Source organism: Nicotiana tabacum, chromosome 4, assembly GCF_000715075.1.
Source record: "Nicotiana tabacum cultivar K326 chromosome 4, ASM71507v2, whole genome shotgun sequence".
NCBI lineage: Eukaryota > Viridiplantae > Streptophyta > Magnoliopsida > Solanales > Solanaceae > Nicotiana > Nicotiana tabacum.
This window is the reverse complement of record NC_134083.1, coordinates 106,268,219-106,340,307: the sequence shown is the minus strand read 5'-3', so window position 1 is coordinate 106,340,307 and position 72,089 is coordinate 106,268,219.

The window sequence follows — 72,089 nt, the reverse complement described above, 5'->3', positions numbered from 1 at the left end:
CATATTACATACTCACTCCTTTCACCATCAAGCATCATCAATGGTTCATCAACAATTATGGCATTTATAATCAAGACTTTGAGTATACATATGAGCAAATACTAGTCTTAAGCACATTGAGTTTTCTTCCACAATTTGGCAAAATAACTTGCAATTGAAACATGATTGATGTTATAATATTTTGACACATTGGTCACGTCCGAATACATTCCCGAAGGAGAAGATAATATGATAGCAGCATTTGGCACACATTTTTAGTATATATTTTTCAACGGAGGCTTATTCGAAATAATAAAATTTGTAAGGGATAACTCGGAACATGAGGAATAATTGGCCCATCATACTTGAAACTTAGGTGAACATCGTGGGATTTGATTCTAAGAGAGAAGTTTAGCAAACATACCTAAAATTCGCCCCTTAATAATACTACAATGGTCCACCACACTAATAAACTTCAATCTACAACAATACAATACAATTGCACCAATATTAGTAAGATTTATATACTTTATGTCATTTAGACTTTTTATCAAACATCTAATGTGCAAATCTTTATACAACCTCCTTCAATGTAATTTGTTCACCTAACAACCACCTTCCACACCAATGATTCACCTCACAATCGTCTCTAGACCATCCACAACTTCCATTAGCACATGCATGCCCAACAATTCACTTCCAACCCATAAATCTTATAAATTAATTCATTTTACAATCTCTACAATACCAACACACACTAGGTTGGACACTTATTGATTCCAATCACCATCCCATAAGTCCTAACACATATTTCGTACATAAATAATCACCATAAATTAGTTAGAGATGGTAGACATACCTCTTGTAGTGAAACTCTTGAAAATCCCAACTTGTAGTGTTCTTGACCAATTTTGGGATTTGAATGGAAATATATGGATCTTCAAGATTAATCCTAGTTAATATATGTGTTTAGGAGTAATAATCAACAAATACTACAAAAACATTACCTTGGTATATGGGAGGGAAGTATAGGACGGATTCCCCTAGGTAGAGCAAGCCATTGCTCAAATAAAAGGCTTGACCACTCGCGCACCTGGGCAACTGGCCGTGCATCTGGACGCGCATACAAGGCAGAAACCCCTCTTCTATGCGATGCCGCGCATCTGGGCACGTAGGTGGGATAAGTCCAGTATAATGGAAATAACTTTCTGTAGAAATATCCAAATGACAAATGGTTTGATGAGTTGGAAACTAGACTCAAAGGGGCTTTATTTTGGTAGGTATATCACAACCTCAACTTTTATTTTATTGTATTTTCATGCGTTTGATGTCGGATCTTGTGCGAATTTATTTGAAACTTTAGCCCACTGCATAGATCCCAACTTGTCTTAGTTCTAGGGATCTCCTTAGACCCTAAACAACATCCAATACACCTCCTACACTTAATATCATGATCATCTAAGTTGTTCCAGTCCTTAACCTCTTATTGAAGGCAAGACGACATTTAAGCGACTTGGGAGCGTGCTTTATGGCCTCAGACTCATAGGAAATTCGAGGGGCCTCACCTCCCCCCCCCCTAGGATCATTCATCCTCAAATGAGGTTCAAAGTGTGCCATCGACATCGAATGTGACTCGAATATTGATTCACACTCCCAAGCCTCATATTTGACTAAGTCACCAAATTTCCAAAAATTTCGCACAGTTTCCCATGTAACTAGGCCTATCCACCTGTCAGAGAATCCTAGAAACCAGTCCTAACAGCATACCACAACACAACGATGTACCACAACATGAAAATAACAAAGAGCATGACATCAAAACCTTATATTACAAAAAGGAACACCATTAACATAAACTGTACAAGAGAGACATATTTCATATAAAGAAAATGTATAGAAACAATTACATAACATTTAAACCTGTTAGTTTTTCTATTCCACTTTCACAGAGGCAATATCTTTATTTATCAGCCTTCGGACTTGCCTATCAAGAATGACAACTAGAGTTTCTTCATAAGACAACTCCTTATTTGCCTCAATAGTCTCAACCGGAACAATGAGTGTCGGGTCTCCAACTACCTTCTTCAACACAGATACATGAAACACTGGGTGCACTAAGGATATCTCTAAAGGTAGGTCAAGCCTGTAAGCCACCTGACCAATCCTTTGAATAATTATGTACAGTCCGACATACCTCGCACTCAATTTCTCATTCTTCCCAAAACGCATTATACACTTCATGGTGGAAATCTTTAAGAATACCCAATCATCCTCTTTGAACTCCAAATCAGGAATAGTAATTGACCCTATAGAAATATTTTAAATTTAAAACGAATCAGTTGGCCTGGTCCACGAAGGGTGGGCCATTGCAAATAACTAAGAAAGAAGGAGTCGTTGCCACACATATCCGAATAGGACTTCTAATGACTCTGAGCAGTTATCAACCATTCCTTAATGACCTTAACCTTCTCCATATCCTGATGCACGAGGTCCGGCCCTATTAACTCTGCTTCCCCAATCTCGAACCACCCAAAAGGAGATCTACATCTTCTACCATATGGAGCCTCGAACGGTGCCATTTGAATGCTAACATGGTAACTGTTGTTGTATGAATATTCTATGAGCGGCAAATATTCATCCCAGCTACTCTTGAAGTCAAGGACGCAAGCGCGCAACATATCCTCGAGTGTCTGAATGGTCTTCTTTGCATGTCTGTCGTTCGATAGATGGAAGGCCGTACTAAGATTCATATGACAACCCAATCCTTGCTGAAATTTCCTCCAAAAATTAGTTGTGAATTGTGCCCCTCGATCTGAGATAATAGAAATCGGAGTGCCATGCAACCTGACTATTTCCTTGATATACAACTGAGCATAGTAATCAGTTGTGTTAGTAGCCTTAATAGGTAAGAAGTGTGCTGATTTCGTGAGTCTATCCACAATTACCCAAATCAAGCCAAACATAAAAGTCATGTGGGGTAGTCCTACCACGAAGTTCATATTGATCATCTCCCACTTCCACTTTGGAATCTCGATGTTTTGTGCCAACCCATCAGGCCTTTGGTGTTCGGCTTTCACTTGTTGACAATTTGGACATTTTCTCACAAAGTCCGCTACATTCCTCTTCATATCACAACATCGGTAGACTTCTTTAAGATCACGATACATCTTTGTAAAGCCTGGGTGTACGGAATACCTAAAAGTGTGAGCCTCGGTCATGATTCTTTCTCAGAGATCATCTATATTTGGAACACATAATCGCCCTTGGTACCTTAGTGTACTCTCATCTGTTCCAAGAGAAAAAGGCATGGTCTTTTGTTTATTAATCCCCTCCTTCAATTTTACCAACAACGGATCATTGTATTGCTTCTCCTTGACTTTCACAACTAGCGATGATTCGGCCTTATTTTGCACAATCACCCCTCCTTCACTAAAGTCCGCAAGATGAATTCCCAAATTGTCCAACTGATAAACCTCCTTGGGCAACAGCGTTTGATATGCGTCCAAGTGAGCCAAACTACCCATAGATTTTTGGCTAAGGGAATCTGCCACAATATTAGCCTTCCTTGGATGATATAGAATATCAATGTCGTAGTCTTTGAGTAACTCAAGCCATCTTCTTTGCCTTAGATTTAACTCCTTCTGTTTAAAGATAAATTGAAGGCTCTTATGGTCCGTGAATATATCCACATGGACCTCATACAAATAATGACGCCATATCTTGAGTGCAAATACCACCGGCCGCAAGTTCTAAGTCATGTGTAGGATAGTTCTTTGTCACGCCCCAAAACCGAGGAGCGCGACCGGCTGTCAACCGAGTGAACCTGGCCGAGCAAGCCTATTAGATTTCCTTCTACCCAAACTCATTCATGAATAAAGAGAATATATATTTTTTCATTAATCAACCAATAAAGTGATCATGTTGCAATACCAATTTCTTACCATCAGTTACTTTATTTTAAAGTCTCAATTCCAAACACATTTTTCATAATCTGAAGTGGAAATAGTAATTCAAGCACAACACACGAATTTGACTTCCCCAGCACCATTATACAACCCACACTATGTCTACGGAGCCTCTATATATAAAGATGAGTGCAATTATATTGTCGGCAACAAGGCCTCGGCTATACCTCAAACAGAATACACAAAGAACAAAAGATACATAACCCCAGGATGAAGTGTGGCTCACCAAGTCAGCTGGGAAGAAGGTGTGCTGCTATCACTGATCAATATCTCTGGCTGTGGAACTACCTGCATCCATTTAAAAGATGCAGCGCCCCCAGAAAAAGGGACGTTATTACCGTCGAATAGTACTAGTATGAAAACTAAACACTAATTTAAGAATTCAAAAATACAAGATGAATATGATGAACCAGTGCAACAATAGAATAATATAGATAACCGTTTAAACCATAGCAAGCTTATTAAAAGATATAAATAACATTTATAGGATTTAAGATGAGATCCTCTGTAATCATCTTCACACAAACCGGCCTCGCCGCCTCACCCGATGTATGCAGTTGGAAGTGTACGTACAATACCACAACTCTAATCAAGCGGCCCTACCGCCTCACCCCAATGTATATGGGTGGATGTATAACCATAGTACCAAGAACCTACACAAAGCGTCTATGCCGCCTCACCCCAATGTATGCGGGTGGAAATGCATCAACGATACCAATACCAACAAAAAGCAGCTATGCCGCCTCACCCCAATGTATGCGGGTGGTGGTGCCACACCAATACCAAAACTATACACAAAGCGGTCGTACCGCCTCACCCTAATGTAAGTGGGTGTAGGTGCAGTCCCAAAATACCATAATCCCTATACAAAGCGGTCATGCCGCCTCACCCCAATATATATGCGGGTGGAAGTGTATCACAATCACAATCTCTACACAACTTGGCATAATAACTTTCACATAAATCACGACTAGAAATTATAACATGTGGATACATAATCCATAGTTTGGGACACATCCTCGATTGATAATGCAATATGATAAGAGCATTTGAAACACGAATTGAACATATATCTTCATCACAAAACTTATCGGAATACTCCATTTATAATTAACATCTCGAAACTTACAAGGATATTGGGAATTCCAATTATTAAAGAAGAGTTTAGCCAACATACCTCACTTGAGCTTCCTTACACTATAAATGATCCAGAATTCTTAGCAACTTCTATCTATTTTAGAAATATAACAAATTGAACCAAAATTAGGAAGATGATCATGGTTCTAGCTCATTTGAGCATTTTATCAATCACAAGGTTGCATAAGGTTTCAAGGTCCTTTTATGGAGAATTCCATCATCCCACAACCCAATATTTACCATGCCAAGTTCAACAATCTTCCTACACCCCTTGATATCACATGCATGTAAATAAACAACCCTCCTACCCAGAAATTATCTTGCTAATAATCCAATTCTACACAAAATTCGAAAGTGAGGGTTAGGCTGTAGAATCTTACCTCTAGGATGAAGACCTAGTGAGTTTCCCTTCTTAATCTTCCAAAACTTGGGCAAGAATTGAAGACTCTAAAATATCAGATTATAGTTCAAAAATGGCCCAAAGATTGTATTTAATGAAATAGGGTCGGGTTTTAAAAACCCAAAAATGGAGCTCCGTAACGGTTCTGCAGTCACATATGCGACCGCATAGTGGATATGTGGACCGCATATCGGTCGCATAATTGCTGACAAAAATGATCAAAAATCTATCTGTGTATGCGGTCACTATGCGGTCCGCATAACTGTTATGCGGTCGCATAATGCACCACATGTGTCGGTAGACTTAACCGGCAAAAAGTGTGCTGATTTCGTGAGTCGATCCACAATCACCCAAATTGAGTCAAACTTGCGCGGAGTGCGTGGTAATCCTACCGCAAAGTCCATATTAATCATTTCCCACTCCCACATTGGAATTTCTATGTTCTGTGCCAACCCACCAGGCCGTTGGTGTTCGGCCTTCACTTGCTTACAATTTGGACATCTTGCCACAAAATCCGCCACATTCCTCTTCATATCATTCCACCCATAGACTTCCTTAAGATCATGATATATTTTCATAGAATCTGGGTGCACAGAATACCTAGAAGTATGAGCTTCAGTCATAATTCTTTCCCAGAGACCATCCACATTTGGAACACAGAGTCGCCCTTGGTACCTTAGTGTACCATCATCCATGCCAAGAGAAAAGGCCATGATCTTATGTTTATGAATCTCCTCTTTCAACTGCACCAACAATGGATCGGTGTATTGCTTCTCTGTGACTTCCACAACAAGCGATGATTCGGCCCTATTTTGCACAATTACCCCTCCTTTACTAGAGTCCGCATGACGAACTCCCAAACTAGCCAATCGGTTAAGTTCCTTGGCTAATGGCCTCTGATATGCCTCTAAGTGAACCAAACTACCCATAGATTTTCGGCTAAGAGCATCAACCACAACATTGGCCTTTTCCGGATGATATAGAATATCAATGTCGTAGTCCTTGAGTAACTCAAGCCATCTTCTCTACCTCAAATTCAATTCCTTCTGCTTGAAAATATATTGAAGGCTCTTGTGGTCAGTGAATATATCAACATGGACCCCATATAAATAATGACGCCAAATTTTCAATGCAAATACCACTGCCGCAAGTTCTAAATCATGTGTTGGATAGTTCTTCTCATGATTCTTTAGTTGCCTAGAAGCATAAGCTATCACCTTCCCATGTTGCATTAATACACACCCAAGCCCGATTCTCGAAGCATCAAAATATACCACAAATCCATCTATACCCTCTGGTAGAGTCAACACCGGCGCTGAAGTCAATCTTGCTTTAAATTCCTGGATGCTCTTTTCACAAGCATCTGACCATTGGAACTTAATTTCCTTTTGCGTCAATTTAGTCAATGGAGAGGCAAGAGTAGAAAACCCCTCCACAAACTTTCTGTAATATCCAGCTAAGCCTAAGAAACTGCGAATCTCTGTTGGAGTTGTAGTCCTCGGCCAATTCTTCACAGCCGCAATTTTCTGAGGATCAACATTAATCCCCTCACTAGAGACAACATGACCCAAGAATGTGTCAGACTCGAGCCAAAATTTGCATTTCAAAAAATTTGCATACAACTGGTGTTGATATAGAGTCTGCAACACTGCCCTGAGGTGACTGGCATGGTCCTCTCAATTACGTGAATATACAAGAATATCGTCAATAAACACTATCACTAAAGAATCGAGGAATGGCTTGAAAATGTGATTCATAAGATCCATGAAGGCTGCTGGGGCATTTGTTACCAGAAATTCAAAATGCCCATACCGGGTTCTAAAAGCTGTTTTCGGAATATCCAGCTCCCTGATCTTCAATTGGTGATACCCGGATCTGAAATCAAACTTGGAGAAGTACCTGGCACCTTGCAATTGATCAAACAAATCATCTATCCTTGGTAGTGGGTACTTATTCTTGATTGTAACCTTATTAAGTTACCGATAGTCAATACACATTCTCAGTGACCCATCTTTCTTTCTTACAAAAAGGATCGGTGCGCCCCAAAGCGACACACTTGGCCGGATAAAACCATTTTCTAACAAATCTCTCAATTATTCCTTTAGCTCCTTCAATTCTGCCACTGCCATTCTGTGGGGTGGAATAGATATAGGATGCGTGTCTGGAATCACATCAATCCCAAAATCAATCTCCCTATTTGGTGGAATCCCAGGGAGTTCATCCGGAAATACTCCCTGAAATTCATTGACAACAGGCACAGACTCAAGTGTAGGTACTTCAGCATCGGTGTCTGTAACCTGGACCTAATGGTAAATACATCCCTTGTTGATCATCTTTGTACCCTTAAGGTAGGAAATAAACCTACCCTTTGGTACCACATCATTACCCTTCCACTCAATAACTGGCTCATTTGGAAATTCAAACCTAACAGTTCTACTTCGGCAATCAAGCTTGGAAAAACATGAATAAAGTCAATCCATCCCCATTATCACATCAAAATCAACCATTCTCAATTCAATAAGATCGTCCACGGTGTCTCAACCACGCAATGTGACAACACAATCCCTATAAACCCTCGCGGCCAAAATAAACACACCAACCAGAGTAGATACAAAGAACGGCTCATAAAGTTGTTCTGGTTCTATCCCAAATTCCATAGCAACATAAGGTGTGACATATGACAAAGTGGAACCAGGATCAATAAGAGCATATACATCATGAGATTGGACAATCAATATATCTGTGACTACATCTGGAGAAGCCTCTGATTCCCGACGTCTCCGCATAGCATAAGATCTGTTGGGTCCTCCCGAATTCTGTGCACCACCCCTAGTACCACGCCCTACGGGTGCTGGGGTGCCTCGAGCTGGAAGTGCTGTGGATGTAGTAGCTGCAGAATTAGCTGGCTATGCCACACCTCTGCCCATATTTCAGGGGATGAGCGGCAGTCTCTCTGAATGTGACCCCTCAAACCACACCCATAGAATACTGGTAGGTCCATGAAACAGGACCCAAAGTGCATCCTCCCACACTTAGGGCATGGAAGCCTCCGCTGCTGAAACCTTCTGTCGGGCCGATCCTGCTGGTGGGGTCCCCTGTTGCCCTGACTGGATCCAGACGATTATGCACCCATCGAAGACTAGGAGAATGATTGGGATGGTCCTGATGACGCTCCCCTGAATGCCGACCTACCACCACTACCACCGGAACAACCACAAAAATTGCTCGCTACTACTCTGATGCTCCATTCTATTCTTCAATTTGCGGGTCTCTGTGGCTTGAGCAAATGCCACCATCTTACCATAGTTCATATCGGAATTCAAGGCAGCTGTGTAGGCCTCATTGATAACCAAGGGTCTAAGGCCTTGTACAAACCGACGTACTCTAGCCTTCACAGTGGGCAACATGTGAATAGCATACTTGGACAGGCGCGCAAACTCCATTTGGTACTCCCACACATTCATACTACCCTGCTTCAGGCTTTCAAACTCAGCGGCACGAGCTGCCTTAGTTTGGCAGGCAAGAAACGAACCATAAAGGCATCTGTGAACTCACCCCACCTTGCCAGAGGGCTTCTCTCTTCACGGGATTCCTCCCACAACTTAAACCAAGAATAGGCCACTCTTTTCAGGTAGTAGGAGGCCAACTCTACTCCCTCCGTCTCTGTAGCATGCATAACCCGGAGAGTTTTGTGCATCTCATCAATGAAGTCCTGAGGATCCTCCTCGGGATCAGTACCCGTAAACACTAGAGGATCTAACTGAAGAAACTTGTTCAATCTTGAACTAGAAGATTCCCCTGAATGACTGAAAGAAGTAGGCCCAACACTCGATCTTTGGTCCTGAGAAGCCACTATCTGTGTCAACATTTGTATGGCTCCCCTAATATTAATATCAGACACACCAGAATCAGAAGCTGGAGCTGGAGGTGGAACTGGAATATCAGTTGGAAGAACCGTTGCACCTTCTGTAGGTGTAGGGATATGTGCGGTCTGATCAATTGTAGTAGAGTCACGCAATGTAGTAACTAGAGAAATATTCTCACTCCTCGGGTGCTCATCCGCATCATCAATTATAGGGTCAACTGTCACTCCTGGGGTGACATTGGATCTTTTTCCAGTTCTTGACTTCTTCTTATGTGCCATGTACTGAAAATTAGAGCAACGCAGGAGTTAAAAGAGGAACAATCTTACAACCAGCTTTATCGCACGATTAAGAACATGAAAGAAGGGTATTATTCCAAAATTCCCATGTAGCATCTTAATTATAGATGTGGTCGACAACACACTGACAATAAGGACCCTACTAGACACGGCTCTGAGACATCCTAGGATACTTTAAAACCTTAGGCTCTGATACCAAGTTTGTCATGCCCCAAAACCGAGGAGCGCGACCGGCGCTCAACCGAGTGAACCCGGTCGAGCAAGCCTATTAGATTTCCTTCTACCCAAACTCATTCATAAATAAAGAGAATATATATGTTTCCGTTAATCAACTAATAAAGTGATCATGTTGCAATACCAATTTCTTACCATCAGTTACTTTATTTTAAAGTCTCAATTCCAAACACATTTTTCATAATCTGAAGTGGAAATAGTAATTCAAGCACAACACACGAATTTGACTTCCCCAGCACCATTATACAACCCACACTATGTCTACGGAGCCTCTATATATAAAGATGAGTGCAATTATATTGTCGGCAACAAGGCCTCGGCTATACCTCAAACAGAATACACAAAGAACAAAAGATACATAACCCCAGGATGAAGTGGGGCTCACCAAGTCAGCTGGGAAGAAGGTGTGTTGCTATCACTGATCAATATCTCCTGCTGTGGAACCACCTGCATCCATTTAAAAGATGCAGCGCCCCCGGCAAAAGGGACGTTAGTACCGTCGAATAGTACTAGTATGAAAACTAAACACTAATTTAAGAATTCAAAAATACAAGATGAATATGATGAACCAGTACAGTAATAGAATAATATAGATAACCATTTAAACCATAGCAAGCTTATTAAAAGCTATAAATAACATTTATAGGATTTAAGATGAGATCCTCTGTAACCATCTTCACACAAAGCGGCCCGCCGCCTCACCCGATGTATGCAGGTGGAAGTGTACATACAATACCACAACTCTAATCAAGCAGCCCTGCCGCCTCACCCCAATATATGCGGGTGGATGTATAACCACAGTACCAATAACCTACACAAAGAGGCTATGCCGCCACACCCCAATGTATGCGGGTGGAAATGTATCAACGATACCAATACCAACACAAAGCGGCTATGCCGCCTCACCCTAATGTATGCGGGTGGCGGTGCCACACCAATACCAAAACTATACACAAAGCGGTCGTACCGCCTCACCCCAATGTAAGCGGGTGGAGGTGCAGTCCCACAATACCATAATCCCTACACAAAGCGGTCATGCCTCCTCACCCCAAAATATATGCGGGTGGAGGTGTATCACAATCACAATCTCCACACACCTTGGCATAATAACTTTCACATAAATCACGACTAGTAATTATAACATGTGGATACATAATCCATAGTTTGGGACACATCCTCGATTTATAATGCAATATGATAAGAGCATTTGAAACACGAATTGAACATATATCTTCATCACAAAACTTATCGGAATAATCCATTTATAATCAACATCTCGGAACTTACAAGGATATTGGGAATTCCAACTCTTAAAGAAGAGTTTAGCCAACATACCTCACTTGAGCTTCCTTACACTCTAAATGTTCCGTAATTCTTAGCAACCTCAATCTATTTTAGAAATATAACAAATTGAACCAAAATTAGGAAGATGATCATGGTTCTAGCTCATTTGAGCATTTTATCAAACACAAGGTGTGCATAAGGTTTCAAGGCCCTTTTATGGAGAATTCCATCATCCCACAATGCAATATTTACCATACCTAGATCAACAATCTTCCTACGCCCCTTGATATCACATGCATCTAAATAAACAACCCTTCTACCCAGATATTATCTTGATAATTATCCAATTCAACACAAAATTCGAAAGTGAGGGTTAGGGTGTAGAATCTTACCTCAAGATGAAGACTTAGTGAGTTTCCCTTCTTAATCTTCCAAAACATGGGCAAGAATTGAAGAACAATTATTGAAGTACACCTTCTCACTCTAGGGCACTCTCTCTCACTCTAAAATATCAGATTATAGTTCAAAAATGGCCCAAAGAATGTATTTAATGAAATAGGGTTGGGTTTTAAAAACCCAAAAATGGAGCTCCGGAATGGTTCTGCGGTCGCATATGCGACTGCATATCGGTCGCATAATTGCTGACAAAAATGATCAAAAATCTGTCTGTGTATGCGGTCACTATGTGATCCGCATAACTGTTATGCGGTCGCATAATGCACCGCATAATAGTTGTGTGGTCGCATAGTCGACCGCATAGCTGCTTCCAGAATGGCCCTCTCAGGCTCACATCTGCGGCCATTATGCGGCCCGCAGAGTGATTATGCGATCGCATAATAGACCGCAAAAACACGCTTTTCCGCCAAAAATTTTCCTTTACTTTTCGGTGCATTGTTCAACCCAAACACGTAAGCCTAGTCGGGCACCATGAAACATTATTTTCTTTGCAAATTTTACCGAGATTTATACTTAAGTAATTCAAAAATTTTCGGGGTGTTACATTTCTCATGATTCTTGAGTTTCCTAGAAGCATAAGCGACCACCTTGTCATGTTGCATCAACACACATCCAAGCCCGATCCTTGAAGCATCACAATATACCACATACCCATCTGTACCCTCTGGTAAGGTCAACACTTGTGCGGTAGTCAATCCTGATTTCATCTTTTGGAAGCTCTTTTCACAAGCATTTGACCATTGGAACATAACTACCTTATGCGCCAATTTAGTCAACATAGAGGCAAGAGTGGAGAACACCTCCACAAAATTCTTGTAATACCCAGCTAAGCCCAAGAAACTACGAATCTTTGTTGGAGTTGTAGATCTAGGACAATTCTTCACAGCTATAATCGCCTGTGGATCAACCTTAATTCCTTCTCTGGAGACGACATGACCCAAGAATGTGACAGATTCAAGCCAAATTTCGCACTTTGAAAACTTTGCATATAACTTGTGCTGATACAGAGTCTACACAACTGCCTTGAGATGATCGGCATAGTCCTCTCGACTTCGTGAATATACAAGAATATCGTCAATGAACACTATCACAAAGGAGTCAACAAAAGGCTTGAAGACTTGATTCATAAGATCCATCAAACTTCTACCTGGGCATTCGTTAGCCCAAAAGACATCACCAAAAATTCAATGTGCCCATATCGGGTCCTGAAAGCTGTTTTCGGAATATCCTCCTCCTTGATCTTGAATTGGAGATACCCTGACCTTAAGTCTATCTTGGAGAAATACTTAGCACCTTACAATTGATCAAACAATTTATCTATCCTTGGCAGTGGGTACTTATTCTAGATCGTGACCTTGTTGAGCTGCCGATAGTCAATACGCATTCTCAGTGACCCATCTTTCTTCCTTACAAAGAGAACTGGTATGCCCCAAGGTGACATCCTTGGCCAGATAAAACCCCGCTCTAACAAATCCTTCAGCTTCTCTTTTAGTTCCTTCAATTTTACATGTGACATTCTATAGGGTGGAATAGATATAGGCTGCGTGTCTGGCATCACATCGACCCCAAAATAAATCTCCATGTCTATTGGGATCCCAGGGAGCTCATCAGGAAAGACCTTCAGAAATTCATTCACAACTGGCAATGACTCAAGTGTATGTGCCTCAGCATCAGTGTCCGTAACTCGAACCAAATGGTAAATACACCCCTTGTTGATAATCTTCATGGACATAAGATAAGAAATAAACCTACCCTTCGGCACCACATCATCCCTCTTCCACTCAATAACTGGCTCATTTGAAAATTCAAAATTAATGGTTCTGGTTCGGCAATCAAGCTTGGCAAAACATGAATAAAACCAGTCCCTCCCCATTATTGCATCAAAATCAACCATCCCCAATTCAATCAGATCGGCCATGGTATCCCGAGCATGCACCGTGACAACACAATCCCTATAAACTCGTGGGGCCATAATAAACTAACCAACCAGAGTAGATACAGAGAACGGCTCATGGAGTTATTCCGGTTTTATCCTGAATTCTATAGCAACATAAGGAGTAACATACGACAAAGTGGAACCGATATCAATAAGAGCATATACATCATGAGATTGAACGTACAATATACCTATGACAACATCTGGAGAAGCCTCTGAACTCTGGCAATCCCTTATTGTATAGAACCGGCTAGGTCCTCCCGAACTTTGTTCACCACCTCTAGCTGCACCAAGCCCTACGTGTGCTAGAGTGCCTCGAGCTATAAGAGGTACTGCATATGTAGCATCTACGGAACTCGCTGGTTGTGCGGTACAACTGCCCATATTCTGGCAGGACAAACGGCAATCCCTCTGAATGTCACCCCTCATACCGCACCCGTAGCATATGGGCAGGTCCATGTAGTAGACCCCTAAGTGCATCTTCCCACACCTAGGGCATGGGGGCCTCTGTTGCTGCTGAAATCTCTCACCGGGCCGACCCTGCTGGTAGGATCCCATGTTGCCCTGACCAGGCCTAAACGGCTCCACTATTGCTGACTGGGCCCAGATGGCTGTGCACTAATTGAAGACCAAGCAAAGGACTGGGATCGCCCTGATGACCCTCCCCTAAATGCTAACCTACCACCACCACCACCACCACTGGAAGAATCACCAAAGTTGCTCGCAGACCAGGCATTATTACTACCCTCTCGCTCCATTCTATTCTTCAATTTGTGGGTCTCTCTCGCTTGTGCAAATTCCACCATCTTCCCATAGTTCATATCAAAATTAAAGGCAGCTGTAGCGGCCTCATTAATAATCAAGGAGCTGAGGCCCTGCACAAACCGGCGCACTCTAGTCTTCATAGTGGGCGACATGTAAATGGCATATTTGGACAGGCACACAATCACATATGGCACACAATCACTCAGGCTACCTTGTTTCAGGTCCTCAAACACAGCGACATGAGGTGCCTTAGTCTTAGCAAACAAGAAATGATCTATGAAGGCATCGGCAAATTCACTCCACCTTGTGGGTGGGCTCCCCTCCTCACGGGACTCCTCCCACAACTCAAACAAAGAAGATGCCACCTCTTTCATGTGGTAGGAGGCCAACTCCGCTGCCTCCGTCTCAGAAGCACACATAACTCGGAGAGTCTTGTGCATCTCATCAATAAAGTCCTGGGGGTCCTCCTCAATATTAGTACCCGAGAACACTGGAGAATCCAATTGAAGAAACCTGGTCACCCGGGAACTAGCAGAATCCCCTTTGCTGGCTGGAAGAAGTAGGTGCAACATTTGATATCTTGTCTAGAGAAACCACTATCTGATCCAACATCTGAATGGATCCCCTAAGGTCCCCATCAGAAACACTTGGACCAGGAACTGAGGGTAGAGGTGGGACTGGAGCATCAGTTGGAGGAATTGTTACACCCTTAGTAGGTGTAGGGATTGGTGCAGTTTGAATAGGAGTAGTAAAATCAAGTAGTGTAATAGTCAAGGGAATAGCCTCACCCCTCGGGTGCTCACCCGCATCATCAGATATAGAATTATCTGCCACTCCTGGGGTCGCATTGGCTCTCTAGATAGTTCTTGCCATCTTCTTAGGCGCCATGTACTAAAAATTAGAGCAATGCATGAGTTAAAGGAGGAATAGTCTTACAATCAGCTCTATCGCACTATCTAGAACATCAAAGAAGGGTGTTATTCCTAAATGCCTGAGTAGCCCCCTAATTATAGATGTGGTCGACAACACACCGATAAGAAGGACTCTACAAGACACGGCTCCGAGATATCCTAAAGACACTTTAAAACCTTAGGCTCTGACACCAAGCTTGTCACGCCCCGACCTCGGGGAGCACAACCGACGCTTAACCAAGATAACCTGGCCAAGCAAGCCTGCACAATGCCTTCTACCCAAACTCACCCATTAATAAAGAGAAGATATACTTCATTAAGTAGACAATGAGAGGATCACATGAACAACACAATTTCATTACCATTAGTTACTTCATTTATAATCCCCAAAATACATTAAAAATTTATTGTTTGAATTGGAACATGTGATACAAATACAACATTCTAGTTTGACTTTCCCAACACCAATATACAACCCACACTATGTCTACGGAGCCTCTAACGGATATGAAAGTGTACTACGATAGTGCCGGCAACAAGACCCCAACTTTACCTCAAAACATTATACATAAGGAACCAAAGATACAAGACCCTGAAATAAAATAGGGCTCACCAAGTCAGCTGAGAAGAGGGTGTACCGCTATCACTTATCAACGCCGCCTGCTGTGGAACAACCTGCATCCATTAAAGATGCAGTGCCCCTGGCAAAAGAGACGTTAGTACATATGAAATAGTACTGGTATTTCACATGTCTTTCCCTTTCATTGGCACTAGTGGACAAAAATGTAATTTCATTATTTACACGTCGATCGTATTTCATATTTCATACATGCTCCTTTCATCATAGCGCATCATCATAGATTATCAACAATAAGGGCATTTATAATCAAGACTTTAAGTATACATATGAGCAAATAAGAGTCTTAAGCACATTGAGTTTTCTTCCACAATTTGGCATAATAACTTTCATTTGAAATATGACTTGAAGTCAAAATATTTTGACACATTGGTCACATTTGAATACATTCCCGAAGGCGAACATAATATGAAAGGAGATTTTGGCACACATTTTTAGTATATATCTTTCGACAAAAGCTTATTCAAAATATTCAAATTTATAACGGATAACTCGGAACATCAGTAATAAAAGCTTAGCCCATCATACTTGAAACTTACGAGAACATCGTGGGATTTGATTCTATGAGAGAAGTTTAGCCAACATACCTAAAATTCTCCCCTTAATAATACTACGATGGTCCACCACACTAAACAGCTTTAATCTAGAACAATACAACACAATTGTACCAATATTAGTAAGATTTCTATACTTTAAGTCATTCAGACTTTTTATCGATCATCTAATGTGCAAATCTTTTGTATAACCTCATTAAATGGAATTTCTTCACCTAACAACCACCTTCCACACAAATGATTCACCTCACAATCGTCTCTAGGCCATCCACAACTTCCATTAGCACATGCATGCCCAACAATTCACTCACAACCCACAAATCTCATCATAAAATTCATTTTACAATCTCTACATTACCAACACACCCTAGGATGGGCACTTATTGCTTCCAATCACCATCCCATAAGTACTAACACATATTTTGTACATACATTATCACCATACATTAGTTAGAGATGGTAGACATACCTCTTGTAGTGAAACTCTTGAAAATCCCAACTTGTAGTATTCTTGACCATTTTGGGGATTTGAATGGAAATATATGGATCTTAAAAATTAATCCTTGTTAATATAAGTGGTTAGGAGTAGTAAGCAACTCAAAATACTCCAAAAACAATATCTTGGTTCATGCGAGGGAAGTATAGGACGGATTCCCCTAGTTATCGCAAGCCCTAGCTCAAAGAAATGACTTAGCCACTCTCTCTCCCCGAATTTATAGGGCTCCTATGTGCGCAGCCGCGCACATGGGCAAGTGCCCGCGCATCTGGGTGTGCATACAAGGCAAAAAACCCTCTTCTATTTGCTGCCTCGCATCTGGACACGTAGATAGGATAGGTCCGGCAAAATGGCCATAACTTTCTGTAGAAATATCCAAATGATAAACGGTTTGATACGTTGGAAACTAGATATGAAGGAATTCAATTTGATAGTTTTATCAGAACGTAAATATCTATATTTTGGTAGTTGCATGCATTTGAAGTCGGATCTTGTGCGAATTTATTTGAAACATTAGCCCGTTTCATAGCTCCCAACTTGGCTTAGTTCTAGGGATCTCCTTAGACCCTAAACAACATCCAATACACCTCCTACACTTAATATCATGATCATCTAAAGTTGTTTCAGTCCTTAACCTCTTGTGGAAGGCAAGACAACACTTAAGCGACTTGGGAGCGTGCTTTATGGCCTCAGACTCATAGAAAATTCGAGGGGCCTTACATTGAGTGCCGATTTGGACCCGATTTTGGAATTACAAATTTTGACTCAGTAGATTACGGGATCATCAGATTTTGGTGTTGATTTTGAATTTTTCAATTTTGGGCACGTGAGCCCGGGTTGACTTTTGGGAAATTCTTCATAGATCGAAGCATTATAGATTGATATTGCTCACTATGGCAATGTATCCTGCCCAAGCTTGGTTTGAGGGTAATTTCCCTGATGGTTATAATACTTGTTATGTGTTGGGGGTGGCATATGTGAATATCTTTAAAGCTAACGTAGATTGTGATCATGATAGATCTTAGGCTATTATATGTCTTGTTTTGCTATCATGCTTCTTTGATATCATGTTTTCTTCACTTGTATGACTACGTGAGCTATTATTCATGCTAGAAATCATGTCTAGGCTATATACTTACCCGTTGAGATAAGTTCTAAACGTTAAAACGAGCCTTAGTCGTAGTCATACTTTTCAGTCATGATATTATATCTGCGTGTTATATCTCTATCTCTGTGCACTTTTTATGTGTTATATCACATGTTATTGGTGCCCTTGTGCATCACACGAGTTTGAGCTGAATTGTGGCACATTGGCATATTCTGCATGGTATATTCAATTATGTTCCTGTGAGATGTTAGCATATGGGGACTTGAGCGGACTGATGGCTGATCTTGGCCATAGAGTCGTATTGGTATTCATATCGACGTGATGCATACGCAGGCCCCATGTTGTGCCAATGTGTATTGATATTGAGGTGACGTGTGTGCCAGGCCCCATGTTGGGCTAAGTGATATTGATCATTGACTTAGATTTGATCAGCACTTAGGCAAGGACCCGCCACTCCGGAGTCAGGTATTAACTGTGGGTGCAGGCACAGGGTCATATATATGCTTTAGTGAGGGACTTGTGTCAGACACCTGTATAATGCTGAGTGTTGTTATGTGTGTGAAAGGGTCCATGGGCTTTGAACCTTGCATCGTGAGTGTGCTTAGAGTATGATTAAGGGGTTCTTTGTGACAGGCACTATGAATGTGCTGAGATTATGTACACTTGATATTTAGCCTACGATTCATTGTTCATTTGGCATGTACAACTAACATGCATGCATAGAGTTGTATTATCCCTCGTGCTAATTGGTATTTGATGACTCTACTTGATGTTTAGAGCTTGGTATTGCAGTTTTATGTTATTAAACACCTGTCTAAGTGGCTTCTGTAGAAGTTGATGACTTGACTATTAAATATGAAAAGCATATATGTTTCCCCTTCTATTGTGTTAAGTTGAGCTTGTTATTACTTGAGCTGTTTTCTTTCATATGCTATTACTTTGTTGTTATTTCTATGGTTTGATTTCGAAAGTAAGCATTGGCCCTTACCAAACTCGTCACTGCTTTCAGCCCGACTACACTTTGAGCGTTATGCACAGATCTAGGTGCTGCTAAAAGGTTGATTCCTAGAGTGTGGCACCTGTATCAGCCTTTGAAGATTTCTAGGTAGCTGATGTTCTGTTTGCAGGCCTTGAAGTCCCTTTATTTTTTGTTTATGTTATTATTGTTCCATCTTTCAGACAGTTTTGTATTTTCAGTTTAGACTTTGTATTTAAAAAGCTGAATGGCTTCCTAGCCACTTAAACTTGTATGGCATTTGAAAGCCGATACACAAACTTTAAACTTTCCCATTTGAACATTCGAATTCATGATTTCCTTAACTAATAAACACATTTGACCGTTGACCATGCCCATGTGGCATCAGTTGGTCCTAATCAGCCTGTTGCGTGAAGAACACGACGCAGAGGAGCATGAGAGCCCTCTTCCCAATAACCAATGGTCCAAAATGGATTGTATTTAAGTGTGTTCTTATTCATTCCTTGTAATGTTTTTAGGTGTTTTGACCCATCTCTTCCAGAACAAACAAATGATTTTAGGGCTATTATCAAGAATTAGATAGAGAGATCGAATACAACATAGGAAGAGGGTGAAGATAATTATAACTTCAGTTGTTATATTAACACTAATCATTATAATTTCCTTCTTAGTCTAGTATGCATTAATAATTGTAAGTTTCTTCGTAACCCTTTGTACAATGATAATGAAAAAAAGTATGATGATTCTTTATGGAATGAAAAGCAATGTTTGACATAAACAAGCAGACATGTATAAACAACCAAGTTTGATCAGCCTTCTTGGTTGACAAAATTAGCTACTGAAAGTTGTCTAGTAGCATAAACGGTTTAAACATTATGCCAAAATAAAAGCCATACTTAAACATCCATAGTTAACCTACAAATTAAGTTCTGCAACCACTAGAATTAAGATATCACAAAAACAAGCATTCGGCAGATCATTATGGTTGAGAGTGGTTGATGTTTTGCTAAGATTGGCTCAAGTTGGGATATGGAGACTAGCTTGGTTAAGATGAGGAATGGACTTGAGATTGGCTAAGCTTCCTTGAGTTTGTCTTCCTGGAGTTTGTTTTCTCCTCTACTGTTGTTGAAGTTGCCGTTATTTCTTCCTTGCCACCTTAGTCCAGGTGGACTATACCCAAGATCAATATTGGTCTGCCGAGCATCCACTATTTTTGTAGGAGCAGAAAGTACTTTATCTCTTGATCCACACTGCATAGAAAGTCAAATTATTACCCAAACTGCTAATATCCAAATAAAACTCCAAATCCAATTCACTTACCCTTTCTATCATTGTCCCTAAATCACTAAACAAGATACCAAATCCAACACTTTTTTGTCTTCCTCGAAATCTAGTAGATCTTGGCCTTCCTCTAACACTAGATAGAATATCCTCAAAAGTCCTTGATCTCATAATTTTGGTATGCTGATATAGGATAAAGTACTATCTAATAATGTAAAAATGATGGTCTTAATACAGCTTGACTAAAGTAAAAAATGAATACTTACATATGCACTTGCAACAACTGATGGTTAAGTATTTATGGTAGCAGCAGTTCCAGATCTACTTGTAGTCTGAGATGGTTGAGTATTTCTGGTACCAGCAGTTCAAGAACCACTTGCATTAACTGATGGTTGAGTTGTTCTCTGAGCAGCATGAGTATCCTGAGTATTTCTGGTACCAGCAGTTCCAGAACTACTTGCAGCAGTTTATGGTTATGTTGTTCCTTTAGTAGAATTATCATTTCTGGTACCTGCAATTCCATATCCTTGTCCATTCTGAAATTTCCAAAAAAAAGAGTTATAGACACAAAAAAATCCAAGTCACAAACAGAAACAAAATGAATGCATTATCTGATCATTTACCAGGATAGAACACCCCTTCTTGTTATAGCCTACTGTCTTACAATGGGAGCATGTCACTGGTGTCCCTTTCCTTGATCTCTTAACAAACTTCTTTTTAGGTTCATCTTGAGCTTTTCTTCTATTTTTCTTAGGTCAGCCAGGCATATTAGTAATTACAGGAGGCTCAATAGTGGGATTCTGAGTTGATGGCCACATCTCCAGGTTGGTTACTAGTTCTGTGTAACAACTGAAAGCCTTCAAGTATGTTTCTATTCTGTACCAGTGAACAACATAGTTAGCTGGCTCAAATCTCCTAAATAACATTGCACATATTGCATGGGAGCATGGTATTCCTTTGAGTTGCCATGATCTGCATGTGCACGTATTGTTGACAAATTCAACTATATATTTGTATACCCAATGTTGTATCTCATACCTAGTGTCCCTATTCCATTTAAATTCATGCCTAACTACATATTGAGATTCTCTCATGGTAGTCATCCTCTCCATTACCTTCACTCAAATCTTTTCCAACATGGTTATGATGGACTTGTGCCTAGCAGACAGGATCCAATTGTTAAAAGTTTCACACATGTTGTTCTCCACATAATCACATTTACTCCAATATTTAAAGAATGCTCTAAACCAACATTGTTTGGGGTATCTCAGTAAATCCTCAATGATCTTACTGTCACCCAATTCTTCTAACTCATCTATCTTAGCCTTCAGATATATTTCAAATGAAGCCCTTGCACAGGCCCATGACTTCTTCCTTTTTTCCTCACCTTTCCACTTTTGTTTCCAATTGCTCCATATGTGTCTTGTACATATTCTGTGCTCAGCATTTGGCATCAACTCAATCGCAGATTGAACAAGTCCCTTAAGCAACAAGAAAAATAGTTAGAATATTAGATACATATATAATATAACTACGAGAAGAATAAAAAGAAATATATACCTTCTGCATATCAGAAATAATGGTCAGCCCTTCACCTTGGGATTTTGTGAGCCACAAATCATGCATCACACACCTAAAAAACTATGATCATGTGTTCTTTGTCTTCTTTTCAACCACTGCACAGGCAACATTGTACATTTGGTTGTTACCATCTTTACCAATGCATGATAGTAGCTCACCTTTACACACACCCTTCAGAATGCTCCATCAAAGCCAATAGAATTTCTACACCCTTCCAACCAACCTACTTTGCAAGTATGTAGACAAATGTAGATCCCCATAAACACCTATTTACCAAGTATTGTCTCCTTTGAAGTCTTCAACATAATAGTGTTGCCACGGTTTGTAGACCTCACCATGTCAGCATAATCATATATTCTAGCAAACTCCTGTTTGTAATCACCCAGATACTTACCCATGACCTGATGTTTAGCCCTGGCACAAATGGATTTTCCCACATACACACCATACTTTATCCTAATCAAATCCTGTAACTTCCTAAACTTTAGCTACCCATGCTATATTAGCCATCTTGTTTCTGGTTGCTCTGAAACACTTACGAAAAATATAGTAGTTGCTGACAATGAAATTCCCTGTGTGTCCCTCCAAGCTTCCCAAAATATGACATCTGCATCTTGTTGAGTTCACATATGTTGCCCTAACCCTATGTTTGTCATTAGGCCTCAACTTCATTTGAACTCTCCTTTGTACAGCATAATCTTGCAAAGCAGTTCTGAACTATTTAACACTTTCAAATACCATTTCCTACTGGAAACAAATTTTCTTGCAAGTAGGATCAAAGTATACCATACTGTTGTATCTTCTTGGTTTAGGGTTATGTACCCTATCTTCTTTAACTACTTCATCATTTGTATCCTTACTACCTAGATTTGAACTGTTCAGGTACTGCTCATCCCCTCCCAACTTCCCAGCATATTCGGAACCCCTATACTTATACATGTATTCAGAACTAGGCTCATCAGTATTAACTTCACTAGATCTTAATTTACTACTCTTTCTATTCACTTTAGCCTGTGTAGCAGCAACAACTTCAGGTTCTAGATCACTTGTCTATCCAAGAATATCCTCATCAGCACCATATAACAACTCATTTGCATCATCATTATTATCATCAGAAATAGCCCCATAATCACCATCCTCACTCTTGGAATTTCCTTCATCACCCTCAGAATCAGTTGCTAAATGAAAGTTGTAGAACTCACCTTCATCTTCACTAGACTCTTCTGTATCCTCTTCTATATCCTCTTCTATATTAGCAGCCCTCTCTTTACCTATCCCATGAGTGTTATCACCCCTATTTATATCATTGTTAGGTGAGTGTTTTTCCCTAGCATTAACATCACTTGTTTGCCCACGTGACATTTCGCTAAAGCCACATGGTTAAACATCAGTGGGGTCCATATTTATACCACCAATGTTCAACATTTCATCTAGGTCCAAATCAATACATGGTGTATTAATTGTCTGACATAGATACACATCAATATAATCCCCACCCTTAAGGTCTTTACACAAAACAAACACATCAGCATCATATTTCAGAAATCAAAATTCTTTTTTTTTGTTAATTTTACATGTATATTTATCTGTTGTTAAGTACCCCATATCCTTAACCTACTCATTAAAATGAATTATATGTAATTCATCAATGTCAGCATAAAGAATAACTAGCCAAATTTGCCCATTTACATACCTCATAAATGGGTAAGCCACTAACCACCCTAGATGATGAAACTGTAATTTCACATATACACCAATTGAAACCTATAAAAACAAGGCCAAGTCAGATACACTTTAACCCTAAAAATCCATAACTTTATCATAGTGGGAGACAAGAATATTTTGATATGCAAAAAAGCCCTAATTGTTTAACCCTAAATGCAAGATCAGTCATGAAAAAGACAATCCCTAATTTAAAATACCAAATAACAATAGATATTTTGTGCATCTAGAAAAAAAAAATAGCTTTGACTATCACACATTATTTCATAAGAAATTAGATGACAAAAGAGAAAACGATATCATAAGAGAAAAAATACCTAAAGTAATGTTAAGATTAAACTATTTTCCCCAAAAACCCTTATTTAAAATCCTAAATAACAAATAATTTGTGCATGCATACAAAATATACCTGGCTATCACATATTATTTCATAAGAAAACATATGACAAGAGAAAACAACATCAAAAAAGACAAACTAAACTTCAAATCCTATAACATCATTGGAATTGAAAGCACAGACCAAACGAAGCTCGATCAGAATGAGATTAACAGATAATAAATGAAAACAAAATAATGGGTGAGTGATTATAATCAATTTTGGAAGGGGGTGACTAATTTTTCAAGCCATTACTAACCTAGGTTTAATAGGGGAGGGTTCGATTAGAGAGAGGTAAGAGGTTAAGTGAGTGACTTCTTAGTCGGTCTATGGAATAAAAGAGGGTGACCCCGATCAGTAGGGTTTTGTTTTTACACCCTTGACATGTAACAAATCCATTGGTCATTTGCTGACTGGATGGACACGTCTGTGTATGTCTAATACACGCGCGTAGTTTCAATGATCAGATGTTTTTATTAGTTAAGAGAATCATGAGTTCGAGTGTTCAAATGGGAAAGTTTAAAGTTTATGTATCGGCTTTAAAAGGCCCACAAGTATAAGTGGCCAGAAAGCTATTACGCATATTTAAAATTTTGTAGCGCTCATGTACTCGATGACACCAGATCATAGGATGGTTTTAGTGTATTGTTATTATTGACTTAAGTTATTTATGACTAGTCCATTGATAAGACTATTCAATACTGTTATTTAAGATTGTTTCTACTTATTGATAGATGTCTTGACTAGCAAGTGGTGTTAGACGTGGGATTTTTGGGTCATGACATTCTTGGTATATAGTAATTGTCTTCTCATAGACTCATTACTACCTCGTCGAGGATAGGCTCAATACATACTGAGTATATGGGGTCGGTTATTCTCTCACTATACTATTACACTTCTTGTAAAGATCCTGGTGTTGGTTCCAGCGATGCTCCTAGGATGTGATTAGCTTGGATTATTCAGGAGACTTGAGGTACTACTGCATGTTGTTCGTAGTCCGTGGAGTCCCCTTCGGTACCCTTTTATTATTGTTTATTGTACCAGACAATACTACATTTTCTTCAAGACCTTATATTTAGTACTCTTATTAGCGCATGTACTGCGTGACACCAATTCTTAGGAAATGGAATAAATGGTGTTTGGTTTTAGACTTTATATATTTTTTTAGTTTTTACGCTTAATCTATAATTTTATGTTGTTAACTGCTTGATTAGTTTCTTTATTGTTGTTAAGTGTTGACTTACCTAGAAAATGGTTTTAGGCGCCGTCACAACCCATTTGGTTGGGAATTAGGGTCGTGATAAGTTAGTATTAGAGCCCTAGGCTGCATAGGTCTCACAAGTCATGAGCAAGCTTTGTAGAGTCTTGAAGATCAATACGGAGATGGCTATACGTATCTTCTAGAGGCTATAAGGCTTTAGGAAACTTCACTTTATTCCTATCTCTATCCTGCAACTTTGTTCTATCATAAAGTTTGAATCGTTGTTCTCTTATTCTCTCACATATGGTGAAGACACGTGCTTCGATCGTAGATAATCAGGAGCCGGAGCCCTAGGTGGTAGCCCCTACCAGGGTTTGAGGCCGAGGTAGCGCATATCTAGAGCCTAGCCCAGTGCACGTGCATCGGCCCTTACAACTACTTACACTCGTGCTAGAGCAGTGCCGGTCAAGCCTCATACAATAGGATGGCACACACGAATAGGTTGAACTACGATCAAATAAAACTGATGCATTTCTTTGACAGACTGGAACAATATGTATAATAACTACATCTGATGCAATTGCTTCAGCTCTACCAGGGAAATCATAACAACGAGCCTGGCCTCCCCCTCTAGGATGACCTTTACCCGTTTGTCCTCCACCTCTAGCTAGCTGTGCTAGTGAAGTAGCAGCTAGAGAGAGAACCACGACCTGAGTACCCTACTGAGGTCTACCCATCTAAAGTATGGGACAATCTTTCACAATGTTCCTATTATCACCACACTCAAAAAAACCTCTCTACGGGTGTGGCTGCTAGAACTGAGTATGCCCCGGATGACTAGAATAATAGCTGTAGGAACTACATGCAGAGGGTGCACTAAAAGATGGTTGTCCACTATTAGTGCTCTAAATTTCATGGCTAACTAGAGAACCATAGGAAACCTAAAGTACGGATTTAATTGGTCGACTAAGATGACTTATTCCATGACTGACCTTGCTCCTAGAGTAAGATCCACTAAATCCTCAAAAACCTTGATGCTTATTTGAATCCCTATCTTCTATCTCTTTCCCTCGGATATGCTCTAACCTCCTAGCAATCTCCACAAACTAAAAAAATTCAGTCTCAATCTCCAACTCTCGTGCCATCCCAAATCTGAGGCTGCAGGCGAGTCCCTCAATAAATCTACAAACTCTCCCCCAATCTATAGAAACCAAGGAATGTGCATGACAATATGACTCTGTAAAGCTCAGAGCATGCTCAGACACAATCATACTCCCCTGATGCAATTGCTCAAACTCACAGTACAACTCGTCCCTGCAGGTCTGTGGAATAAACTCCCTCAAGAAAGATGGGAGAATTGGGACCAAGTAAGTGGTGTTGCGCCAGCTGGTCTACTTGCCTCATCATCCTGCCACCATCTATATGATGACCCCAACAACTAAAAAGTATTAAGGTCATCCTAGATAGACTCCACCAAACCCATAGTAAATAACATGTGGTGACACTGATCCAAGAAAACGTGTGCATCATCAGAAGCCTCTCCATTGAGCTGGGGAAGATGAAACTTCCAAAACCTCTCCAAACTCATATGTCCCTCAGCTGACACAATGGGCTCTGCTTTAGGCTGAATTACAATCAGTGGCTGCACCAGCATAAAACCTAGTGTTGGTAATCATGAGCTGGCTGCTCTAGTGTACGGGCGGTGGGAGTCTAAGCTTGTCCCCAACCTGTAAAGTAGGTGGTGTAACCGAAATCAACCCTACATGTGCCAAACTCCCAAATATACTCATGAAGAGTGCCAAGGTCTCCTGAAGCCCCGGTGTAGCAATAGGCTACCCAGGTACACGCTCAGCATGCTCGGGCTCCTGATCCTCAACTGGAGATACTGGAGGCTCCACCGCTGCTACTCTAATAGGTTTACTAACTATAGCACATGCCTCCCAACCTCTACCTCGGCTCCGGTCTCTCGCGCCTCTAGCATGGGGCACTGGTGCTTGCTAAGTAACCTCGTTAGAGCGCGTCCTCACCATCTGTGAGAGAATAGAAGAATAAAGATTCAAACTCTTGAACAAACAAATTTGAATAATAAAGAATGAAAGAATGTATAGCTTCCTAATTGTTTGATAGCCTCTCGAAGACAAGTATAGATGACTCTATACCGATCCGCAAGACTCTTCTAAACTTGCTCATGACTCGTAGAGCCTATGAACCTATGACTCTGATACAAACTTGTCATGACCCAAATCCCACCATAGGGGTCGTGATGGAACCTAATCTATAAGACTAGGTAAGCCTATCACTTAACAACATTAAATCAAAAAACATGATATAATAAGACTGCCGCGACCCAAACTGGAGGGCCATGACTGGCACATGGGCCATACCTATCGAGCACCAATGTACATTTTATCTAACCTTTCTTATTTTCCATAAGAGCCTACGTGATCAACTTCAATGGTACACATGAATCCTAAACAACCAACAATGACAAATATAGGCATGAACATATATAACATGGGCCGACAAGGCTATCATAAAGCTATATATAAGGTACGAGCCGACAAACTGCCATGAGATACTATACAACAATAATCAGCCGACAAGGCTATCCAAACTATACATGAGTTGACACCTGTCTATGAGCCTTTGAAGGAACATAAGTGCTGCAACATTGCTAGAACATGGCCCCGACATACCCATAATGTCTATAAAAAATATTCATACCAAGACCACGGCAAGTCCAGAGAAAGGATCTCGCCAATAACAGCTGAATTGGGCAGCCTACTATGGTGGGGGAGGTTCGTCTACCTGACTATCAGGACCTGCAGCACGACATGCAACATCCACAAATAAAAGGGACATCAGTATGAATAAAGTACTGAGTATGTAAGGCAAGAAAGCATAAATAAGAATAGTAATGTAAGCAGGGATAGAGAATATACAACTTGTAACATCTGAGAGCCTCTGAGGGCGACTGAGTGCCTCTGGGGGATACTGACATGAAATGCATAATACATATATATACATAAACTTTTAAAACATACGCCTCTATGGGCATCATCATCATCATATCGTACCCGGTCTAAAAGAGGACTCGGTAAGCACGTACCCGGCCATCATAAGGCTCGATAGAATTGTACCCGGCCACGTGGAGCTCGGTAAACCCAACTGATCAGTGGTTGCACAATAGGTATCATACTCGGCCGACTATAACGCGGCTCGGTAGAGTAAAATAGATATATATATATATATATATATATATATATATATATATATATATAATGCATGTTGGACTCATGGGAATCACGTTCTAAACCTTTCGAAGTGACGTAAGGTCGGTATCCTTCATATACGTTATTAGAGCTAATTCATCATCATGAATCTTACAGGAATAAGGAAATACCAACAACATCTGATACACAAGAATAAGAGGAGCAACATCAACATCAATCTTCCATAAGAAGGGAATCAATGTGCGTACTGCTTCTAAGAGTGGAGTATATTTAGAAGCTCATTTTTTACATTATGTACAATCGGAGTCGTGCAAAAGAAAGAAAGAGATAGCCTCACATACCTTATATATACTACCCAACCTCAAGCTATGCAAATCTCACAGCTCCTTAGTCTACAATAAGAGAAATGATACTAACGTTATCGTTTAAGCGTGTTGACTAGTATATATCAACCGCAAATTATTTTACAATGAAACGAACAACACATACCCTATTTATATGACTTCAAATTTGTTAAAACAATCACCAAACATCCCAAACAATATCAACAATAGCAACAACAACAATACAATCCAATATGAGCTTCTCCGCTTATCTTAACAATCATATTGAGTGGCAAGCTCATTTTTACTTATAACAAAACATAAATTGAATCCAACTCTTATTGCATAAATTGGTTCACAACCTTCAAAACATAATACATATATGTACGATATGATTCCTAGTTTAAAATTTCCATAAAATAACTTTCAAAACAGCCTCATACGCCTAGCACCCTAACTTTAATCGTCAATCACTTGTGTTTCATGTTTTCTTCTTCAATAAACATAGTTAACAACTAGAAAAGCTTAACAACAGCAGCCACAACATTACAGAATTATTTCTCATAATTACTATCCAACAGAAAACATTATTTCTCTACTCTGATGCCATATCGATGAATGGTTTAATGAGTTGGAAACTAGACTCGTAGATCATTAATTTTATGGTAGATCACCTCGTAATTACAAGCACATAGGGAGAAAAGCTTAGTAATATTAGACCTAAATTTTATGTAAAATTATGAACGTAAGTTGTGGCAACCTTTGTCGACTTTTGTTTTGTAACCCGCTTGAAGGCTTATGATACGGATATTATATGATTCAAATACCTTAAAACACAACCTCCTTAGTATATTAAGCACCTCTAGTTTTACCAAAAAATATGGGTTACAACATCCTTGATTCGTTTTACTTCTAACTTCTAATTCTTGTTAACCACTCTTATACACCCTTGTATCATTTAAGATGTAACAACCCAGCCGGTCATTTTGAGAATTAATATCATGTTTAGTGGCTTAAGGTCTTGAGTAGCTTCGTATTATGTATTATGATTTGTGTGTGCGGACGTGCTCGGTTTTCGGATGATTCATAAATTATTTGGAAGGACAATTCTTATTTTAGAAGCTTATGTGAAAATAGTTAATCAAAGTTTGAAATTTTTGTAGACGACTCTGGAATGGTGTTTTAATAATTACTATAGCTTTGTATGGTAATTTTGGATTTAGGCGTATGTCCGAATTTGGATTTGGAGGTCCATAGCTTGATTTGAAGCACTTTGGCAAAAGTTAAAACGTTGAAGGTTTGAAAGGTTGAGAAGTTTAACTGGGAGCTGACTTTATTAATATCGGGGTTAGATTCCGATTCCAGAAGTTGGAATAGGTCCGTTGTGTAATTTATAACTTGTGTGCAAAAAATAAGTTCAATTGGAATTGGTTTGATATGTTTCGGCATTAGTTTTAGAAGTTTGAAGTTCAATAGTTTATTAGGCTTGAAATAGGATGTGATTCATGATTTCGATGTTGTTCGATGTGAATTGGGGCTTCGAGTAAGTTTGTATTGTAATTTAGGACTTGTTCGTATGTTTGGATGTGATCCTAGGGACATCGGGTGTATTTCGGGTCAATTTTAAGCAATTTTGGACATTTTTGGTACTTTGATGATGTTCTGGAGCAGATAAAGTACGGAGGGCACATTTTTGCAGTGCTAAGGCAAAGCCCATGTGCGGCCGCAAACAAAATTTTATGGAGGCACTCGCCAAAATATGGACCGTAACAGGGAATTTGGTAGGTTTGTTCATCAAACTTCAGAAGCTTATTGGGCCCAGTTTACAAAGAATCAAACCGTTCGTCATTTGGGCATTTGTACAGAAAGTTATGGTCAATTATTTGAAGACTGGTAGTGTAGTTGCTGCTGAAATGTGGACCACACAAAAAAAGTGCGGTAGGCACTATGGGAGATCAGACCTGCTATTATATAAATGAGGGTTAGAGTATTATTTCATATTTGGTCTTTGGGAGCTCGGATTGAGGCGATTCTTGAAGGGATTTTCAAAGCATTGATTGGGGTAAGTGATTCTAACTCGGATTCGGTTGTTATACATGAATCTATCATTGTTTTTACCATTTAAATAATGTTTTGGGTTGGAAAAATTGGAAAAGTTGTAGAAACTTCATAAACTATAATTTGAGGATTTGAGTGTCGAGTTGAGATTAGAATTGAGTAATTTTGGTATGGTTGGACTCGTTGTTGAATGGGTATTAATTTTGGTGGATTCAGAGATGTGGGCCCGGGGTTGACATTTTAGTTTTTATTAAAGATCAGAGCTTTATTATCTGGAATTGTTTCCTGTGGTTTTTATTTATGATATGAAGTTATTTTGGCTAGATTTGAGCCGTCCGGAGGATTTTTCACACGAGAAGGTAATTTTAGAGTATCGGTTTAGATTCCTTGAGGTAAGTATATGGCCTAACATAGTGTGGGGGAACTACCCCTTAGGATTTGAGTCGTTTGCACTATTCGTGTCTCGTGAAAGCCGTGTATGCGAGGTGACGAGTACGTACTAGGGTTTATATGTGGAAAATTGACCGGTTTAGACTCTTAGGCTTCTTTCATGTACTTATTTGGAATTGTTAGCACATGTTATATCTTTTATTCATCATGTCTACGATCACATGCTTTATTGAAGTTGTCGTTACATGTTACATTCTTTACTTGTCCAGTTTGTTCTTGTATGCCTTATTTGTCGTTGTTATCACTTTTAAAATTATGTGATTTCTTTTATTGTTAGGTTATTCTTAGTTGAAATTGTTGAACATTATATCCTTTTGTTTGCGGGCTATTCTCATGCATTTTGACATAGTTGCTAGTTCGTGCCATTTCCTTCATTGTTAGCCTAACTAATGAACTAGAATCCGAAGTGTGCCATTTCATGGAAATACTTTCACTATCGATATTATTCTTAAACCATTAATTAGAATTGAGGTTATCGGAAGTCATTAATCTATTTTAAATTGAAGTTGTGTTTAAAAAGGGTGTTGTTCCTTGTGAGTTACTTTCCAGTGCATTTTGTTATTATTGAGATTTTATACACATTGTGTTGAGCCGTGGGCTATTTATTGTGGTAATATTGATGTTGTTGGATCTTTGGAAAGGTTGTGGCCTATGGGCACTTATGTTACGAGTTGATACGTCGTGTGTTGTGATCTTAGCATTTGTGAATTTTTGTGTGGTTTGGATGTTGCTATGCGGAGTATAAGAGTGGCATTTCACCATTATTGTTATGTGGGGCATAAGGGTGGCATCTTACTATTGTCGAATGTACGGAGTGATAAGGGTGGCTATTGTGTCATTGTCCTAGCGGAGTGATAAGGGTGGCTATTACATGGAGTGATACGGGTGGCTATCGGAGAGATAAAGGTGGAAAATGTTATTGTTCGGGCGGAGTGATAAGGGTGGCTATTAAGCAGAGTGATACGGGTGGCTACCAGAGAGATAAGGATGGCTAATGATGTTGTCAGGGCAGAGTGATACAGATGGCTATCAGAGAGATAAGGATGGAAAATGTTAGGGAAGATGTGTGATGGCTTGGGAACATTGTGTTGGTGATTTCGTGTGATGGTGTGCTTTTCTTTATGTGTATCATACACCTTACTTGACTAGTTTTGTTGCTTCGATGAGCTACTCGATGTTTTTGATATTAATTATTGACTTGGGCTGCAGTAGTACATTCGCACAAGCATACACCGTAACATGCCACGTATACTAGCTCAGGAGTATAGAACTTGACATTTATTAAATCATGCCCATATGTTCTTGTATTATCTATTTTTGTGTTGCTTGTGAGCTTGTGATCATGCCATGCGGGTTGTGATATTGAGCTTGTGACCACGCCGGGCAGATTGTGATTGTGAGCCTGTGATAATGCCAGACGAATTGAGATATTAGCACGTGAGTTGTCTGTGCGGTTGTGATTATAGATGTGGGTACGAAGTGCCATGAGTATATGATGGTGGGTTGAGACTCGTGACTTGTGACTTGTGACTATGAGATTAAGTATTATGTAGTGATTTCGTTGTGAAACTTGTTTTAGAACGGCTTGATTTATTGGTTGTCATTGTGTTCCTTATTTGGTTTCAATGGTACTTTTATGGTGTTCCTATTGCCTTATTGTTTATATCACATGTTGATTCTTGTTGCCATTTACTGATTCCTGCATCCTATTATTAGCTCTATACTTCTATGTTGCACATGTTATTTTGTCTAGTGAGTGTCTTAATTTGTACCGCATCACTACTCCACCGAGGTTAGTCTTGATACATACTGGGCACCAACAGTGGTGTACTCATATTACACTTCTGCACATTTTTGTGCAGAGCCAAGTATTGGAGATATCGGACTCAGGCAGAGTTAGCTTGTTGATCACAAGGATTCAAGGTAGAGTTTCATGGTCATCGCAGTCCCTTGGAGTCCTTTCTTTATATTGTACTGTCAGCTTCACATTTGATCAGTATTGTATTTAGATCTTTGAGCTCTTTCCATGTACTTAGCTAGAGTTCGTTACTCTGTATTACCAGTATTGAGAGGCTGTTATGATTATTGCCGCGTAGGCTCATTTCACTCTTGTTTTGATATTTATATTAAACACCGTTTCAAATTATCATTGCAAAACTAACTTAATCATTATAGTAATCGTCTTACCTAGTCTTACAGACTAAGTGCCATCACGACATATTTTGAAAGGAGTTCGGAGTGCTGACATAAGACCAATAGGATTAACTTCTTATCATCTCAAAGATAATCTCTTCTCGGATTTACATCGACTAACTTACGGCGTGATTTAATGTATGCGAATATGAGTTGTAACACCCCCCCCCCCAGGAACATTCATCCTAAAATGGAAGTGATTATGGGGAGTCTAACTCATCATGGATTCCGACGGAAATTTCCGGCTGAGTTTCCCCTATAAAATATACACTAGCCAAACTTGCGAGCAGTTAAACCAAACCTACAGCCTCACAAGGCTATATAAAGCATTATGGATTTGTACATTAACTGAATATCACCATTTTGTATTAAGGAAGAGTATTCTTAAGCTATTGTTTAACTTATAGAGTTGTGTTAGCTTCCGTTGCATCCTGCGTTCCCCTGGCATCCTCGCTATCTTCAATCTGGAATAAGAAAGGGTATTTAGACTTCACCTCCTTTTCCGCTTCACATGACATTTCTTCTGTATTCCTTTTCTTCCATAATACTTTGACGGAAGCTACATCCTTTGTTCTCAGCTTGCGAATTTGTTGATCTAATATAGCCACTGGCACTTCTTCATATGATAGATCCTCCGAAACTTGTACATCTATGATAGGGATGACCCGAGAAGGGTCCCCAATACATTTCCTCAACATAGATACATGGAATACCAGGTGGACAAATTCCAATTTGGATGACAATTCTAACTCATAACCAACCTGTCCAATTCGTCGAATAATCTTGTATGGCCCGATATACCATGGACTCAGCTTACTCTTCTTCCCAAAATGCATAACACCCTTCATCGGTGAGATCCTCAGAAAAACTCGATCACCAACCTGAAACTCCAGATCATGACGTTGGACATCGGAATAAGACATTTGCCTGCTTTGTGCCCTCCTTACTCGTTCTTGTATCACTTTCACCTTCTCAATGGCTTGGTGAATCAAATCTTACCCATATATATCTATTTTGCCGACTTTGAACCATCCAACTAGTGATCTACATCTGCTCCCAAACAACGCCTCGTACAGGGCCATTTTAATACTGGAATTGTAGCTATTAATCTAGGCAAATTATATGAGTGGCAGATGGTCATCCCAATTACCCTTGAAATCTAGAACATATGCTCGTAGCATATCTTCAAGCGTCTGAATGGTACGTTCAGCCTGTCCGTCAGTCTGCGGATGGAATGCAGTGCTGAGATTTACTTGTGTGCCTAAACCCTTCTGAAAAGACCTCCAAAAGTTAGCCATAAATTGAGCTCCTCGGTCTGATATAATAGATACCGGCACACCATGAAGCCTAACAATCTCCTTGATATACAACTTCGCATAATCTTCAGCCGTGTAAGTTGTCTTAACTGGCAGAAAATGGGCAGATTTTGTAAGTCGATCAACTATCACCCAGATGGAGTCAAACTTATGATAAGAGCGAGGTAGTCCAATAATGAAGTCTATATTGATCACCTCCAATTTTCAGGTTGGAATCTCTATATTTTGAATCAATCCACTAGGTTCTGATGCTCGATCTTTACTTGTTGACGATTAGGACACTAGGCTGCAAATTTTGCAATAGACTTCTTCATGTTGTCCCACCAATACAACTCCTTAACATCGGGATACATCTTTGTCGAGCAGTGATGGGTGGAATATCCGGACTGATGAATCTCAATCATAATCTTTATCGCAACCCTGCCACATTAGGCACACATAATCGGCCCTGGTATCTCAGTGCCCCATCTCCTCCAATCTCAAAATCTGTAATCATACGCTGCTGAATGCCCTCTCTAAATCGTACTAAGGCAGGCTCTTCGTATTGTCGTGTTTTTAGCTCAGCTACCACAGACGATTCTACTGTATTTTGTATAGTAACACCTCCTTAATCAGAGTCTAACAATTAGATTCGCATATTGTCCAGTTGATGAAGCTCTTTAGGCAACCCTTGTCTACCTGCGTCAATGTGTAATAAACTTCCCATTGAATTATAGTTGAGAGTGTCTGCCACAATATTGGCATTATCGGGATGGTACAATATCTCGACATCATAGTCTTTAAGTAATTCAAGCCACCTTCGCTGCCTCAAATTCAACTGCTTCTACTTGAAGATCTATTGCAAACACTTATGATATGTGTAGATGTCAACATGAATTCCATATAAGTAGTGCCGCCATATCGTCAAAGCATATATTATTGCAGGCAATTCAAAATCATGAGTGGAGTAATTCTTTTCATGTTTCTTCAATTGTCTAGATGCATAAGAAATCACCTTCCTACGCTGCATCAATACGCACCCCAAACCTATACCGAGGCATCATAATATACCACATTACCTTCTGTTCCTTCTGGGAGAGTGAGCACTGGTTCGGATGTCAATCGATTCTTAAGCTCTTGAAAATTACGTTCACAAGCGTCAGACAAATGTAACTTGGAAGCTTTCTATGTTAACTTAGTCAATGGTAACTTGGTAGCTTTCTATGTTAACTCCATTGATCTTTTGAGTGTCGACACTAATACCCTTGTCAGATATCACATGGCCAAGAAATGTTATTGAGTTCAGCAAGAATTCACATTTGGAAAGCTTATCATATAACTTACGATCCTGAAGAGTCTGTAATACTATCCTCAATTGGCCCGCGTGTTCTACCTTCGAACGTGAATACACCAGAATGTCATTAATGAATACCATTACGAACACGTCCAGATAGGGTCTGAATACACTACTTGTGAGATCTATAAAAGTTATTGGGGCATTTGTTAGCCCGAACGACATCACCAATAACTCAAAGTGCCCATTACTTGTTCGGAAGGTCGTCTTCGAAATATCCTTCTCATTAACCCTCACCTGATGATACCCTAAACGTAAGTCAATCTCAGAGAAATACTTGGCACCACGGAGTTGGTCAAATAGGTCGCCAATCCTCGAAAGTGGATACTTGTTCTGTATAGTTACCTCATTCAATTGTCGATAATTTATACACATCATTAACAACCTGTCTTTCTTCCGCACGAAAAAGGTTGGCGCACCCCAAAGTGAAATGCTATGCCTAATGAAGCCCTTTTCTAGCAAGTCCTTCAACTTCGCCTTCAACTCTCGCAACTCTGTCGGGGCTATCCTGTATGAAGGGATAGAGATCGGCTAAGTGTCAGGCTACACATCAATGATAAACTCAATCTCCCTATCGGGAGGAAGGCCTGGAAGTTCATCTGGGAAAACGTCTGGAAATGCATTGACAATGGGGATTGATTGTAGAGTAGGCGACATAACCTATGCATCTTTAACGCGAACGAGATGATAAATGTAACATTTTGATATCATCGTCCTTGCCTTAAGATAGGATATAAACCTACCTTTCGGTGTAGCAATGTTCCCCTTCCATTCAATGATCGGTTCACTGGAAAATTGAAACCCAACCATATTCATACGACAATCAACGTTTGCATAACATGATGTAACTGTTAACAACATCTGAAGAGTGCAACCTCTATATACCCTTCTAGCAATCACATAATCTCCTATCGGAGTCGGTACCGCAAGTGGTTTAATTATCAATTCATGTTCAACGCCAAACTTATTAGCCACAAAGAGTGTAACAAATGATAATATAGATCCCGAATCAATGTGTGCACATACATAATAAGAAAACATAGACAATATACCGGTAACAACATCCGAAGATGACTCAAGATGTTGTCGACCTACTAGAGCATAGGTTCAATTTTGAGCACCGCTCAAACTCGCCACTGCATCTCTACCTCTACAATGACCTGTCGACTACTGAAAACCCCGTGCTGGAGGTCGAACTGATGAGGAAGAACCAGACACAGATCAAGTCGGCTGAGCCATACCATCACCTCTTCTATTAGGAGAATCACACATCATATGGCAATCTTGTCCGCAAGAATAGCACGCATCGGAACCTTGACAACACAGTCCAAGGTGGGCCTTGCCGTACTGATCACAACGGGGTGTTGGGGGTCTCTTCTGACTAGGATTCCTATGATATTATGATCCCGATGCCCGCAAACTCTGACCTAGACCATAATAGATAGATTGATCATACTGAGGCCTCTTAAACTGTGAAGGAGCACTAGCTACAGGTGGCACTGAACTCCTCAAAGACCGGGGCTTGAAACTACATATGAAATTACCAGAATACCCTGTGAATCTCTCCCTCTTATGTTGGCCCCTATCCCGATCCCTATCTACTCTTTACTCGCGCTTACGATCCTCTAGTGCTGGGTGTAAGGCCCCGTAAGAATTTGCCAAGGAATTTATGGTTTTCTGGTGTCGAGGTAGACTAATGTGCACGAAGGTGGTAGACTAATGCGAGTTGAGGAGGTCACCTCGAAGGTAGAGAGTGTTGTGGAAAGAAAATATTCTCACTTGTTTGTATAGCCAAATGGTTGTGGTTCGAAAGGTACTTTCTATATGTTATGATTTAAATATGTACAGTTCATGTCAGGATATTACTGTGGATGATGTAATGCCTGTAATATTTACATTAGAGTTATTGATATATATATTGTAATGCTTTGTTCAATTGTGGATGTGTTGTTGGTTTAGGTGATTTTTTTATAGTTGGATAGGCCCAACTATAGGGGAAACTCTGCCGAAAAATTTGAAAAATTTGGGAGTTAACCAAATTTTAGGGCTTGAGATAGTTGAAAGAAAAGTTGAGTCATGTTAGGTGTTTGGTACGGACTCTACTCCTCATTCGTGGTCGAATGATCCTAAGCACTAGAGGATGTATGGCCCCGTAAAATTTCATCGAGGAATTTAAGGTCTTGTGGTACCGAGGTAGACTAATGTGCACGAAGGTTGTAGACTAATATGAGTCGAGCAGGTAACCTCGAAGGCCGAGAGTGTTGTGGAAAGAAAATAATCTCACTTGTTTGTATACCCAAATGGTTGTGGTTTGGAAGGTACCTTCTATGTGTTATGATTTAAATATGTATAGTTCATGTGAGGATACAACTGTGGATAATGTAATGTCTATAATGTTGAGATTAGTGTTATTGATATATATTGTGATGCTTTCTTGAGTTGTGGATGTATTGTTAGGGTGGTTTTGATGATTTTCTGACAGGTGAATAGGCCCAATAACAGGGGAAACTCTGCTGAAATATTTGAAAAATTTGGGAGTTAGTCAAATTTTAGGGCTTGAGATGTTTGAAAGAAGAGTTGAGATATGTTCGGTGTTTTGTGCGGACTCTACTCCTCATTCGAGGACGAATAGTCCTAAGCACAGGAGGATGTAAGACCCCGTAAAATTTTGCTGAGGAATTTAAGGTCTTGTGGTTCCGAGGTAGATTAATGTGCACGAAGGGTGTAGACTAATGTGAGTCGAGGAGGTAACCTCGAAGGCCGAGAGTGTTGTGGAAAGAAAATATTCTCACTTGTTTGTATAGCCAAATGGTTGTGGTTCGTAACATACTTTCTATGTGTTATGATTTAAATATGTACAGTTCATGTCAAGATACCACTGTGTAATGTTGGGATTAGTGTTATTGATATATATTGTGATGCCTTGTTGAGTTGTGGATGTGTTGTTTGAGTGGTTTTGGTGATTTTTCAACAGGTGGATAGGCCCAATTACAGCGGAAACTCTACCGAAAATTTAGAAAAAGTTGGAAGTTAGTCAAATTTTATGTACTGAGATATTTGAATGAAGAGTTGAGTTATGTTAGGTGTTTGGTGCGAACTCTACTCCTCATTCGAGGACGGAGGATCCTAAGCACGAGAGGATATAAGGCCCCATAAAATTTTGCAGAGGAATTTAAAGTCTTGTGGTGCCGAGGTAGACTAATGTGCATGAATGTTGTAGACTAATGTTAGTCGAGGAGGTAACCTTGAAGGCCGACTATTTTGTGGAAAGAAAATAATCTCTCTTGTTTGTATAGCCAAATGGTTGTGGTTCGAAAGGTACTTTCTATGTGTTATTATTTAAATATGTACAATTCATGTCAGGATACCACTGTGGATGTTGCAATGCCTGTAATGTTTGGTGCGGACTTTACTCATCATTCGAGGTAGAATTATCCAAAGCACCGTAAAATTTAGCCGAGGAATTTAAGGTCTTGTGGTGCCGAGGTAGACTAATGTGCATGAAGGTTGTAGACTAATGTGAGTTGAGGAGGTAACCTCGAAGGCCGACTGTGTTATGGAAAGAAAATATTCTTACTTGTTTGTATAGACAAATGGTTGTGGTTCTGAAGGTACTTTCTATGTGATATGATTTAAATATGTACAGTTCATATCAGAATACCACTGTGGATGATGTAATGTCTGTAATTTTGAGATTAGTGTTACTGATATATTTATTGTGATGCTTTGTTGAGTTGTGGATGTGGTGTTAGGTTGGTTTTGGTGATTTTACGACAGGTGGATAGGCCAAATTACTGGGGAAACTCTGCCAACAATTTTGGGGCTTATGATGTTTGATAGAAGAGTTGAGTTATGTTAGGTGTTTGGGATGGACTCTACTCCTCATTCGAGGACGAATGATCCTCAGCGTGGGAGGATGTAAGGCCTCTTAAACTTTCGCCAAGGAATTTTAGGTTTTGTGGCGCCGAGGTAGACTAATGTGCACGAAGGCTGTAGATTAATGTGAGTCAAGAAGGTGACCTCGAAGGCCGAGAATGTTGTGGAAATAAAATATTCTCACTTGTTTGTATAGACAAATGGTTGTGGTTCGTAAGGTACTTTCTATGTGTTATGATTTAAATATGTACAGTTCATGTTAGGATACCACTGTGGATGTTGTAATGCATGTAATGTTGAGTTTAGTGTTATTGATATATATTGTGATGTTTTGTTGAGTTGGGGATGTGTTGTTTGGGTAGTTTCGGTGATTTTCTGACATGTGGATAGGCCCAATTATAGGGGAAACTCTGCCGAAAAGTTTGAAAATTTTGGGAGTTAGTCAAATTTTAGGTATTGAGATGTTTGAATGAAGTGTTGAGTTATGTTAGGTGTTTGGTGCAGACGCTACTCTTCATTCGAGGACACCTAAGCACGGGAGGATATAAGGACCCATAAAATTTTGACGAGGAATTTAAGGTCTTGTGGAGCCGAGGTAGACTAATGTGCACGAATATTGTAGACTAATGTGAGTCGAGGAGGTAACCTAGAAGGCCGAGATTGTTGTGGAAAGAAAATATTCTCACTTGTTTGTATAGCCAAATGGTTGTGGTTTGAAAGGTACTTTCTATGTGTTATTTTTTAAATATGTACAGTTCATGTCAGGATACCACTGTGGATGTTGCAATGCCTGTAATGTTGAGATTAGTGTTATATATATATATATATATATATATATATATATATATATATATATATATATATATATATATATATATATATATATATATATATATATTATGATGCTTTGTTGAAATGGGGATGTGTTGTTAGGGTGGTTTTGATGATTTTTTGATAGGTTGATAGGCCCAAATAGAGGGAAAAGTCTTCCGAAAATTTTGAAAGATTTGGGAGTTAGTCAAATTTTAGGGCTTGAGATATTTGAAATAAGAGTTGAGTTACGTTAGGTGTTTGGTGCGGACTCTACTCATCATTCGAGGTAGAATTATCCTAAGCACTAAAGGATGTAAGGCCCCGTAAAATTTCGCCGAGGAATTTAAGGTCTTGTGGTGCCGAGGTAGACTAATGTGCACGAACGTTGTAGACTAATGTTAGTCGAGGAGGTAACCTTGAAGGCCGACTGTTTTGTGGAAAGAAAATATTCTCACTTGTTTGTATAGCCAAATGGTTGTGGTTCGGAAGGTACTTTCTATGTGTTATGATTAAAATATGTACAGTTCATGTCAAGATACCACTGTGGATAATGTAATGTCTGTAATGTTGAGATTAGTGTTACTGATATATATATATATATTGTGATGCTTTGTTGAGTTGTGGATGTGGTGTTAGGTTGGTTTTGGTGATTTTACGATAGGTGGATAGGCCAAATTATAGGGGAAACTCTACCAAAAATTTTGGGGCTTATGATGATTGATAGAAGAGTTGAGTTATTTTAGGTGTTTGGGACAGACTCAACTCCTCATTTGAGGATGAATGATCCGCAGCGGGGAAGGATGTAAGGCCCCTTAAAATTTCGCCAAGGAATTTAAGGTTTTGTGGTGCCGAGGTAGACTAATGTACACGAAGGATGTAGACGAGTGTGAGTCGAGAAGGTCACCTCGAAGGCCGAGAGTGTTGTGGAAAGAAAATATTCTCTCTTGTTTGTATAGACAAATGGTCGTGGTTCGAAAGGTACTTTCTATGTGTTATTATTTAAATATGTACAGTTCATGTTAGGATACCACTGTGGATGTTGTAATGCATGTATTGTTGAGATTAGTATTATTGATATATATTATGATGCTTTGTTGAAATGGGGATGTGTTGTTAGGGTGGTTTTGATGATTTTTTGATAGGTTGATAGGCCCAATTAGAGGGGAAACTCTTCCGAAAATTTTGAAAGATTTGGGAGTTAGTCAAATTTTAGGGCTTGAGATGTTTGAAATAAGAGTTGAGTTATGTTAGGTGTTTGGTGCGGACTCTACTCATCATTCGAGGTAGAATTATCCTAAGCACTAAAGGATGTAAGGCCCCGTAATATTTCGCCGAGGAATTTAAGGTCTTGTGGTACCGAGGTAGACTAATGTGCACGAACGTTGTAGACTAATGTGAGTCGAGGAGGTAACCTTGAAGGCCGACTGTTTTGTGGAAAGAAAATATTCTCACTTGTTTGTATAGCCAAATGATTGTGGTTCGGAAGGTACTTTCTATGTGTTATGATTAAAATATGTACAGTTCATGTCAGGATACCACTGTGGATAATGTAATGTCTGTAATGTTGAGATTAGTGTTACTGATATATATATTGTGATGCTTTGTTGAGTTGTGGATGTGGTGTTAGGTTGGTTTTGGTGATTTTACGATAGGTGGATTGGCCAAATTATAGGGGAAACTCTGCCAAAAATTTTGGGGCTTATGATGATTGATAGAAGAGTTGAGTTATTTTATGTGTTTGGGACAGACTCGACTCCTCATTCAAGGATGAATGATCCTCAGCGGGGAAAGATGTAAGGCCCCTTAAAATTTTGCCAAGGAATTTAAGGTTTTGTGGTGCCGAGGTAAACTAATGTACACGAAGGATGTAGATGAGTGTGAGTCGAGAAGGTCACCTCGAAGGCCGAGAGTGTTGTGGAAAGAAAATATTCTCTCTTGTTTGTATAGACAAATGGTCGTGGTTCGAAAGGTACTTTCTATGTGTTATTATTTAAATATGTACAGTTCATGTTAGGATACCACTGTGGATGTTGTAATGCATGTATTGTTGAGATTAGTATTATTGATATATATTGTGATATTTTGTTGAGTTGGGGATGTGTTGTTTAGGTGGTTTTGGTGATTTTCTGACATGTGGATAGGCCCAATTTTAGGGGAAACTCTGCCGAAAAGTTTGAAAATTTTGGGAGTTAGTCAAATTTTAGGTATTGAGATGTTTGAATGAAGAGTTGAGTTATGTTAGGTGTTTGGTGCGGACGCTACTCTTCATTCGAGGACGGAGGATCCTAAGCACGGGAGGATATAAGGACCCATAAAATTTCGACGAGGAATTTAAGGTCTTGTGGAGCCGAGGTAGACTAATGTGCACGAGTATTGTAGACTAATGTGAGTCGAGGAGGTAACCTAGAAGGCCGAGATTGTTGTGGAAAGAAAATATTCTCACTTGTTTGTATAGCCAAATGGTTGTGGTTTGAAAGGTACTTTCTATGTGTTATTTTTCAAATATGTACAGTTCATGTCAGGATACCACTGTGGATGTTGCAATGCCTGTAATGTTGAGATTAGTGTTATTGATATATATATATATTATGATGCTTTGTTGAAATGGGGATGTGTTGTTAGGGTGGTTTTGATGATTTTTTGATAGGTTGATAGGCCCAATTAGAGGGGAAACTCTTCCGAAAATTTTGAAAGATTTGGGAGTTAGTCAAATTTTAGGGCTTGAGATGTTTGAAATAAGAATTGAGTTATGTTAGGTGTTTGGTGCGGACTCTACTCATCATTCGAGGTAGAATTATCCTAAGCACTAAAGGATGTAAGGCCCCGTAAAATTTCGCCGAGGAATTTAAGGTCTTGTGGTGCCGAGGTAGACTAATGTGCACGAACGTTGTAGACTAATGTGAGTCGAGGAGGTAACCTTGAAGGCCGACTGTTTTGTGGAAAGAAAATATTCTCACTTGTTTGTATAGCCAAATGATTGTGGTTCCGAAGGTACTTTCTATGTGTTATGATTAAAATATGTACAGTTCATGTCAGGATACCACTGTAGATACCACTGTGGATAATGTAATGTCTGTAATGTTGAGATTAGTGTTACTGATATATATATATATATTGTGATGCTTTGTTGAGTTGTGGATGTGGTGTTAGGTTGGTTTTGGTGATTTTACGATAGGTGGATAGGCCAAATTATAGGGGAAACTCTGCCAAAAATTTTGGGGCTTATGATGATTGATAGAAGAGTTGAGTTATTTTAGGTGTTTGGGACAGACTCGACTCCTCATTCGAGGATGAATGATCCTCAGCGGGGAAAGATGTAAGGCCCCTTAAAATTTCGCCAAGGAATTTAAGGTTTTGTGGTGCCGAGGTAGACTAATGTACACGAAGGATGTAGACGAGTGTGAGTCGAGAAGGTCACCTCGAAGGCCGAGAGTGTTGTGGAAAGAAAATATTCTCTCTTGTTTGTATAGACAAATGGTCGTGGTTCGTAAGGTACTTTCTATATGTTATTATTTAAATATGTACATTTCATGTTAGGATACCACTGTGGATGTTGTAATGCATGTATTGTTGAGATTAGTGTTATTGATATATATTGTGATATTTTGTTGAGTTGGGGATGTGTTGTTTAGGTGGTTTTGGTGATTTTCTGACATGTGGATAGGCCCAATTTTAAGGGAAACTCTGCCGAAAAGTTTGAAAATTTTGGGAGTTAGTCAAATTTTAGGTATTGAGATATTTGAATGAAGAGTTGAGTTATGTTAGGTGTTTGGTGCGGACGCTACTCTTCATTCGAGGACGGAGGATCCTAAGCACGGGAGGATATAAGGACCCATAAAATTTCGACGAGGAATTTAAGGTCTTGTGGAGCCGAGGTAGACTAATGTGCACGAATATTGTAGACTAATGTGAGTCGAGGAGGTAACCTAGAAGGCCAAGATTGTTGTGGAAAGCAAATATTCTCACTTGTTTGTATAGCCAAATGGTTGTGGTTTGAAAGGTACTTTCTATGTGTTATTTTTTAAATATGTACAGTTCATGTCAGGATACCACTGTGGATGTTGCAATGCCTGTAATGTTGAGATTAGTGTTATTGATATATATATATATTATGATGCTTTGTTGAAATGGGGATGTGTTGTTAGGGTGGTTTTGATGATTTTTTGATAGGTTGATAGGATGCTTTGTTGAAATGGGGATGTGTTGTTAGGGTGGTTTTGATGATTTTTTGATAGGTTGATAGGCCCAATTAAAGGGGAAACTCTTCCGAAAATTTTGAAAGATTTGGGAGTTAGTCAAATTTTAGGGCTTGAGATGTTTGAAATAAGAGTTGAGTTATGTTAGGTGTTTGGTGCGGACTCTACTCATCATTCGAGGTAGAATTATCCTAAGCACTAAAGGATGTAAGGCCCCGTAAAATTTCGCCGAGGAATTTAAGGTCTTGTGGTGCCGAGGTAGACTAATGTGCATGAACGTTGTAGACTAATGTGAGTCGAGGAGGTAACCTTGAAGGCCGACTGTATTATGGAAAGAAAATATTCTCACTTGTTTGTATAGCCAAATGGTTGTGGTTCGGAAGGTACTTTCTATGTGTTATGATTAAAATATGTACAGTTCATGTCAAGATACCACTGTGGATGTCAGGATACCACTGTGGATGTTGCAATGCCTGTAATGTTGAGATTAGTGTTATTGATATATATATATATTATGATGCTTTGTTGAAATGGGGATGTGTTGTTAGGGTGGTTTTGATGATTTTTTGATAGGTTGATAGGCCCAATTAGAGGGGAAACTCTTCCGAAAATTTTGAAAGATTTGGGAGTTAGTCAAATTTTAGGGCTTGAGATGTTTGAAATAAGAGTTGAGTTATGTTAGGTGTTTGGTGCGGACTCTACTCATCATTCGAGGTAGAATTATCCTAAGCACTAAAGGATGTAAGGCCCCGTAAAATTTCGCCGAGGAATTTAAGGTCTTGTGGTGCCGAGGTAGACTAATGTGCATGAAGGTTGTAGACTAATGTGAGTTGAGGAGGTAACCTCGAAGGCCGACTGTGTTATGGAAAGAAAATATTCTCACTTGTTTGTATAGACAAATGGTTGTGGTTCTGAAGGTACTTTCTATGTGTTATGATTTAAATATGTACAGTTCATATCAGAATACCACTGTGGATGATGTAATGTCTGTAATTTTGAGATTAGTGTTACTGATATATTTATTGTGATGCCTTGTTGAGTTGTGGATGTGGTGTTAGGTTGGTTTTGGTGATTTTACGACAGGTGGATAGGCCAAATTACTGGGGAAACTCTGCCAACAATTTTGGGGCTTATGATGTTTGATAGATGAGTTGAGTCATGTTAGGTGTTTGGGACGGACTCTACTCCTCATTCGAGGACGAATGATCCTCAGCGTGGGAGGATGTAAGGCCTCTTAAACTTTCGCCAAGGAATTTTAGGTTTTGTGACGCCGAGGTAGACTAATGTGCACGAAGGCTGTAGATTAATGTGAATCGAGAAGGTGACCTCGAAGGCCGAGAGTGTTGTGGAAAGAAAATATTCTCACTTGTTTGTATAGACAAATGGTTGTGGTTCGTAAGGTACTTTCTATGTGTTATGATTTAAATATGTACAGTTCATGTTAGGATACCACTGTGAATGTTGTAATGCATGTAATGTTGAGATTAGTGTTATTGATATATATTGTGATGTTTTGTTGAGTTGGGGATGTGTTGTTTGGGTAGTTTCGGTCATTTTCTGACATTTGGATAGGCCCAATTATAGGGGAAACTCTGCCGAAAAGTTTGAAAATTTTGGAAGTTAGTCAAATTTTAGGTATTGAGATGTTTGAATGAAGAGTTGCGTTATGTTAGGTGTTTGGTGCAGACGCTACTCTTCATTCGAGGACGGAGGATCCTAAGCACGGGAGGATATAAGGACCCATAAAATTTTGATGAGGAATTTAAGATCTTGTGGAGCCGAGGTAGACTAATGTGCACGAATATTGTAGACTAATGTGAGTCGAGGAGGTAACCTAGAAGGCCGAGATTGTTGTGGAAAGAAAATATTCTCACTTGTTTGTATAGCCAAATGGTTGTGGTTTGAAAGGTACTTCTATGTGTTATTTTTTAAATATGTACAGTTCATGTCAGGATACCACTGTGGATGTTGCAATGCCTGTAATGTTGAGATTAGTGTTATTGATATATATATATATTATGATGCTTTGTTGAAATGGGGATGTGTTGTTAGGGTGGTTTTGATGATTTTTTGATAGGTTGATAGGCCCAATTAGAGGGGAAACTCTTCCGAAAATTTTGAAAGATTTGGGAGTTAGTCAAATTTTAGGGCTTGAGATGTTTGAAATAAGAGTTGAGTTATGTTAGGTGTTTGGTGCGGACTCTACTCATCATTCGAGGTAGAATTATCCTAAGCACTAAAGGATGTAAGGCTCCATAAAATTTCGTTGAGGAATTTAAGGTCTTGTGGTGCTGAGGTAGACTAATGTGCACGAATGTTGTAGAGTAATGTGAGTCGAGGAGCCAACCTCGAAGGCCGAGGGTATTGTGGAAATAAAATATTCCCACTTGTTTGTATAGCCAAATGGTTGTGGTTTGAAAGGTACTTTCTATGTGTTATGATTTAAATATGTACAGTTCATGTTAGGATACCACTGTGGATGTTGTAATGCATGTAATGTTGAGATTAGTGTTATTGATATATATTGTGATATTTTGTTGAGTTGGGGATGTGTTGTTTGGGTAGTTTCGGTCATTTTCTGACATTTGGATAGGCCCAATTATAGGGGAAACTCTGCCGAAAAGTTTGAAAATTTTGGAAGTTAGTCAAATTTTAGGTATTGAGATGTTTGAATGAAGAGTTGCGTTATGTTAGGTGTTTGGTGCAGACGCTACTCTTCATTCGAGGACGGAGGATCCTAAGCACGGGAGGATATAAGGACCCATAAAATTTTGATGAGGAATTTAAGATCTTGTGGAGCCGAGGTAGACTAATGTGCACGAATATTGTAGACTAATGTGAGTCGAGGAGGTAACCTAGAAGGCCGAGATTGTTGTGGAAAGAAAATATTCTCACTTGTTTGTATAGCCAAATGGTTGTGGTTTGAAAGGTACTTCTATGTGTTATTTTTTAAATATGTACAGTTCATGTCAGGATACCACTGTGGATGTTGCAATGCCTGTAATGTTGAGATTAGTGTTATTGATATATATATATATTATGATGCTTTGTTGAAATGGGGATGTGTTGTTAGGGTGGTTTTGATGATTTTTTGATAGGTTGATAGGCCCAATTAGAGGGGAAACTCTTCCGAAAATTTTGAAAGATTTGGGAGTTAGTCAAATTTTAGGGCTTGAGATGTTTGAAATAAGAGTTGAGTTATGTTAGGTGTTTGGTGCGGACTCTACTCATCATTCGAGGTAGAATTATCCTAAGCACTAAAGGATGTAAGGCTCCATAAAATTTCGTTGAGGAATTTAAGGTCTTGTGGTGCTGAGGTAGACTAATGTGCACGAATGTTGTAGAGTAATGTGAGTCGAGGAGCCAACCTCGAAGGCCGAGGGTATTGTGGAAATAAAATATTCCCACTTGTTTGTATAGCCAAATGGTTGTGGTTTGAAAGGTACTTTCTATGTGTTATGATTTAAATATGTACAGTTCATGTTAGGATACCACTGTGGATGTTGTAATGCATGTAATGTTGAGATTAGTGTTATTGATATATATTGTGATGTTTTGTTGAGTTGGGGATGTGTTGTTTGGGTAGTTTCGGTCATTTTCTGACATTTGGATAGGCCCAATTATAGGGGAAACTCTGCCGAAAAGTTTAAAAATTTTGGAAGTTAGTCAAATTTTAGGTATTGAGATGTTTGAAGGAAGAGTTGCGTTATGTTAGGTGTTTGGTGCAGACGCTACTCTTCATTCGAGGACGGAGGATCCTAAGCACGGGAGGATATAAGGACCCATAAAATTTTGATGAGGAATTTAAGGTCTTGTGGAGCCGAGGTAGACTAATGTGCATGAATATTGTAGACTAATGTGAGTCGAGGAGGTAACCTAGAAGGCCGAGATTGTTGTGGAAAGAAAATATTCTCACTTGTTTGTATAGCCAAATGGTTGTGGTTTGAAAGGTACTTCTATGTGTTATTTTTTAAATATGTACAGTTCATGTCAGGATACCACTGTGGATGTTGCAATGCCTGTAATGTTGAGATTAGTGTTATTGATATATATATATATTATGATGCTTTGTTGAAATGGGGATGTGTTGTTAGGGTGGTTTTGATGATTTTTTGATAGGTTGATAGGCCCAATTAGAGGGGAAACTCTTCCGAAAATTTTGAAAGATTTGGGAGTTAGTCAAATTTTAGGGCTTGAGATGTTTGAAATAAGAGTTGAGTTATGTTAGGTGTTTGGTGCGGACTCTACTCATCATTCGAGGTAGAATTATCCTAAGCACTAAAGGATGTAAGGCCCCGTAAAATTTCGCCGAGGTAGACTAATGTGCACGAACGTTGTAGACTAATGTGAGTCGAGGAGGTAACCTTGAAGGCCGATTGTTTTGTGGAAAGAAAATATTCTCACTTGTTTGTATAGCCAAATGGTTGTGGTTCAGAAGGTACTTTCTATGTGTTATGATTAAAATATGTACAGTTAATGTCAGAATACCACTGTGGATAATGTAATGTCTGTAATGTTGAGATTAGTGTTACTGATATATATATTGTGATGCTTTGTTGAGTTGTGGATGTGGTGTTAGGTTGGTTTTGGTGATTTTACGATAGGTGGATAGGCCAAATTATAGGGGAAACTCTGCCAAAAATTTTGGGGCTTATGATGATTGATAGAAGAGTTGAGTTATTTTAGGTGTTTGGGACAGACTCTACTCCTCATTCGAGGATGAATGATCCTCAGCGGGGAAGGATGTAAGGCCCCTTAAAATTTCGTCAAGGAATTTAAGGTTTTATGGTGCCGAGGTAGACTAATGTACACGAAGGATGTAGACGAGTGTGAGTCGAGAAGGTCACCTCGAAGGCCGAGATTGTTGTGGAAAGAAAATATTCTCTCTTGTTTGTATAGACAAATGGTCATGGTTCGAAAGGTACTTTCTATGTGTTATTATTTAAATATGTACAGTTCATGTTAGGATACCACTGTGGATGTTGTAATGCATGTATTGTTGAGATTAGTGTTATTGATATATATTGTGATATTTTGTTGAGTTGGGGATGTGTTGTTTAGGTGGTTTTGGTGATTTTCTGACATGTGGATAGGCCCAATTTTAAGGGAAACTCTGCCGAAAAGTTTGAAAATTTTGGGAGTTAGTCAAATTTTAGGTATTGAGATGTTTGAATGAAGAGTTGAGTTATATTAGGTGTTTGGTGCGGATGCTACTCTTCATTCGAGGACGGAGGATCCTAAGCACGGGAGGATATAAGGACCCATAAAATTTCGACGAGGAATTTAAGGTCTTGTGGTGCCGAGGTAGACTAATGTGCACGAATATTGTAGACTAATGTGAGTCGAGGAGGTAACCTAGAAGGCCGAGAGTGTTGCGGAAAGAAAATATTTTCACTTGTTTGTATAGCCAAATGGTTGTGGTTCGAAAGGTACTTTCTATGTTTTATTATTTAAATATGTATAGTTCATGTCAGGATACCACTGTGGATGTTGTAATGCATGTAATGTTGAGATTAGTGTTATTGATATATATTGTGATATTTTGTTGAGTTGGGGATGTGTTGTTTGGGTAGTTTCGGTCATTTTCTGATTTTTTGACAGGTTGATAGGCCCAATTAGAGGGGAAACTCTTCCGAAAATTTTGAAAGATTTGGGAGTTTGTCAAATTTTAGGGATTGATATGTTTGAAAGAAGAGTTGAGTTATGTTAGGTGTTTGGGGCGGACTCTACTCGTTATTCGAGGACGAATGATCCTATGCGGGGGAGGATGTAAGGCCCCTTAAAATTTTGCCCAGGAATTTAAGCTTTTGTGGTGCCGAAGTAGACTAATGTGCACGAAGGCTATAGTTTAATGTGAGTCGAGAAGGTCACCTCGAAGGCCGAGAGTGTTGTGGAAAGAAAATATTCTCACTTGTTTGTATAGATAAATGGTTGCGGTTCGAAAGGTACTTTCTATATGTTATGATTTTAATATGTACAGTTCATGTCAGGATACCACTGTGGATGATGTAATGTCTGTAATGTTCAGATAAGTGTTACTGATATATATATATATATATATATATATATATATATATATATATATATATATATATATATATATATATATATATTGTGAATTGTTAGATAAGGATGTGGTGTTAGGTTGGTTTTGGTGATTTTACGACAGGTGGATAGGCCAAATTACTGGGGAAACTCTGCCAACAATTTTGGGGCTTATGATGTTTGATAGAAGAGTTGAGTTATGTTAGGTGTTTGGGATGGACTCTACTCCTCATTCGAGGACGAATGATCCTCAGCGGGAGAGGATGTAAGGCCCCTTAAAATTTCGCCAAGGAATTTAATGTTTTGTGGTGCCGAGGTAGACTAATGTACACGAAGGATGTAGACTAGTGTGAGTCGAGAAGGTCACCTCGAAGGCCGAGAGTGTTGTGGAAAGAAAATATTCTCTCTTGTTTGTATAGCCAAATGGTCGTGGTTCGAAAGGTACTTTCTATGTGTTATTATTTAAATATGTACAGTTCATGTTAGGATACCACTGTGGATGTTGTAATGTATGTAATGTTGAGATTAGTGTTATTGATATATATTGTGATGTTTTTTTGAGTTGGGGATGTGTTGTTTGGGTGGTTTTGGTGATTTTTTGACATGTGGATAGGCCCAATTATAGGGGAAACTCTGCCGAAAAGTTTGAAAATTTTGGCAGTTAGTCAAATTTTAGGTATGGAGATGTTTGAATGAAAAGTTGAGTTATGTTAGGTGTTTGGTGCGTACCCTACTCTTCATTCGAGGACGGAGGATCCTAAGAACGGGCATATATAAGACCCCATAAAATTTCGCCGAGGAAGTCAAGGAGGTAACCTAGAAGGCCTAGAGTGTTGTGGAAAGAAAATATTCTCACTTATTTGTATAGCCAAATGGTTGTGGTTCGAAATGTACTTTCTATGTGTTATTATTTAAATATGTACAGTTCATGTCAGGATACCACTGTGGATGTTGCAATGCCTGTAATGTTGAGATTAGTGTTATTGATATATATATATATTATGATGCTTTGTTGAAATGGGGATGTGTTGTTAGGGTGGTTTTGATGATTTTTTGATAGGTTGATAGGCCCAATTTGAGGGGAAACTCTTCCGAAAATTTTGAAAGATTTAGGAGTTAGTCAAATTTTAGGGCTTGATATGTTTGAAAGAAGAGTTGAGTTATGTTAGGTGTTTGGGGCGGACTCAACTCGTCATTCGAGGATGAATGATCCTAAGCGGGGGAGGATGTAAGGCCCCTTAAAATTTCGCCCAGGAATTTAAGCTTTTGTGGTGCCGAAGTAGACTAATGAGCATGAAGGTTGTAGATTAATGTGAGTTGAGAGGGTCACCTCAAAGGCCGAGAGTGTTGTGGAAAGAAAATATTCTCACTTGTTTGTATAGCCAAATGGTTGTTGTTCGTAAGGTACTTTCTATGTGTTATGATTTAAATATGTATAGTTCATGTCAAGATACCATTGTGTAATGTTTAGATTAGTATTATTGATATATATTGTGATGCTTTGTTGAGTTGGGAATGTGTTGTTAGGGTGGTTTTGGTGATTTTCTGACAGGTGGATAGGCCAACTACAAGGGAAACTCAGCCGAAATTTGAAAAATTTGGGAGTTAGTCAAATTTTAGGGCTTGAGATGTTTGAAAGAAGAGTTGAGTTATGTTAGGTGTTTGGTGCGGACTCTACTCATCATTAGAGGTAGAATTATCCTAAGCACTAAAGGATGTAAGGCTCCGCATAATTTCGCCGAGGAATTTAAGGTCTTGTGGTGCTGAGGTAGACTAATGTGCACGAATTTTGTAGACTAATGTGAGTCGAGGAGCCAACCTCGAAGGCCGAGAGTGTTGTGGAAAGAAAATATTCTCACTTGTTTGTATAGCCAAATGGTTGTGGTTTGAAAGGTACTTTCTATGTGTTATGATTTAAATATGTACAGTTCATGTCAAGATAGCACTGTGGATGATGTAATGTCTGTAATGTTCATATTAATGTTATTAATATATATTGTGATGCTTTCTTGAGTTGTGGATGTGGTGTTAGGTTAGTTTTGGTTATTTTACGACAGGTAGATAGGCCAAATTATAGGGGAAACTCTGCCGAATATTTTGAAAGATTTGGGTGTTTGTTAAATTTTGATCTTGTGATGTCTGAAAGAAGAGTTGAGATATGTTAGGTGTTTGGTGCGGACACTACTCCTTTTTCGAGGACGGATGATCCTAAGCTCGGGAGCATATAAGGCCCCGTAAAATTTCGCCGAGGAATTTAAGGCCTTGTGGTGCCGAGTTAGACTAATATACACGAAGGTTGTAGACTAATTTGAGTCGAGGAGGTAACCTCGAAGGCCGAGAATGTTGTGGAAAGAAAATATTCTTACTTGTTTATATAGCCAAATGGTTGTGGTTCGAAAGATACTTTCTATGTTTTATTATTCAAATATGTACAGTTCATGTCAGGATACCACTGTGGATTTGGCCATGCCTGTAATGTAGAGATTAGTATTATTGATATATATTGTGATGCTTTGTTGAGTTGGGGATGTGTTATTAGGGTGGTTTTGGTGATTTTCTGACAGGTGGATAGGCTCAACTACAGGGGGAACTCAGCCGAAATTTGAAAAATTTGGGAGTTAGTAATATTTTAGGGCTTGAGATGTTTGAAAGAAGAGTTGAGTTATGTTAGGTGTTTGGTGCGGACTCTACTCATCATTCGAAATCGAATTATCCTAAGCACTAAATGATGTAAGGCCCCGTAAAATTTCGTCGAGAAATTAAGTTCTTGTGGTGCCGAGGTAGACTAATGTGCATGAAGGTTGTAGACTAATGTGAGTTGAGGAGGTAACCTCGAAGGCCGACTGTGTTGTGGAAAGAAAATATTCTCACTTGTTTGTATAGCCAAATGGTTGTGGTTCGGAAGGTACTTTCTATGTGTTATTATTTAAATATGTACAGTTCATGTCAGAATACCACTGTGGATGATGTAATGTCTGTAATGTTGAGATTAGTGTTACTAATATATATATTGTGATGCTTTGTTGAGTTGTGGATATGGTGTTAGGTTGGTTTTGATGATTTTACGACAGGTGGATACGCCAAATTACTGTGGAAACTCTGCCAAAAATTTTGTGCCTCATGATGTTTGATAGAAGAGTTGAGTTATGTTAGGTGTTTGGGGCGGACTCTACTCCTCATTCTAGGACGAATGATCCTAAGCGGGGGAGGATGTAAAGCGCCTTAAAATTTTGCCAAGGAATTTAATGTTTTGTGGCGCCGAGGTAGACTAATGTGCAAGAAGGCTGTAGATTAATATGAGTCGAGAAGGTCACCTCGAAGGCCGAGAGTGTTGTGGAAAGAAAATATTCTCACTTGTTTGTATATCCAAATGGTTGTAGTTCGTAAGGTACTTTCTATGTGTTATGATTTAAATATGTACAGTTCATTTCAAGATACCACTATATAATGTTGAGATTAGTATTATTGATATATATTGTGATGCTTTGTTGAGTTGGGAATGTGTTGTTAGGGTGGTTTTGGTGATTTTCTGACAGGTGGATAGGCCAACTACAAGGGAAACTCAGCCGAAATTTGAAAAATTTGGGAGTTAGTCAAATTTTAGGGCTTGAGATGTTTGAAAGAAGAGTTGAGTTATGTTAGGTGTTTGGTGCGGACTCTACTCATCATTCGAGGTAGAATTATCCTAAGCACTAAAGGATGTAAGGCTCCGTAAAATTTCGTTGAGGAATTTAAGGTCTTGTGGTGCTGAGGTAGACTAATGTGCACGAATGTTGTAGAGTAATGTGAGTCGAGGAGCCAACCTCGAAGGCCGAGGATATTGTGGAAATAAAATATTCCCACTTGTTTGTATAGCCAAATGGTTGTGGTTTGAAAGGTACTTTCCATGTGTTATGATTTAAATATGTACAGTTCATGTCAGGATAGCACTGTGGATGATGTAATGTCTGTAATGTTCAGATTAATGTTATTAATATATATTGTGATGCTTTCTTGAGTTGTGGATGTGGTGTTAGGTTAGTTTTGGTTATTTTACGACCGGTGGATAGGCCAAATTATAGGGGAAACTCTGCCGAATATTTTGAAAGATTTGGGAGTTTGTTAAATTTTGATCTTGTGATGTCTGAAAGAAGAGTTGAGTTACGTTAGGTGTTTGGTGCGGACACTACTCCTCTTTCGAGGACGGATGATCCTAAGCTCGGGAGCATGTAAGGCCCCGTAAAATTTCGCCGAGGAATTTAAGGCCTTGTGGTGCCGAGTTAGACTAATATACACGAAGGTTGTAGACTAATTTGAGTCGAGGAGGTAACCTCGAAGGCCGAGAATGTTGTTGAAAGAAAATATTCTTACTTGTTTATATAGCCAAATGGTTGTGGTTCGAAAGATACTTTCTATGTTTTTTTATTCAAATATGTACAGTTCATGTCAGGATACCACTGTGGATTTGGCCATGCCTGTAATGTTGAGATTAGTATTATTGATATATATTGTGATGCTTTGTTGAGTTGGGGATGTGTTGTCAGGGTGGTTTTGGTGATTTTCTGACAGGTGGATAGGCCCAACTACAAGGGGAACTCAGCCGAAATTTGAAAAATTTGGGAGTTAGTCAAATTTTAGGGCTTGAGATGTTTGAAAGAAGTGTTAAGTTATGTTAGGTGTTTGGTGCGGACTCTACTCATCATTCGAGGTCGAATTATCCTAAGCACTAAATGATGTAAGGCCCCGTAAAATTTCGTCGAGAAATTAAGTTCTTGTGGTGCCGAGGTAGACTAATGTGCATGAAGGTTGTAGACTAATGTGAGTTGAGGAGGTAACCTCGAAGGCCGATTGTGTTGTGGAAAGAAAATATTCTCACTTGTTTGTATAGCCAAATGGTTGTGGTTCGGAAGGTACTTTCTATGTGTTATGATTTAAATATGTACAGTTCATGTCAGAATACCACTGTGGATGATGTAATGTCTGTAATGTTGAGATTAGTGTTACTAATATATATATTGTGATGCTTTGTTGAGTTGTGGATATGGTGTTAGGTTGGTTTTGATGATTTTACGACAGGTGGATACGCCAAATTACTGGGGAAACTCTGCCAAAAATTTTGTGCCTCATGATGTTTGATAGAAGAGTTGAGTTATGTTAGGTGTTTGGGGCGGACTCTACTCCTCATTCTAGGACGAATGATCCTAAGCGGGGGAGGATGTACAGCGCCTTAAAATTTTGCCAAGGAATTTAAAGTTTTGTGGCGCCGAGGTAGACTAATGTGCAAGAAGGCTGTAGATTAATGTGAGTCGAGAAGGTCACCTCGAAGGCCGAGAGTGTTGTGGAAAGAAAATATTCTCACTTGTTTGTATATCCAAATGGTTGTAGTACGTAAGGTACTTTCTATGTGTTATGATTTAAATATGTACAGTTCATTTCAAGATACCACTATATAATGTTGAGATTAGTATTATTGATATATATTGTGATGCTTTGTTGAGTTGGGAATGTGTTGTTAGGGTGGTTTTGGTGATTTTCTGACAGGTGGATAGGCCAACTACAAGGGAAACTCAGCCGAAATTTGAAAAATTTGGGAGTTAGTCAAATTTTAGGGCTTGAGATGTTTGAAAGAAGAGTTGAGTTATGTTAGGTGTTTGGTGCGGACTCTACTCATCATTCGAGGTAGAATTATCCTAAGCACTAAAGGATGTAAGGCTCCGTAAAATTTCGTTGAGGAATTTAAGGTCTTGTGGTGCTGAGGTAGACTAATGTGCACGAATGTTGTAGAGTAATGTGAGTCGAGGAGCCAACCTCGAAGGCCGAGGGTATTGTGGAAATAAAATATTCCCACTTGTTTGTATAGCCAAATGGTTGTGGTTTGAAAGGTACTTTCTATGTGTTATGATTTAAATATGTACAGTTCATGTCAGGATAGCACTGTGGATGATGTAATGTCTGTAATGTTCAGATTAATGTTATTAATATATATTGTGATGCTTTCTTGAGTTGTGGATGTGGTGTTAGGTTAGTTTTGGTTATTTTACGACCGGTGGATAGGCCAAATTATAGGGGAAACTCTGCCGAATATTTTGAAAGATTTGGGAGTTTGTTAAATTTTGATCTTGTGATGTCTGAAAGAAGAGTTGAGTTATGTTAGGTGTTTGGTGCGGACACTACTCCTCTTTCGAGGACGGATGATCCTAAGCTCGGGAGCATGTAAGGCCCCGTAAAATTTCGCCGAGGAATTTAAGGCCTTGTGGTGCCGAGTTAGACTAATATACACGAAGGTTGTAGACTAATTTGAGTCGAGGAGCTAACCTCGAAGGCCGAGAATGTTGTGGAAAGAAAATATTCTTACTTGTTTATATAGCCAAATGGTTGTGGTTCGAAAGATACTTTCTATGTTTTATTATTCAAATATGTACAGTTCATGTAAGGATACCACTGTGGATTTGGCCATGCCTGTAATGTTGAGATTAGTATTATTGATATATATTGTGATGCTTTGTTGAGTTGGGGATGTGTTGTTAGGGTGGTTTTGGTGATTTTCTGACAGGTGGATAGGCCCAACTACAGGGGGAACTCAGCCGAAATTTGAAAAATTTGGGAGTTAGTCAAATTTTAGGGCTTGAGATGTTTGAAAGAAGTGTTAAGTTATGTTAGGTGTTTGGTGCGGACTCTACTCATCATTCGAGGTCGAATTATCCTAAGCACTAAATGATGTAAGGCCCCGTAAAATTTCGTCGAGAAATTAAGTTCTTGTGGTGCCGAGGTAGACTAATGTGCATGAAGGTTGTAGACTAATGTGAGTTGAGGAGGTAACCTCGAAGGCCGACTGTGTTGTAGAAAGAAAATATTCTCACTTATTTGTATAGCCAAATGGTTGTGGTTCGGAAGGTACTTTCTATGTGTTATGATTTAAATATGTACAGTTCATGTCAGAATACCACTGTGGATGATGTAATGTCTGTAATGTTGAGATTAGTGTTACTAATATATATATTGTGATGCTTTGTTGAGTTGTGGATATGGTGTTAGGTTGGTTTTGATGATTTTACGACAGGTGGATACGCCAAATTACTGGGGAAACTCTGCCAAAAATTTTGTGCCTCATGATGTTTGATAGAAGAGTTGAGTTATATTAGGTGTTTGGGGCGGACTCTACTCCTCATTCTAGGACGAATGATCCTAAGCGGGGGAGGATGTAAAGCGCCTTAAAATTTTGCCAAGGAATTTAAAGTTTTGCGGCGCCGAGGTAGACTAATGTGCAAGAAGGCTGTAGAATAATGTGAGTCGAGAAGGTCACCTCGAAGGCCGAGAGTGTTGTGGAAAGAAAATATTCTCACTTGTTTGTATATCCAAATGGTTGTAGTTCGTAAGGTACTTTCTATGTGTTATGATTTAAATATGTACAGTTCATTTCAAGATACCACTATATAATGTTGAGATTAGTATTATTGATATATATTGTGATGCTTTGTTGAGTTGGGAATGTGTTGTTAGGGTGGTTTTGGTGATTTTCTGACAGGTGGATAGGCCAACTACAAGGGAAACTCAGCCGAAATTTGAAAAATTTGGGAGTTAGTCAAATTTTAGGGCTTGAGATGTTTGAAAGAAGAGTTGAGTTATGTTAGGTGTTTGGTGCGGACTCTACTCATCATTCGAGGTAGAATTATCCTAAGCACTAAAGGATGTAAGGCTCCGTAAAATTTCGTTGAGGAATTTAAGGTCTTGTGGTGCTGAGGTAGACTAATGTGCACGAATGTTGTAGAGTAATGTGAGTCGAGGAGCCAACCTCGAAGGCCGAGGGTATTGTGGAAATAAAATATTCGCACTTGTTTGTATTGCCAAATGGTTGTGGTTTGAAAGGTACTTTCTATGTGTTATGATTTAAATATGTACAGTTCATGTCAGGATAGCACTGTGGATGATGTAATGTCTGTAATGTTCAGATTAATGTTATTAATATATATTGTGATGCTTTCTTGAGTTGTGGATGTGGTGTTAGGTTAGTTTTTGTTATTTTACGACCGGTGGATAGGCCAAATTATAGGGGAAACTCTGCCGAATATTTTGAAAGATTTGGGAGTTTGTTAAATTTTGATCTTGTGATGTCTGAAAGAAGAGTTGAGTTACGTTAGGTGTTTGGTGCGGACACTACTCCTCTTTCGAGGACGGATGATCCTAAGCTCGGGAGCATGTAAGGCCCCGTAAAATTTTGCCGAGGAATTTAAGGCCTTGTGGTGCCGAGTTAGACTAATATACACGAAGGTTGTAGACTAATTTGAGTCGAGGAGGTAACCTCGAAGGCCGAGAATGTTGTGGAAAGAAAATATTCTTACTTGTTTATATAGCCAAATGGTTGTGGTTCGAAAGATACTTTCTATGTTTTATTATTCAAATATGTACAGTTCATGTCAGGATACCACTGTGGATTTGGCCATGCCTGTAATGTTGAGATTAGTATTATTGATATATATTGTGATGCTTTGTTGAGTTGGGGATGTGTTGTTAGGGTGGTTTTGGTGATTTTCTGACAGGTGGATAGGCCCAACTACAGGGGGAACTCAGCTGAAATTTGAAAAATTTGGGAGTTAGTCAAATTTTAGGGCTTGAGATGTTTGAAAGAAGTGTTAAGTTATGTTAGGTGTTTGGTGCGGACTTTACTCATCATTCGAGGTCGAATTATCCTAAGCACTAAATGATGTAAGGCCCCGTAAAATTTCGTCGAGAAATTAAGTTCTTGTGGTGCCGAGGTAGACTAATGTGCATGAAGGTTGTAGACTAATGTGAGTTGAGGAGGTAACCTCGAAGGCCGACTGTGTTGTGGAAAGAAAATATTCTCACTTGTTTGTATAGCCAAATGGTTGTGGTTCGGAAGGTACTTTCTATGTGTTATGATTTAAATATGTACAGTTCATGTCAGAATACCACTGTGGATGATGTAATGTCTGTAATGTTGAGATTAGTGTTGCTAATATATATATTGTGATGCTTTGTTGAGTTGTGGATATGGTGTTAGGTTGGTTTTGATGATTTTACGATAGGTGGATACGCCAAATTATTGGGGAAACTCCGCCAAAAATTTTGTGCCTCATGATGTTTGATAGAAGAGTTGAGTTATGTTAGGTGTTTGGGGCGGACTCTACTCCTCATTCTAGGACGAATGATCCTAAGCGGGTGAGGATGTAAAGCGCCTTAAAATTTTGCCAAGGAATTTAAAGTTTTGTGGCGCCGAGGTAGACTAATGTGCAAGAAAGCTGTAGAATAATGTGAGTCGAGAAGGTCACCTCGAAGGCCGAGAGTGTTGTGGAAAGAAAATATTCTCACTTGTTTGTATATCCAAATGGTTGTAATTCGTAAGGTACTTTCTATGTGTTATGATTTAAATATGTACAGTTCATTTCAAGATACCACTATATAATGTTGAGATTAGTATTATTGATATATATTGTGATGCTTTGGTGAGTTGGGAATGTGTTGTTAGGGTGGTTTTGGTGATTTTCTGACAGGTGGATAGGCCAACTACAAGGGAAACTCAGCCGAAATTTGAAAAATTTGGGAGTTAGTCAAATTTTAGGGCTTGAGATGTTTGAAAGAAGAGTTGAGTTATGTTAGGTGTTTGGTGCGGACTCTACTCATCATTCGAGGTAGAATTATCCTAAGCACTAAAGGATGTAAGGCTCCGTAAAATTTCGTTGAGGAATTTAAGGTCTTGTGGTGCTGAGGTAGACTAATGTGCACGAATGTTGTAGAGTAATGTGAGTCGAGGAGCCAACCTCGAAGGCCGAGGGTATTGTGGAAATAAAATATTCCCACTTGTTTGTATAGCCAAATGGTTGTGGTTTGAAAGGTACTTTCTATGTGTTATGATTTAAATATGTACAGTTCATGTCAGGATAGCACTGTGGATGATGTAATGCTGTAATGTTCAGATTAATGTTATTAATATGTATTGTGATGCTTTCTTGAGTTGTGGATGTGGTGTTAGGTTAGTTTTTGTTATTTTACGACCGGTGGATAGGCCAAATTATAGGGGAAACTCTGCCGAATATTTTGAAAGATTTGGGAGTTTGTTAAATTTTGATCTTGTGATGTCTGAAAGAAGAGTTGAGTTACGTTAGGTGTTTGGTGCGGACACTGCTCCTCTTTCGAGGACGGATGATCCTAAGCTCGGGAGCATGTAAGGCCCCATAAAATTTTGCCGAGGAATTTAAGGCCTTGTGGTGCCGAGTTAGACTAATATACACGAAGGTTGTAGACTAATTTGAGTCGAGGAGGTAACCTCGAAGGCCGAGAATGTTGTTGAAAGAAAATATTCTTACTTGTTTATATAGCCAAATGGTTGTGGTTCGAAAGATACTTTCTATGTTTTTTTATTCAAATATGTACAGTTTATGTCAGGATACCACTGTGGATTTGGCCATGCCTGTAATGTTGAGATTAGTATTATTGATATATATTGTGATGCTTTGTTGAGTTGGGGATGTGTTGTTAGGGTGGTTTTGGTGATTTTCTGACAGGTGGATAGGCCCAACTACAGGGGGAACTCAGCCGAAATTTGAAATATTTGGGAGTTAGTCAAATTTAAGGGCTTGAGATGTTTGAAAGAAGTGTTAAGTTATGTTAGGTGTTTGGTGCGGACTCTACTCATCATTCGAGGTCGAATTATCCTAAGCACTAAATGATGTAAGGCCCCGTAAAATTTCGTCGAGAAATTAAGTTCTTGTGGTGCCGAGGTAGACTAATGTGCATGAAGGTTGTAGACTAATGTGAGTTGAGGAGGTAACCTCGAAGGCCGACTGTGTTGTGGAAAGAAAATATTCTCACTTGTTTGTATAGCCAAATGGTTGTGGTTCGGAAGGTACTTTCTATGTGTTATGATTTAAATATGTACAGTTCATGTCAGAATACCACTGTGGATGATGTAATGTCTGTAATGTTGAGATTAGTGTTGCTAATATATATATTGTGATGCTTTGTTGAGTTGTGGATATGGTGTTAGGTTGGTTTTGATGATTTTACGATAGGTGGATACGCCAAATTATTGGGGAAACTCCGCCAAAAATTTTGTGCCTCATGATGTTTGATAGAAGAGTTGAGTTATGTTAGGTGTTTGGGGCGGACTCTACTCCTCATTCTAGGACGAATGATCCTAAGCGGGTGAGGATGTAAAGCGCCTTAAAATTTTGCCAAGGAATTTAAAGTTTTGTGGCGCCGAGGTAGACTAATGTGCAAGAAAGCTGTAGAATAATGTGAGTCGAGAAGGTCACCTCGAAGGCCGAGAGTGTTGTGGAAAGAAAATATTCTCACTTGTTTGTATATCCAAATGGTTGTAGTTCGTAAGGTACTTTCTATGTGTTATGATTTAAATATGTACAGTTCATTTCAAGATACCACTATATAATGTTGAGATTAGTATTATTGATATATATTGTGATGCTTTGGTGAGTTGGGAATGTGTTGTTAGGGTGGTTTTGGTGATTTTCTGACAGGTGGATAGGCCAACTACAAGGGAAACTCAGCCGAAATTTGAAAAATTTGGGAGTTAGTCAAATTTTAGGGCTTGAGATGTTTGAAAGAAGAGTTGAGTTATGTTAGGTGTTTGGTGCGGACTCTACTCATCATTCGAGGTAGAATTATCCTAAGCACTAAAGGATGTAAGGCTCCGTAAAATTTCGTTGAGGAATTTAAGGTCTTGTGGTGCTGAGGTAGACTAATGTGCACGAATGTTGTAGAGTAATGTGAGTCGAGGAGCCAACCTCGAAGGCCGAGGGTATTGTGGAAATAAAATATTCCCACTTGTTTGTATAGCCAAATGGTTGTGGTTTGAAAGGTACTTTCTATGTGTTATGATTTAAATATGTACAGTTCATGTCAGGATAGCACTGTGGATGATGTAATGCTGTAATGTTCAGATTAATGTTATTAATATGTATTGTGATGCTTTCTTGAGTTGTGGATGTGGTGTTAGGTTAGTTTTTGTTATTTTACGACCGGTGGATAGGCCAAATTATAGGGGAAACTCTGCCGAATATTTTGAAAGATTTGGGAGTTTGTTAAATTTTGATCTTGTGATGTCTGAAAGAAGAGTTGAGTTACGTTAGGTGTTTGGTGCGGACACTGCTCCTCTTTCGAGGACGGATGATCCTAAGCTCGGGAGCATGTAAGGCCCCATAAAATTTTGCCGAGGAATTTAAGGCCTTGTGGTGCCGAGTTAGACTAATATACACGAAGGTTGTAGACTAATTTGAGTCGAGGAGGTAACCTCGAAGGCCGAGAATGTTGTTGAAAGAAAATATTCTTACTTGTTTATATAGCCAAATGGTTGTGGTTCGAAAGATACTTTCTATGTTTTTTTATTCAAATATGTACAGTTTATGTCAGGATACCACTGTGGATTTGGCCATGCCTGTAATGTTGAGATTAGTATTATTGATATATATTGTGATGCTTTGTTGAGTTGGGGATGTGTTGTTAGGGTGGTTTTGGTGATTTTCTGACAGGTGGATAGGCCCAACTACAGGGGGAACTCAGCCGAAATTTGAAATATTTGGGAGTTAGTCAAATTTAAGGGCTTGAGATGTTTGAAAGAAGTGTTAAGTTATGTTAGGTGTTTGGTGCGGACTCTACTCATCATTCGAGGTCGAATTATCCTAAGCACTAAATGATGTAAGGCCCCGTAAAATTTCGTCGAGAAATTAAGTTCTTGTGGTGCCGAGGTAGACTAATGTGCATGAAGGTTGTAGACTAATGTGAGTTGAGGAGGTAACCTCGAAGGCCGACTGTGTTGTGGAAAGAAAATATTCTCACTTGTTTGTATAGCCAAATGGTTGTGGTTCGGAAGGTACTTTCTATGTGTTATGATTTAAATATGTACAGTTCATGTCAGAATACCACTGTGGATGATGTAATGTCTGTAATGTTGAGATTAGTGTTACTAATATATATATTGTGATGCTTTGTTGAGTTGTGGATATGGTGTTATGTTGCTTTTGATGATTTTACGACAGGTGGATACGCCAAATTACTGGGGAAACTCTGCCAAAAATTTTGTGCCTCATGATGTTTGATAGAAGAGTTGAGTTATGTTAGGTTTTTGGGGCGGACTCTACTCCTCATTCTAGGACGAATGATCCTAAGCGGGGGAGGATGTAAAGCGCCTTAAAATTTTGCCAAGGAATTTAAAGTTTTGTGGCGCCGAGGTAGACTAATGTGCAAGAAGGCTGTAGATTAATGTGAGTCGAGAAGTTCACCTCGAAGGCCGAGAGTGTTGTGGAAAGAAAATATTCTCACTTGTTTGTATATCCAAATGGTTGTAGTTCGTAAGGTACTTTCTATGTGTTATGATTTAAATATGTACAGTTCATTTCAAGATACCACTATATAATGTTGAGATTAGTATTATTGATATATATTGTGATGCTTTGTTGAGTTGGGAATGTGTTGTTAGGGTGGTTTTGGTGATTTTCTGACAGGTGGATAGGCCAACTACAAGGGAAACTCAGCCGAAATTTGAAAAATTTGGGAGTTAGTCAAATTTTAGGGCTTGAGATGTTTGAAAGAAGAGTTGAGTTATGTTAGGTGTTTGGTGCGGACTCTACTCATCATTCGAGGTAGAATTATCCTAAGCACTAAAGGATGTAAGGCTCCGTAAAATTTCGTTGAGGAATTTAAGGTCTTGTGGTGCTGAGGTAGACTAATGTGCACGAATGTTGTAGAGTAATGTGAGTCGAGGAGCCAACCTCGAAGGCCGAGGATATTGTGGAAATAAAATATTCCCACTTGTTTGTATATCCAAATGGTTGTGGTTTGAAAGGAACTTTCCATGTGTTATGATTTAAATATGTACAGTTCATGTCAGGATAGCACTGTGGATGATGTAATGTCTGTAATGTTCAGATTAATGTTATTAATATATATTGTGATGCTTTCTTGAGTTGTGGATGTGGTGTTAGGTTAGTTTTGGTTATTTTACGACCGGTGGATAGGCCAAATTATAGGGGAAACTCTGCCGAATATTTTGAAAGATTTGGGAGTTTGTTAAATTTTGATCTTGTGATGTCTGAAAGAAGAGTTGAGTTATGTTAGGTGTTTGGTGCGGACACTACTCCTCTTTCGAGGACGGATGATCCTAAGCTCGGGAGCATGTAAGGCCCCGTAAAATTTCGCCGAGGAATTTAAGGCCTTGTGGTGCCGAGTTAGACTAATATACACGAAGGTTGTAGACTAATTTGAGTCGAGGAGGTAACCTCGAAGGCCGAGAATGTTGTTGAAAGAAAATATTCTTACTTGTTTATATAGCCAAATGGTTGTGGTTCGAAAGATACTTTCTATGTTTTTTTATTCAAATATGTACAGTTCATGTCAGGATACCACTGTGGATTTGGCCATGCCTGTAATGTTGAGATTAGTATTATTGATATATATTGTGATGCTTTGTTGAGTTGGGGATGTGTTGTCAGGGTGGTTTTGGTGATTTTCTGACAGGTGGATAGGCCCAACTACAGGGGGAACTCAGCCGAAACTTGAAAAATTTGGGAGTTAGTCAAATTTTAGGGCTTGAGATGTTTGAAAGAAGTGTTAAGTTATGTTAGGTGTTTGGTGCGGACTTTACTCATCATTCGAGGTCGAATTATCCTAAGCACTAAATGATGTAAGGCCTCGTAAAATTTCGTCGAGAAATTAAGTTCTAGTGGTGCCGAGGTAGACTAATATGCATGAAGGTTGTAGACTAATGTGAGTTGAGGAGGTAACCTCGAAGGCCGACTGTGTTGTGGAAAGAAAATATTCTCACTTGTTTGTATAGCCAAATGGTTGTGGTTCGGAAGGTACTTTCTATGTGTTATGATTTAAATATGTACAGTTCATGTCAGAATACCACTGTGGATGATGTAATGTCTGTAATGTTGAGATTAGTGTTACTAATATATATATTGTGATGCTTTGTTGAGTTGTGGATATGGTGTTAAGTTGGTTTTGATGATTTTACGACAGGTGGATACGCCAAATTACTGGGGAAACTCTGCCAAAAATTTTGTGCCTCATGATGTTTGATAGAAGAGTTGAGTTATGTTAGGTGTTTGGGGCGGACTCTACTCCTCATTGTAGGACGAATGATCCTAAGCGGGGGAGGATGTAAAGCGCCTTAAAATTTTGCCAAGGAATTTAAAGTTTTGTGGCGCCGAGGTAGACTAATGTGCAAGAAGGCTGTAGATTAATGTGAGTCGAAAAGGTCACCTCGAAAGCCGAGAGTGTTGTGGAAAGAAAATATTCTCACTTGTTTGTATATCCAAATGGTTATAGTTCGTAAGGTACTTTCTATGTGTTATGATTTAAATATGTACAGTTCATGTCAAGATACCACTATGTAATATTGAGATTAGTATTATTGATATATATTGTGATGCTTTGTTGAGTTGGGGATGTGTTGTTAGGGTGGTTTTGGTGATTTTCTGACAGGTGGATAGGCCCAACTACAGGGGGAACTCAGCCGAAATTTGAAATATTTGGGAGTTAGTCAAATTTTAGGGCTTGAGATGTTTGAAAGAAGAGTTGAGTTATGTTAGGTGTTTGGTGCGGACTCTACTCATCATTCGAGGTCGAATTGTCCTAAGCACTAAATGATGTAAGGCCCCGTAAAATTTCGTCGAGAAATTAAGTTCTTGTGGTGCCGAGGTAGACTAATGTGCATGAAGGTTGTAGACTAATGTGAGTTGAGGAGGTAACCTCGAAGGCCGACTGTGTTGTGGAAAGAAAATATTCTCACTTGTTTGTATAGCCAAATGGTTGTGGTTCGGAAGGTACTTTCTATGTGTTATGATTTAAATATGTACAGTTCATGTCAGAATACCACTGTGGATGATGTAATGTCTGTAATGTTGAGATTAGTATTACTAATATATATATTGTGATGCTTTGTTGAGTTGTGGATATGGTGTTCGGTTGGTTTTGATGATTTTACGATAGGTGGATACGCCAAATTACTGGGGAAACTCTGCCAAAAATTTTGTGCCTCATGATGTTTGATAGAAGAGTTGAGTTATGTTAGGTGTTTGGGGCGGACTCTACTCCTCATTCTAGGACGAATGATCCTAAGCGGGGGAGGATGTAAAGCTCCTTAAAATTTTGCCAAGGAATTTAAAGTTTTGTGGCGCCGAGGTAGACTAATGTGCAAGAAGGCTGTAGATTAATGTGAGTCGAAAAGGTCACCTCGAAGGCCGAGAGTGTTGTGGAAAGAAAATATTCTCACTTGTTTGTATATCCAAATGGTTGTAGTTCGTAAGGTACTTTCTATGTGTTATGATTTAAATATGTACAGTTCATGTCAAGATACCACTATGTAATGTTGAGATTAGTATTATTGATATATATTGTGATGCTTTGTTGAGTTGGGAATGTGTTGTTAGGGTGGTTTTGGTGATTTTCTGACAGGTGGATAGGCCAACTACAAGGGAAACTCAGCCGAAATTTGAAAAATTTGGGAGTTAGTCAAATTTTAGGGCTTGAGATGTTTGAAAGAAGAGTTGAGTTATGTTAGGTGTTTGGTGCGGACTCTACTCATCATTCGAGGTAGAATTATCCTAAGCACTAAAGGATGTAAGGCTCCGTAAAATTTCGTTGAGGAATTTAAGGTCTTGTGGTGCTGAGGTAGACTAATGTGCACGAATGTTGTAGAGTAATGTGAGTCGAGGAGCCAACCTCGAAGGCCGAGGGTATTGTGGAAATAAAATATTCCCACTTGTTTGTATAGCCAAATGGTTGTGGTTTGAAAGGTACTTTCTATGTGTTATGATTTAAATATGTACAGTTCATGTCAGGATAGCACTGTGGATGATGTAATGTCTGTAATGTTCAGATTAATGTTATTAATATATATTGTGATGCTTTCTTGAGTTGTGGATGTGGTGTTAGGTTAGTTTTGGTTATTTTACGACCGGTGGATAGGCCAAATTATAGGGGAAACTCTGCCGAATATTTTGAAAGATTTGGGAGTTTGTTAAATTTTGATCTTGTGATGTCTGAAAGAAGAGTTGAGTTATGTTAGGTGTTTGGTGCGGACACTACTCCTCTTTCGAGGACGGATGATCCTATGCTCGGGAGCATGTAAGGCCCCGTAAAATTTTGCCGAGGAATTTAAGGCCTTGTGGTGCCGAGTTAGACTAATATACACGAAGGTTGTAGACTAATTTGAGTCGAGGAGGTAACCTCGAAGGCCGAGAATGTTGTGGAAAGAAAATATTCTTACTTGTTTATATAGCCAAATGGTTCTGGTTCGAAAGATACTTTCTATGTTTTATTATTCAAATATGTACAGTTCATGTCAGGATACCACTGTGGATTTTGCAATGCATGTAATGTTGAGATTAGTATTATTGATATATATTGTGATGCTTTATTGAGTTGGGGATGTGTTGTTAGGGTGGTTTTGGTGATTTTCTGACAGGTGGATAGGCCCAACTACAGGGGGAACTTAGCCGAAATTTAAAAAATTTAGGAGTTAGTCAAATTTTAGGGCTTGGGATGTTTGAAAGAAGAGTTGAGTTATGTTAGGTGTTTTGTGCGGACTCTACTCATCATTCGAGGTAGAATTATCCTAAGCACCATAAAATTTCGCCGAGGAATTTAAGGTCTTGTGGTGCCGAGGTAGACTAATGTGCATGAATGTTGTAGACTAATGTGAGTTGAGAAGGTAACCTCGAAGGCCGACTGTGTTGTGGAAAGAAAATATTCTCACTTGTTTGTATAGCCAAATGGTTGTGGTTCGGAAGGTACTTTCTATGTATTATGATTTGAATATGTACAGTTCATGTCAGAATACCACTGTGGATGATGTAATGTCTGTAATGTTGAGATTAGTGTTACTGATATATTTATTGTGATGCTTTGTTGAGTTGTGGATGTTGTGTTAAGTTGGTTTTGGTGATTTTACGACAGGTGGATAGGCCAAATTACTGGGGAAACTCTGCCAACAATTTTGGGGCTTATGAGTTATATTAGGTGTTTGGGGCGGACTCTACTCCTCATTCGAGGACGAATGATCCTAAGCGGGGGAGGATGTAAGGCCCCTAAAAATTTCGCCAAGGAATTTAAGGTTTTGTGGTGCCGAAGTAGACTAATGTGCACGAAGGCTGTAGATTAATGTGAGTCGAGAAGGTTACCTCGAAGGCCGAGAGTGTTGTGGATAGAAATTGATGCTTTCCTGAGTTGTGTATGTGCTGTTAGGTTGGTTTTGGTGATTTTAGGACAGGTGGATTGGCCATATTACAGGGAAAACGCTTCCGAAAATTTTGAAAGATTTGGGAGTTTGTTAAATTTTAGGGCTTGATATGTTCGAAAGAAGAGTTTAGTTATGTTATGTGTTTGGTGAGGACTCTAATCCTCATTCGAGGATGAATGATTATAAGCGGGGGAAGATGTAAGGCCCCTTCAAGTTTTGCCAAGGAATTTAAGGATTTGTGGTGCCGAGGTAGACTAATGTGCACGAAGGATGTAGACTAATATGAGTCGAGAAAGTCACCTCGAAGGCCGAGAGTATTGTGGAAAGAAAATATTCTCACTTGTTTGTATAGCCAAATGGTTGTGGTTCGAAAGGTACTTTCTATTTGATATGATTTAAATATGGACAGTTCATGTCAGGATGCCACTGTGGATGATGTAATGTCTGTAATGTTAAGATTAGTGTTATAGATATATGTTGTGACGCTTTCTTGAGTTGTGGATGTGTTGTAAGGTTGGTTTTGGTGATTTTACGACAGGTGGATAGACCAAATTACAGGGAAAAATATTCCGAAATTTTTGAAATATTTGGGAGTTAGTCAAATTTTAGGGCTAGATATGTTTGACATTTTAGGGCTTGATATGTTTGAAAGAAGAATTGAGTTATGTTAGGTGTTAGGGGCGGACTCTACTCCTCATTCGAGGACGAATGATCCTAAGCGGGGGAGGATGTAAGACCCCTTAAAATTTCACCAAGGAATTTATGGATTAGTGGTGCCGAGGTAGACTAATTTGCGCAAAGGATGTAGACTAATGTGAGTCGAGAAGGTCACCTCGAAAGCCGAGAGTGTTGTGGAAAGAAAATATTCTCACTTGTTTATATAGCCAAATGGTTATGGTTCGTAAGGTACTTTCTATGTGTTATGATTTAAATATGTATAGTTCATGTCAGTATACCACTGTGGATGATGTAATGTCTTTAATATTAAGATTATTGTTATTTTTATATATTGTAATGCTTTCTTGAGTTGTGGATGTGTTGTTAGGTTGGTTTTTGTGATTTTACGATAGGTGGATAGGCCAAATTACAGGGAAAACGCTTCCGAAAATTTTAAAAGATTTGGGAGTTTTTCAAATTTTAGGGCTTGACATGTTTGAAAGAATAGTTGAGTTATGTTAGGTGTTTCGGGCGGACTCTACTCCTCATTCGAGGATGACTGATCCTAAGCGGGGGAGGATGTAAGGCCCCTTAAAATTTTGCCAAGGAATTTAAGGTTTTGTGGTGCCGAGGTAGACTAACGTGCACGAAGGTTGTTGACTAATATGAGTCGAGAAGGTCACCTCGAAGGCCGAGAGTGTTGTGGAAATAAAATATTCTCACTTGTTTGTGTAGCCAAATGGCTGTGGTTCGGAAGGTACGTTCTATGTGTTATTATTTAAGTATGTTTAGTTCATGTCAGGATGACATTGTGGATGTTGTAATGCCTGTAATGTTGAGATTAGTGTTATTGATATATATTGGCATGCTTTGTTGAGTTGGGGATGTGTTGTTAGGGTGGTTTTGATAATTTTCTGACTTGTGGATAGGCCAAATTACAGGGGAAACTCTGCCGAAAATTTTGAATAATTTGGGAGTTAGTCAAATTTTAGGGCTTGATATGTTTGAAATTTTAGGGCTTGATATGTTTGAAAGAAGAGTTGAGTTATGTTAGGTGTTTAGGGCGGACTCTACTCCTCATTCGAGGACGAATGATCCTAAATGGGGGAGGATGAAATGCCCCTTAAAATTTTGCCACAGAATTTAACATTTTGTGGTGCCGAGGTAGACTAATGTTCACAAAGGTTGTAGACTAATGTGAGTCGAGAAGGTCACCTCGAAGGCCAAGAGTGTTGCGAAAATAAAATATTCTCACTTGTTTGTACAGCCAAATAATTGTGGTTCGAAAGGTACCTTCTATGTGTTAAGATTTAAATATGTACAGTTCAAGTGAAGATAACACTGTGGATGTTGTAATGCCTGTAATGTTGAGATTAGTGTTATTGATATATATTGGGATGCTTTGTTGAGTTGGGGATGTGTTGTTAGGGTGGTTTTGATAAGTTTCTGACTGGTGGATAGGCCAAATTACAGGGGAAACTCTACCGAAATCTTTGAAACATTTGGGAGTTAGTCAAATTTTAGGGCTTGATATGTTTGAAATTTTAGGGCTTGATATGTTTGAAAGAAGAGTTGAATTATGTTAGGTGTTTGGGGCGGACTCTACTCCTCATTTGAGGACGAATGATCCTAAGCGGGGGAGGATATAAGGCCCCTTAAAATTTCGCCAAGGTATTTAATGTTTTGTGGTGCCGAAGTAGACTAATGTGCACGAAGGTTGAAGACTAATATGAGTCAAGAAGGTCACCTCGAAGGCCTAGAGTGTTGTGGAAAGAAAATATTCTCACTTGTTTGTATAGCCAAATGGTTGTGGTTCGAAAGGTACTTTCTATGTGTTATTATTTAAATATGTACAGTTCATGTCAGGATAACACTATGGATGATGTAATGCATGTAATGTTAAGATTAGTGTTATTGATATATATTTTGATGCTTTCTTGAGTTATTTATGTGTTGTTAGGTTGGTTTTGGTGATTTTATGACAAGTGGATAGGTCAAATTACAGGGGACACTCTACCAAATATTTTGAAAGATTTGGGAGTTTTTCAAATTTTAGGGCTTGATATGTTTGAAAGAAGAGTTGAGTTATGTTAGGTGTTTGGGGCGGACTCTACTCCTCATTCGAGGACGAATGATCCTAAATGGGGGAGGATGTAAGGCCCCGTAAAATTTCGCCAAGGAATTTTAGGTTTTGTGTTGTCGAGGTAGACTAATGTGAGTCGAGAAAATCACCTCGAAG